The sequence below is a fragment of the Centruroides vittatus genome, unplaced genomic scaffold (genome assembly GCF_030686945.1).
Source record: "Centruroides vittatus isolate TY-2023 unplaced genomic scaffold, ASM3068694v2 contig_468, whole genome shotgun sequence".
NCBI lineage: Eukaryota > Metazoa > Arthropoda > Arachnida > Scorpiones > Buthidae > Centruroides > Centruroides vittatus.
This window is the reverse complement of record NW_027122262.1, coordinates 108,258-180,346: the sequence shown is the minus strand read 5'-3', so window position 1 is coordinate 180,346 and position 72,089 is coordinate 108,258. Positions and strand designations below refer to the sequence as shown.

At 32.4% G+C, this 72,089-nt stretch overlaps 3 protein-coding genes across 3 annotated transcripts; 2 read left to right on the top strand and 1 right to left on the bottom strand.

The window, feature by feature from the left end:
* Positions 1–30,827: 30,827 nt before the first annotated feature.
* On the bottom strand, positions 30,828–32,817 carry LOC136977697 (uncharacterized). The gene is made up of 4 exons (XM_067273240.1): positions 32,651–32,817; positions 32,357–32,578; positions 31,646–31,703; positions 30,828–31,587 (listed from the first exon to the last, which is right to left on the bottom strand). Exons 1-4 carry the CDS (start codon positions 32,711–32,713, stop codon positions 30,953–30,955), a joined length of 978 nt encoding a protein of 325 aa, XP_067129341.1. The 5' UTR covers positions 32,714–32,817; the 3' UTR covers positions 30,828–30,952.
* Positions 32,818–33,048: 231 nt separating this feature from the next.
* Positions 33,049–45,237, top strand: LOC136977696 (DDB1- and CUL4-associated factor 4-like). The gene is made up of 2 exons (XM_067273239.1): positions 33,049–34,203; positions 44,823–45,237. Exons 1-2 carry the CDS (start codon positions 33,163–33,165, stop codon positions 45,123–45,125), a joined length of 1,344 nt encoding a protein of 447 aa, XP_067129340.1. The 5' UTR covers positions 33,049–33,162; the 3' UTR covers positions 45,126–45,237.
* A 1,513-nt stretch (positions 45,238–46,750) lies between these two features.
* LOC136977695 (AP-4 complex subunit beta-1-like) lies at positions 46,751–55,317 on the top strand. The gene is made up of 3 exons (XM_067273237.1): positions 46,751–46,920; positions 47,208–47,323; positions 53,047–55,317. The coding sequence occupies exons 1-3, from the start codon at positions 46,822–46,824 to the stop codon at positions 54,455–54,457; spliced, it is 1,626 nt and encodes a 541-aa protein (XP_067129338.1). The 5' UTR covers positions 46,751–46,821; the 3' UTR covers positions 54,458–55,317.
* Positions 55,318–72,089: the final 16,772 nt, after the last annotated feature.

Here is a 72,089-nt window from a genome sequence, read left to right as displayed (position 1 = left end):
ATTAGTATGCATTTACGGAATTGGACAATTAGATAGTTGTATACTTGTTATAGGTGCATGGGTCGTCATTATCTCGAAGAGATTTAAGGATTTATCTCATGCAGTCGATGAATTAAAAAAAGACGAATGTTTTCTAAATAATAAAATCAAACACTTGATTGAAACTCATTGGGATTTATGGACTTATATACAAGAACTGAACTTAGTTTTCGAAATATACACTCCTGCAGTTTATTGTTGCGCAATATATCAGACAAGTTTCTTTTTCTGTGCAGTTGTTTTCTTTGGCCTGAATGGTGTAATGCGTCTTGCAATTTCTATTATTTTGATATTTCTAATTGTTGGAACTTTGGGTCTCTCATTTCAACTATCTCGTTACACATCTTTGGTAAGTAAAATTTATACCTATTGTGTGCGTTATTCAGAAAATATCTTTAGGAAGTTTTTAAAAGATTAAAATTAATTTTTTAATTAATGAATTAAAATAAAATTTTAATGGTTTTCATGTCCTATTTATGAAGAATGTATTAAAAAGTTATTATAATGTATAAGTGGGTAAACGTGATAAACGACTAAAAAGAAAAAATGTTTCCAACATAATTAATTTAGAAGATTGAGAAGATTAAGGATAAAAAATCATCTTTGGCAAATCGTCATTGTTGTTGATTTTACAAGTAAACGATAAGCCACCCATTGCATAAATTACAAAAAAGAAAAAAATGCAATTGTAATGACAACTGTTCCGTAATTTATTTTATTCTGTTAACTTATCACCGTCGAATTACCACATGTTTTAAATCTTTGGTAATCGTTGCGTAGAAAACAATTTAAAAATCACGCAGATATAAAAAAAAACTCAATTTTTAATGCTAAAAATGGAATTTTCAAACTGCCCAAAAGTATAATTAAATGCAAAGGAAAATATCTGGATGAATATAACTATTTTAAACAAAAAAATAGAAGCATCTTTATTTATTTTTTAAAAAACCACATTATTTATTTCGTCACCTGATATTAATTTATATATCCTAATTTTCCTGTAAATACATTCCGGAAATAGAGACTCACCTGTTAAAAAACGAAACTAATAAGTATAATTAGAATCATTCGCAGAAATTTCTTTTCTAATTGTAATTGAAAACAAAATCTAAACGTGAATAATGTGAAGCTCGAATACGAAATAAGTTTTTTAAAACTGGGTCGATTGTGCAAAAATAAAAACAAATCGCATAGAATTGAAATTAAGTTTCTATTCATAATTTGCGTTAAATGAAAATCATATTTAAAAAAAAAGTATTGCTCGTTACGTTCATTTTGTATTCAACACATTCCTAATAGAAGTGTGATATAACATAATATTGAAATTGATTCATCAATTTCAATTTAATTTATGTAAGTTTATATACCGATTTTACAATTTTTTTTAAATGATAATTATTTCAATTTCTCAAGATGTACGGAAACTTCATCGAAATCGATAAACTGTGTTCTGCTGATTTACCGTTAGAGACGAAGATGAAGGTAATACAAATACGTTAAAATATTTTCTTTCGATCTATAAATTTAATATTATTAAATATTTTCTTTCTAAAGATGTTAAACTTTATGAAAAGATATGGTAAAACACCATTTGGAGTGAACATTGGCGGATTCTTTTATGTGAAAAAAAACTTTTTCATTCGAGTAAGTACGTTCAATATACAAGGTGTCCCAAAAAGACTCACTCTTTGATTGTCAAATATATAAATATTTTTTTGTAAATAGATGTGTCTTGACAAACACGCAGTCCTAAGAAGTTAAATCAATAAACAAATAAATAAATACGTTAATTTAAAACCTATTACTAAATTAAAAAATCATAAAATTAATCGTATATCAAAGAGTGAGTACATCTTTTTGGGACACCTGTATATTGAAATATTATTTATCACTGCATGTATAATTTACAAATCTGTTTTATTGAAAGAATCGTAGTAATTATGTAACACTTTTTAGGTATATATATTAATTTTGTAAATATTATTTTATAGGTGGTGAGTGCCTTATATTCATCGCTGTCTGTGTTGACAGAACTTCTAATTACAAAGAAACCACCTTCATGTAAAGTTAAGATTAGCGATTTAATTCAGTAAAGCTAATGAATTCAATTACCTGACAGGCTCTGTTGAAAGTTTTAATAAGAGCAGACATATTACAAAGAAATGAAGTGTTTTGGTGTTCGTAAAAAGAAATCAATTGTAGACTTATCAGAAAAAATTGAAATCTCAAAGAAGTCAAAGAAAATACTCGTTACAAAACTTCAAGATTTGAGTCTCGACTCTTTCATTGAATGTCATGACATCCATTCGACAATAATGTGAAATCCGAAATTTTTTGCGATTTTTCTTAATTATTTCCCTTCCTAAAGACTAACGAATTCGAAACAACAGAGAAACAACATCGTGGGAGGTTTTATAACTTTCCTTTCTGAATGTAAACATTCATCCATCGAGGGATTCATTCTCATACTGCAAGACTTAAAGTTTAAAATTAACGTTTGACTTCGTCGTTTTGTTTTGGTCCCGGGAACAACTTTAACTTCTACACCTGCTCCAATAACCTGTACCGCTTACAACAATGAGTCACAATACGTATTTTCCCACCACGAAGCGATAAAAGCTTGTTGTTCTAAATTAAAATTATAATAATTTCCTGTAGTTACGTTGTCCTTTAATGTTTGTATAACAGGTCGCCAAGGGTCATCCTGCTGCTGGGAGTTGGCCAGTTGAGCCACTTAAAAAATAGGTTCAACTTCTTTTATTTGTTGGATTGGAAGACGACTAAGTGCATCCGCATTTTTGTGAGTTTTTTGCTTTGTGTATAATATAAAAGTCGAATTCTTGGAAAAAAATGATCCAGCGAGATAGTGTAGTGTTTGCCGTAGAATCTTGGCAACCAAGTAGCCATCGAAGGGGTCGATGATCTGACCCCTTCGATGGCTGTGGGGTGACGATAGTAAATTTTTTCGTCCATATAGATAAGGTTTGAAATATCTTACAACCCACACCGTGGCAAAACATTCTTTTTCAGTAGTGCTGAATTTAGTTCAGGTTTCCTTAACCCGTCTGTCTCGTAAGTTGATTAACAGACACGCTCGCACGCACGCCCCACTCATTTTGCCCTCCTATCCATCTGACGACTCCGAAAACGAGCTTTACCATCCTGTGCAGAGTACGTGGTCAGAAGGGATTAATCCCCGACACCCTGCTTATCTCACACGTGTTATTGATAATTAACACACACACAAACACTTACATAAGTTCAGTATATCAAGTTTATACTATAAAGTGTTTAATAATCATTTAAGGAAAAATTAAAAGTCTGTAAAGCAAAATTTAGAATATTTATCCACAAGATTAAACTTTCTTTTTGATAATAGTTAGGTAAGAGCCTTATTTTCAGGTGACGATGTTACTATTGGGTGTTTTGCAATTGTTTACTTCTTGTTGGGTTTTAATTGTTCAAATTTCGTTATGATATTTATTCAGTTATAAAATTTGATTATAAATTAAATATATCTATCTATTATATTTATATAGTATCTATTATATAATTATATATTTTAATACACAAATATGCTATTATGAGTTATTTATGTTTTGAACGTAATGCTGTATTCGTTGCTACATTTAATTTTAAATGACAAATTTGTACTGAGAATTTCGATAATAACAATTAATTGGAATGACAAGCATTGGTTTGTTTAGGAAATGATTTTAGTTAACTGAAGAAATCAAATAGCAATGAATATCCAGTTTTATTCTCTGATTGTTACTTTGTCAAACAAACAGGGTCAGTCTCTGGAAGCTAAAAAACTACCACAAAATGGGTGTCGCCTTGTCCTGGCTATGTGGTTTAATGTGTGAACATTTTATCCAAATTTAAAAGATAAAATTTTTCCACACACTAAGAACACCCGACAGAAATTTTAAATATATTTTAATATAATTGTTGTCAAACAGTGATTGTCATTTTCTTAAAAATTATATCAAAACAAAAAACATTAATCGGAATACTGTACATCGTGATTTATATATACAAAAATAGAAACAAACAAGTAATTAAATTATTATTAAATTTAGATTGCGGAAGTGCAAGATGTCGTTAGCAAACTGATTAATTGTCCATGATGTTTTCGGTAACAACTCTTGATTTATTTAAACGATCTTCTTGCAAATCCTGAAGTGGAGTAATACTTGAAACTGAACACAAATTTACTCTAAGCGTTTCTTTTCAATGACATGCGAGTTCCATACAGTTATCTTATAAAAAGAAACGGATTTCGAGTGGAAAAAATTTATTTTGAAAAAAATAGTCTTTAATATAATCCAAATAAAACGACACTTCATAAATCTCACCTGACAATAACTGAAATTACAGAAAAACTATTTTCTAAATCGCTAATTTAAAGGTACTGATAAGCTTATTCACACAGCAAATATTCTGTCAGCGATTTTTCTTATACGGATGGCGCTAGCATTTCAACGTGTTGAACATTTAAAATTATTTTCACAATTTTTCTCAAACTTGAGCAAAATTCCCAAAACTTGTCTAAGGCATAGAACGGTTTTTTGAAATTCAAATTTTTTCCAGGATTCCAGGACATTCTGAAATTCCGTTTTAATTTAGATTAAAATTTACCGTTTTATTCCTTGTCATATTTTCCGTAGCAAGCATTCGATAAAGTCGTCTCGCCGCCTTTTGTAAACAACACGCGTCCACTCTGGACACGGCATACAAAGATTCTTTCCGCTCGCGGTCGCTCGACATTTCCGCGTGAAACGTGCCTTATAAAGCAATTAAAATTAATCTTAAAGACTGAAATTTTAATTAAAGTTTTGTATAAAACAATAATATAAATTTGTATTGAAAAATACAATTTCTCATAAAACTGAATTTGAAATATTAAAACAGTTTTGTTTAATTTATTCACTTGACTCAATTCCTAGTATTAAGCGAAATATCAAACGAAGAATAAAGAGAATATTCTGACGAAAAATTCTAAATTTTAAAAACAAGATCGAATGCTTTTACTGTATTGACATTATACGTTTACTAGTGAAGGCCACGAGTGCAGTTTTGCACACGTGATTGCTATGCATCAAATAATCAATCGTTTGCGTAATACCCTATTCAAAATATTTTCTGATTTAAGAAAAGCTGCATTTGGTTTATTTCGACTCAAAACTGATTCCAAGTCTACAATTTTCATATTTTCATTAAGTTCTTCACATCTAGTGGTAAAAGATGTATACAGGTTACACGAAACGTAGTTTGTGCGTTGTTTGTTTACTAAGCCCAATCCTCTCAACATTAGAGATATTTGGAATTAAAATGATGTATTGCGATTGTATGAAGCCTGCAAAAAACAGAGAAATACCTGTCAAAGTTATATTTTTTGTACCAAACTGCTATAGAGATATTTATTTGGACTAACATAATACTTTCTACTCAAGAGATAACAGACAATTTGGTGTGTGTCGGATGGATCCGAATGTTCCCGAACAATCAGAAACTCGTAAAATTTATATTAGCTACATTTGGTATTTTTGTAGCTTTTCAATTCAGTTTTTTTAAAAGGAAGGGACTTTATTTTCCTAGAAACAACAGTGGATACGAAGGAGAAGAAAAAATGGCTGATGATATTCAAATATATTTTATAGGTTACCTTACAGTTTTCTTTTTTTCTATATTTCCATTTGTTACTGTAATTGACTTATTTCTGTATCCTGCTTTAAAGGAAATAACTAACTCCGAGTTTGAACTCGCAATCTGTAATCTGAATATCACATTAGTATGCATTTACGCAATTGGACAAATAGCTTTCTGTGTACTTGTTTTAGGTGCATGGGCCGTCATAATCTCGAGGAGATTCAAGAATTTATCTCATGCAGTCGATGAATTGAAAAAAGACGGATGTTTTCTAAATAATAAAATCGAAAACTTGATTGAAACTCACTGGGATTTATGGACTTATGTACAAGAACTCAACTTAGTTTGCGAAATATACACTCCTGCCGCTTATTGTTGCGGAATATATCAGACAAGTTTCTTTTTTTGCGCATTTGTTTTCTTTGAACTGGACAGTGTAACGCGTCTTGCAATTTCTATTATTTTGATACTTCTGGTTGTTGCAAGTATGAGTCTATCCTTTCTACTATCTCGTTTCACATCTTCGGTAAGTAAAATTTATACCCATTGTGTGCGTTATTCAATAAATATCTTTAGGAAGTTTTTTAAAAAATAAAATTAAATTATTCATTAATTAAAATAAAATTTTAATGGTATTCATATCGTATTTATGAACAATGTATTAAAAATGTATTCTAATTTATAAGTGAGTTAACGTGATAAACGACTGAAAAAAAAATGTTTTCAACATAATTAATTTAGAAGATTGATAAATAAAGGGGTCGATAGATAACGGTTTAAATCCTCTTGAATCAGCGATGGTCTGGTGAAAACTGCTCACTTTACCACTGGATGGTTAACCCAAGTGACTGAAAGATGATAAGTATGTTGATGGTGTAAGATTTTGAAAGGATTTTAATATCTTTAATTATATTTTTAAAAAATTATATAATATTGTAAAAATTCGAACAAATATTTAGCCACAAAAATTATGCACTTTTATCGGTTTATAAGGAAATAAGGAGGAGAATTAAGGAAGTTTATTTCCATTTCTCATCAGCTTACTTCCTTCAAAAGTAGTTATTCACCCGATGACTAAATGTTTAGTCGACTTAGATCGTTGTCAAATGACAAAATATGCAATTTTTCATTGGAAGAGTGTTGGGATATAAAAAGAGGGTTACGCGCCAAATTAAGTGTGCAGTCTACAGAATGCCACATAATTTAATATTGTGCCTGAATCTCCTATAATCTCTCAACTACTTCCTTCCACAAAACGTTGGAAATGGAATATTTCACAGAGGTATTATGTTATTTATATTTTATAAACTCTCTCTCTCTCTCTGGACTATAGGCAGTGCCAGATTTAACAATCAGGGGGCCCTAGGCACAAAGACGGTGGGGGGCCCTTTTAAGAGTAGTCAAATTTGATGATTTAGAAAATTTACACAAAATACTGTACTTTCAACTAGATTTCAACTAGGAAGTGGTAAATTTCATTTAAAAATAGGGTTATTGTAAATATACATATAATTTATTTTGTAAAACTAATTATTTTAATTTAATTGAAAAATACCTATGTGAAATTTTTTCCCGAAATTTTCCGATGTTTCATAGGTTTTTTCCCGGGTTTGGTTTTCTCTGCCTGTGGCTCTAATGATTAAGCAACACTAGGCTGTCGCGGTAATAATAATAAAAAAAGAAATTATGTTTAAACATAATTTCTTTTTTAGTTTTGTGGGGGCCCTGGGCATAGGCCCCAAATGTCCTTATGTAAATCCGGCCCTGACTATAGGGTAGAATACCCTATAATAGTGTCAAATACTAGCTGGATTTTGTTATTCCTGTTTGTTTAATTTGATTTAGCTTATTGTAATCTTTGTTGCTTTATCCATTAAATCAGTTATTTAATTATTAATTTGACTGGACTCAAATTCTTTAAGAGAACTTCCTATTACTTTCTCGCGCATACTCCCCATTCATAGATTTTAAGCTCTCCTAAAAATTATTCTCTAATTTTAAGTTATGTTAATTTAACTCGTGATAGGGCGCAAGATAAATCCCTATCTGGTGTCAGCATCCTGACGTGATCAAGATTTTGCGATCTACGATCTAAATATAATTTTATAAGCCAACCTCTGACTTTGAGATTGGTTTAACTACCCGTGCCGTGTAAGTGGTTGATAGAATTACCCCTATAGCCCCGGCTATTCACAATATGGTGTTGGCGCCTAATAAGTCCACACGAGAGCAGGTTAACCAATAAAAATAACAAATTTAATAAACTTAACACAAAAGCATATGATACAGTAAGCTAATACACTATACGTTATTCTACATTTCGTAGGTAACATAATGTCCGGGACTATTTTTATGTGCCAGTATTATTTCTATTTAGTCCGTAGGACCAGGGCCGGATTATCGAATAGGCAAAGTAGACAAATGTCTAGGGCCTGGCTTCAGTGCAGAAGATTTCTCTGTTTCAAAACGAGTTAAAAAGTATTTAAGAAATTAGATAGGACAGAAAAGGCTGTATTTAACAATTCCTACTAAACTTTGCTCGACTAGCCATTATCTAAAAAAAAGAAAAGGTCAACAGCCACTCGTGCTTCAGAAGTAATGTGCGCCACGAGAGCCCATTGTTTAGAAGCAACTTATTTAAATGAGGCCCCAATTTAAATTTTGTCTAGGGCCCGCTAGAGGCTTATTCCGGCGCTACGTAGGACTGTATCGGATAAACATTAAAGCCTTATACTCGTATCTATGTCCTTATAGGTTAATTTACCAAGAGAGAGAGTTTACAAATGAAAGTGCAATTCTAAGTACGATACCTCGTAAAAATAACTCGATGTTTATGGGTTCTATTTATACGACGTTGTGAAGACGATCGTAGGTCTAGTCGAAAATCGGTGATCCTGAGACCGTCAGGGAGCTGCCGAGTAGAGCTTCGTCTATGCTCCTAATATGTCAGCCCCGTTTGTTATTTCTTAAGCGTGAGAGAAAAGTCAGGAGACTTTGATTTATTATGATCCAAGTTAGAGTCATGTTTTGGTTCGGCAAATACGAGTTGTCAAGAACCAGACGATTCGTCCGAATTACTGATACTTTCTTCATAATTTTATCTATTTTGAAAGTTTCTTATCATTAATAATTAGATGTTTGAATTTATTTCCGGAACTTATTCAAAACATCGTAAAGATTGTTGATTCGTGATGAGGTTGCATCCTCTGTTTATCTCTCAGATCCGCGTATGACAGAAATATGAGACTTCTCAATTGATCACGTATTAATTTTAATTAACTTCGGACACTCACGGAAGTGCACAATTTTTCTAAATAAAAAATTTTTGAGTATATGTTTTATACGTACGTTTATCAATAGCTATCGACAAATTTAATACTTTGTCACAACTGAAAAGTGGGATATATAACTTTTTTTTCAAATATCAGTGGAATCATTATCGAAAGCTGTTTTGTTTCAAATAAATGTTGCAATTTGTGCAATAATTTTATTCTTAACATTAGTTATATCATTCAATCATTTCTGAAAGCACATCCCTTGAATAGCCAAGATATCGGAGTCGACAATTCATATCAGTTTTACCAAAATCTTTCAGCTGTCGTCAAGCTTGGGATAATGGCCATATCTCAGGATAAGAGAATGATTGCGATATGTTCATAATTTTTTGTTCAGTACATTTCAACTTAGAACTAGAGATGGGTAAATGTCACTTTATTCGAATGCTAAAATAGAATTGATGTACAGTATTAGCTAGGCTCGAATGCTTTCCAGAAATATCAGATAAGAAGCGACTTGGCTTAGATTTTTTTAATCACTTTTATTGGCTACGGCCGATAATTGTTGCCGTTGTAACAAGAATCTGCATTCGAAGCTATTAATAAGTTGTTTCTCACCAATGAGAATGCAATAGAATTTTACGAAAAATATGACAACGTCGTCCAGAAACTTTAAAAGAATTGTCGATTTTATGAAAAATTATAAATGATAAAGTTAGAAATAGTTTTATGGTTCTAGGTTAAGATGAATTACAGAGAAATACGACAGAATTATTTACAGTGCATTCAGAAAAGATCAGAACAGCCAACGTTTTATTAATAAGTTGAAAGTACTAAGAGTTATTGCTCGTCTGATAGATGTCTTTTATTTCTTATACACTAACGATATAATTTCCTATTGCTTATACGATTCTAAATAAATTGGCGGGCAATTACTCATAAGAAAATGATTTTTTAATGATGAATAATGATAAAATCAACTCGAAAATTTGATACACATACACACATTTCTTAAACTTAATAATATTTGAAAATTAAGTTTAAAAAATATATGTATGTGTATCAAATTTTTGAGTTTGTGTTATCATTATTGATCATTAAGAATAATGTTTAACTTGTATCTAGAAACCAAATTTATCTAACTACAATATTTTTTATTGTTGCTAAGGCAATCAAAGATTGTCGTCTGCTTGTATAGCAAGGCATTGTTACTTCGGAGGCACAAAACGGTTAAAAGCGCGATACTTTTAGCGTTTAAAAAGGGTAAAATAAGTGTTTTAAGTGAATCTGGCCGGTCAATAAATTCTATCGCTAAAAATGCAGGAAGGTCTATTTGTATGATCAGAAATTATCTGAGGTAAGGAACTTGCAGTTAAAAAGAGCACCGGAAAGCCGCAAAAAGTTACTTTTCGTATGGAAACGAGCAATTTTAATGGAAATTACGAATAGAACAAGCTCTGTATGAAATATTCCTGCAAAACCCGACTTTGGAGTAAGCTTAAGGACAGTTTGGGTTATGTGTTATGCTGCCAATTGTATGAAATCTACGAAAGAAAGACAAAAAAAAAACCCATTGCTTACAGACAAGCGCAAAGCTGCTAGACTAAATTGGCCCACATACCACATGGACTGGAATAAAGAGTGGAAAAGTGTTATGTGGTCAGATGAGAAAAAGTTCAATTTAGGTAGGCCTAGTATTTTCCATACTATTTGCATGATTTAACAAAGAAGAGGAAAGTCTACTTTAAACGACAAATAAGTAAGGGTTCCGTGATGATTTGGGCTTATATTAGAGAACGAAAAAGTAAAAATATTGTTTTCCTTAAAAAAAAACATGTTTTTGTTTACGATTTTCTTTCGAGAAAAACAATCATAAACAAATGAGGCCATTCTGGTTATAAGCTTTGAAAAATAACCTCAAAAACATCATTTTCAATTTAATATTAATAACTTAGTTCTAATATAAGTAAATATTAATAATATCAAGTTAAATCTTATAATTATTGACCAATTCAAGAAGCTTATTTCTTCAATAAAATTTTTTTATTGTTTATATTAGAATTTTATACTTTGAATGTAAAAGTATAAAGACGTTGAAATACATAAAATCAAACTTGCATATCATCCTTCTCACTACCTGGAATAAATTTTAAATTCCGTGTTGTTATTTTTATTAAACGCATTGTAATGCTGATCGTTTCGTTTAACAAAAGAAACTATTGAGTGGAAAGAGTTCATGTTTTAAATGTACGATATAATTATAATGAAATATATCGAGGTATATCTCATTTATAAATACATTATAGAATAAACAAATCAGTTATTACTGTATAGCATTTTGATAAAAACTTAATATTTAAAGATCTATTAAACTTTTATGGAAGTGCGATATACAATAAAATATGCCATGATACTTTATTAAATTGTACAGAATAAAACTTTGTGCTTTATTTCTAATTAATATTTCAGTTGAATTTGACCTTTCATTATCTTCTTAAGCAGAATTGTTAAATCGTGTTATATTAATTATTATTTTTACTAAAATTCTCATTAATAAAAAATTTAATATGGGAATTTATAACTACTTTTAATCCCGATCAACTGTATTAAACTTTGAAATAATTTTAAAGGAATAGAATTCTAAACAATAAGTTAAAACTCACAAATGTTAGGTAACCAAATGAATAATGTCGCTTTTTAAAATGTAAATAAAACTGCATGTATTTTCTGTTTAAAATAATTCTATTCACGAATAAATCTTTCTGTTCGGTGATCTTCGAGTAATGTTGTTTATCACGACTCCTTGAATGTTGATCAAACTATAACAGCGAGCAGTTACAAAGGGTATATGACAAATTAAGGATAAAAAATCATTTTTGGTAAATCGTCAGTGTTGTTGATTTTACAACTAAACGATAAACCACCAATTGCATAAACCACAAGAAAGAAAAAAATGCAATTGTAATGAGAACTGTTCCCTAATCCTATTTATTCTGTTGACTTATCACCGTCGAATTAACACATGTTTTAAATCTTCGGTAATCGTGTTTTTGTTTTTTTTTCAAATCACTCAGATATAAAAGAAAAAGACACTCAATTTTAATGCTAAAAATGAAATTTTCAAATTGCCCTCTTATTAAAAAAGTATAATTGAATGCAAAGGAAAATATCTGGATGAATATAACTATTTTAAACAAAAAAATAAAAGTATCTTTATTCATATTTTAAGAAACCACATTATTTATTTGGTCACCTGATATTAATTTATATATCCTAATTTTCCTGTAAATATATTCCGGAAATAGAGACTCACCTGTTAAAAAACGAAACTAATAAATATAATTAGGGTCATTCGCAGAATTTTTTTTACTAATTGTAATTGAAAACAAAACCTAAATGTGAATAATGTGAAGCTCGAATACGAAAGAAAATTTTTAAAACTAGGTCGATGGTGCCAAAATAAAAGCAAATCGCATAGAATTGAAATTAAGTTACTCATCGTAATTTGCGTTAAATGAAAATCATATTTAAAAAAAAGTATTGCTCATTACGTTCATTCTGTATTCAACACATTCGTAATAGAAGTGTGATATAATATAATATTGAAATTGATTCATCAATTACAATTTAATTTATATGAGTTTATATACCGATTTTACAATTTTTGTTTATGATAATTATTTTAATTTATCAAGATGTACGGAAACTTCATCGAAATCGATAAACTGTGTTCTGCTGATTTACCGTTAGAGACGAAAATGAAGGTAATACAAATACGTTAAAATATTTTCTTTCGGTCTATAAATTTAATATTATTAAACATTTTCTTTTTAAAGATGTTAAACTTTATGAAAAGATATGGTAAAACACCATTTGGAGTGAACATTGGCGGATTCTTTTATGTGAAAAAAAACTTCTTCATTCGAGTAAGTTCGTTCAATATACAGGGTGTCCCAAAAAGACTCACTCTTTGATTGTCAAATATATAAATACTTTTTTGTAAATAGACGTGTCTTGACAAACACGCAGTTCAAAGAAGTAAATCAATAAACAAATAAATAAATACATTAATTTAAAACTTATTACTAAATTAAAAAACACATATTATTAATCGTGTATCAAAGAGTGAGTACATCTTTTTGGGACACCCTGTATATTGAAATATTATTTATGACTGTTTGTATAATTTACAAATTTATTTTGTTGAAAGAATCGTAGTAATTATGTAACATTTTTAAGGTATATATATTAATTTTGTAAATATTATTTTATAGATGGTGAGTGCCTTATATTCATCGCTGTCTGTGTTGACAGAACTTCTAATTACAAAGAAACCACCTTCATGTAAAGTTAAGATTACAGATTTAATTTAGAAAAGCTAATGAATTTTCTAATGGTAGCTGTATTGTTCGTTCAGTGAATGGTTGTCTCTTTAATTCGAAAGAATTCACTTCGGTAGACTATCTTACAGCAATTCTCTCGGTCGCTATCTCTTTGACCAATAAAATTTCACATAAAATCCATATTGATAGATTAAAAACACATAAGACTACACCTGTTTTTTTCAATTTATTAATAATAGTCTATAAAATTAATTATAATTGTCAAAATTCAAAAGATTATATACGTGAAACAGGAAGAACTTTAAAATTACGGATCAAAGAACATGAGTCAGCTATAAGATTAAACTATTATAACTCTCCTTGGTTTAACCATATCAAAAATAGTAACTGTAATATTGATAGAAATAATATTAAAATTCTTCACGTAGAGAAAAATATTTATGAACGGAAATTTACAGAACATATTGAGAGTGTAAAACATAATGGCAATAATTTAATAAATATCTCAAATAGCATGCAAATTATAGAAGGCGTGACAATAAACCAGTAAACTGTCGAGTGGACTCCGTTGCCGCTTATAGCGGCGGTAACCAGACCCTAAATACTGGGAAGTTCATGGTTTCGCGCCCCAGTCGGACAGGCTGGCAGCTAGGAGTTTTCCGGGTTTTTTCCTTGCGGATAACGCCTAAATAGGGGCCAGCTCCCCATAAAAGTCCTCCCGGAAGGCATTCTATCTCCCTCGGGTACGTTAAGGCCGGCTGATCGGTCGCCTAGCGATCAAACCAAACTCGTCCGATATAGTGCCTAACTCTGCCATAAACTCCATACAAACACCATGTCCAAGAACCAGTAAACTGTATTGTAAAACCTAAGCACCGTGAGTATGTAAAGGATATTTCGTATAAATTATTATTTATGGATCTTAACAACACATACCTATAGTTTAGAATTAAGAATGGATGGAATATTTTCAGAGAATATATTGGAATCTGTATGTAAATTTTTGTAAAATGTTTTTAGAAATTTTAAGTAACTTATGTGTTACTAAGTTTTATTACTGTATTATTATTCATAGCGACATCGTTTCTTTGTAATACACTTCACGCCCTAAAAGGTATTTTAACATTGTAAATAGAAGTACCGTATGAGTGTAACAATTTGCCTCGGTAAAAATTTTGATGAAGTTCTTAATGGTATTGTAAAATGTGTTTCCTTGTGTTACTTGTCATTATCTACTCATGTTATTATTTTTGTCAACTCAATGTTTGTAATTTTTACTTTCTGTAGCACTGAAGAGAGACTAGAGAAATAAAACATATGTAAACATACAATAAAGGAGTTTCTTATCTTGAATTGCTGTAAAATAGTCTACCGAGGTGAATTCTTTCGGATTAAAGAAAGAACCATTCACTGAAAGTCAATGAATTTAATTACTTCACAGGCTGTGTTGAAAGTTTGAATAACAGCAGACATATTACAAAGAAATGAGGTGTTTTCGTGTTCGTAAAAAAAAGTCAATTGTAGACTTATCAGAAAAATTGAAATCTCAAAGAAGTCAAAGAAAATACTCGTTACGAAACTTCAAGATTTGACGCTCGACTCTTTCATTGAATGTCACGACATCCGTTCGACAATAATGTGAAATCCGAAATTTTTGGCGCATTTTCTTAATTATTTCCCTTCCTAAAGACTAATGAATTCGATACAAAAGGGGAACAGCATAGTGGAAATTTTTATAACTTTCCTTTCTGAATGTAAACATTCATCCATCCAGGCACTCATTCTCATACTGCAAGACTTAAAGTTTACAATTAACGTTCGACTTCGTCGTATTGTTTTGGTTTCGAGAACAACTTTAACCTCTACACCTGCTCCGAAAACCTTTACCACATACAACAATCTGTCACATTACGTATTTTTTCACCACGAAGCGATAAAAGTTCGTTCTTCTAAATTAAGATTATAATAATTTCCTGTAGTAATGTCGTCCTTTAATGTTTGTATAACAGGTCGCCAAGGATCATCTTGCTGCTGGGAGTTGGCCAGTTGAGCCACTGAGAAAATAGGTTCAACTTCTTTTATTTGTCAGATTGGAAGACGACTAAGTGCATCCGCATTTTTGTGAGTTTCCTGCTTTGTGTATAATGTAAAAGTCGAATTCCTGGAGGAAAATGATCCAGCGAGATAATCTAGCGTTTGTCGTAGAATATTTGCAATCAAGTAGTCATCGAAGGGTCGATGATCTGTGATGATAGTGAATTTTTTGTCCATAGAGGTAAGGTTTGAAATATCTTACAACCCACACTGTAGCTAAATATTCTTGTTCAGTAGTGCTGTAATTCAGTTCAGGTTTCCTAAATAGTTGACTTGCATAGGAAATTGGCTTCTCCCTGCCGTTTTCTTCTTGTGCCAATACCGCTCCTAAGGCAGAGTTCGAACCAACTATTGCGAGTATAAAATGATTAGTGAAATCAGGTGAATTTAATAATGGTGCCAACGTCCTAATTCTCTTAAGTTGCTCGAAGCTTTTTTGCTGATTTGGTCCCCATTCAAAAGGTAACTATATTGCAATAGCATATGTCATAGTCATTTAAAGCAAAAACATGCCAATAATTGTTGAATAAGGTTAAAAGAGCTTGTTTCTCTTCCTTAGGAATGGCAGTTCAGTCAAAAAGTCGGCCGAATTCTGCCTTTGACAATTTTTCAGTTGCTCCCTCTTTTATTGTATCCACAGGATCAATTTCTTCTATAGCGTCAAAAACGATCCGACCTTGACACCTTTATCTAATTTAATTGTCTTGTGAGTAGCATTAAGGAGACATACGGGAACTTGTCCCTTTTTGTTGGGTGCAACCAACAAATTGATTCCTGACACTCCTACCTGAGCAAAGGTTATAGTTTCTATCACTCCCACTGTATTATTTCTCTTGACTCCTAAAATTCTTGCGGTGACTATATTTTCTGTCAAAGGAGGAAGTTGACAGGTTTTGACTGACACCACTTCACTTCCTTCTCCAGTTCTGCTTGTAAATGTGATCTTTTTCTTGACCTTGAACTTTCGACAGATGGGTCTGCCGTTATTCTATTTTTTTTTTTCGACTGCTACTTTCTGGTATCCTTTCCCTATCTAGGTCGCTTTGTTCTCTTCCCGCTTTTCTCTTAGAATTCTCTGGGTTTAAAAAGGGTATTACAGTCCACGGGAAATAGTCATTTCGCCACCTTTTAAATCAATAAGAAATCCCTTTTTTGTTATAATATCCCTGCCGATAATGCTGTCACAAAGATAAGTAACGTCTATGTCTACTAGACAACATGCAAACGGGAATCGCAGGTTCCTGATCTGAAAGGCAGGACTTATAATGACATACGTTTGGATAAGATGACCTGTAATGCTTCTTAAATTCATTTCTTTATTACGATCCACGGGTACTCTTACCTTTATAGTGTCAGCGAAAGCTTTTGATAAAAGTGGCACCTTAGCTCCAGTATCTATTTGTACTATAGCCGGATTTTCTCCTATATAACAGTCGAATGTAGCCTCACTTTGCGATGTGGTATATTTAGTAGTATTTATAGGGGAAGTTTTTCGATTCCGTATCTGAGGAGTATTATAGGTCTGCTGATTTTGTGTTATATTCGAGCCTCGCTTTTGCTTATTTGTTCTGCTTTTTGCCAGTGATTTATTCTCTGTGTGAATAAGTTTATCAGTACCTTTAAGTTGGCGATTTAGAAAATAGTTTCTCTGTAATTTCAGTTATTGTAACGCGAAATTTATGAAGTGTCGTTTTATTTGGATGATATTAAAGACTATTTTTTCAGATTAAATTTTATCACTCGAAATCCGTTTTTTTTATAAGATAACTGTATGGAACTCGCAGGTCATTGGGAAGAAACGCTTGGAGTAAATTTGTATTCAGTTTTAAGTACTACTCCACCTCGGGATTTCCAAGGAAACTGTTTAAATAAATCAAGAGTTGTTCCGGAAAACATCATCAGTAATTAATCAATTTGCTAATGACATCTTGCACATCTGCAATCTACATTTCATAATGATTGAATTATTTGTTTGTTTCTATTTTGGTTTATAACATATGTCATCGTGAAAGACCGAAGTTAGAGAATGTCAACACAGGCAAAAGACTGTCAGTGAAAGACCGAATATTTGGTTATATTATTAATGTTACGTTAGGTTAGGTTAGGTTTAGGTAAGTTTTGTTATGTTTAGGTTCGGTTAGGTAAATGTCCCTGAGAGAATCAGCTACAACTAATTCGAGAAGTGGAAAGCAGGACTATACACGCTGTAATTGCAAAAAGAAGTGATCCACGACTAAATGCTAGGAACGATATTTTTATTCAACATTCAAATCAGTGCATGCTGAATGTCGATATTTGTCGGTGTAAGTGAGAAATGATGATATTTTGCAAATACTTCGCACATATACGAAACAACTGTGTGAATGCTGACATTCAGCAGCGAATCTCGACATCCGCCAGATTTCGGTCTTTCACAGTAACATGTATAAATAACGATGTACTGTACAGTATGCAATAGACTTAATGTTTTTTGTTTTGATATGATTTTTGAGAAAATGACAAACACTGTTTGACAACAATTATATTAAAATACATTTGAAATTTCTGTCAGGTGTTCTTAATCAGTGGAAAATTTTATCTTTAAAATTTGGATAAAATGTTCACGTATTAAAGCCACATCTAGGCGACACTTATTTTGTGGTAGTTTTTAACTTTCCGAGACTGACTCTGATTGCTTGACAAAGTAACAATCAGATAATAAAACTAGATATATATATATATATATATGATGCTATATAAGTATAATATATAGATATATTTAATTTATAATTAAATTTATATTACTAAATAAATAACATAATAAAATTTAAACTATTGAAAAACAATAATAAGTAAACTACCGCAAAACACCCAATAGTAACACATCATAGTTTCATGCTTATTTTAGCGGCGGCATGATCTCGCCAAGTTGTGTTACCGTCGTAAAACTCTTGTGGCATGTTTTAGAGACAGCGAGCCCATTCGCCATCCCTCCACGTCCTGATAGTAACAACGTAACCTGAAAATATCAGTCTTACCTCAGTATGCACACGTCCGATGTGTTTCATGCTTATTTTAGCGGCGGCATGATCTCGCCAAGTTGTGTTACCGTCGTAAAACTCTTGTGGCATATTTTAGAGACAGCGAGCCCATTCGCCATCCCACCACGTCCTGATAGTAACATTGTAAACTGGAAATAACACTCTTACCTGAGTATGCACACTTTTTTTTACGTCCGATGGGTTTCATGCTTATATTAGTTGCGGCATGATCTCGCCACGTTGTGTTACCTTTGAAATACAACTCTTACCTGACTATTATCAAAGTGAAAGATTAATCTTTTGAATAAATATTTGAATTTTTCCTTTACAAACTTCTAATGTTTTTTTTGAATTATTATAAATATATCGTATGAACTTGATATAGTAAGCGTATTTTTAGACTGTATGTTTTCTGTTTTTTACCTATAAATTACAATATAAGTCGAATATTTTTGTGATCAGAAATCACCTTAGTTAGTACACAAATTAAATAAAACTGTTTATTATGATTATATTAATACCTAATGAAAGATTGTATCTGGTTTAAGTGAAAGTATTTCTTATCCGAAAAAATGGTTTTTATTGTATTCTGATTAAAGAGCATCTAGAAAAGACTTTTCAACCAAGTTCTAAAGAAGTTTTTTAAATTTATTTTCTGTTTAGAAAATATAAGAATTTAATATTAATTAAAATTTATTATAAATACAATAAAATAGTTGTTTTTAGTTAAAAATTTTTAATGCTTTCGAAGAAGAAAAGTCTTACATTTGTAACTAATGTTTTGATATTTTTCTCATTTCGTAGTTTTTGCAATATCTTCATCTATCCAATCGAGCTTTTATGTAGGTTGAAGACCTCAAGATTTATCTGTAAAATATATTGTCTTTCTCCACATAAATATAAGCTTGTACAGATAAATGATATCGTATTACATGCTTTTACCATTTTTAATATTATTAACTAATTTTTATTATTTTTTGTTAGGTGTTCTTCTTTCTGAATTTATAATAATAGTGAACATTATATAAAAATGATTTTAAGCATTTGCTAATCGAAATTATTTGTATTTAATGTGTTCTGCTTTGTATGAAAGTAATGAATAATAATTTTACTTGAGATTAATACTTATAATTGAGCATTTGGTAGAGTCTTTAATGAAAATATCTGTGACAAACTGTAACTCAATACTCAGACGTCTAACAAAAATGTGATGTTTCTCAATAGCGCGTTATAGCTTCAAGGGTTCCATGCAAATTTGAATTAGGGGGACCAAGTATAGTGTTGCTTTCACATATTTTTTGGAGTAATTTTTTGGTAGAAATATTTTTTGGAAGAGATTAGTTTAAGGTTCTTTGTTACTGGAGACTCCAGGCAATTGGGTTTTTTGTTCACAGTATAACGCTCCAGTAATATTAATATCATAACAAAATATACTGTTTAAATGAAGTGACCGTTAAAGTATATTCTGAACTTACGAAATACTTTCAATGAATTTCAAACCATTGCCTTATTTGAAATTCAAACATTTCTTCATGTTTTATACAGGAAAATTTATAACGTATCCTAACTGTGTACCAAATTTCAACTTTCAACTAACCGTTGAACTCTAACCGTTCTAACCGTTTGAACTCTGACCTTATTATTATTATTAACCCATCTCGATTATATTATAAGATTGTGAATGCTAATAACAAGTAAAATATTCATTAAGTCTAACCACACTAGATATGACGCATGACCCCTTCTATGTCTCTATTCTGTCGAGCTTTAATTAAGAACCAAAATTTAATAGCATTAACGCCCTTTATACACACGCTACTGTGCCAAATTCTGTTACTTAAACTTTACTCATTCTGAAGTATTGTTTAATATTTAAGAATAGAATAAAGAAATTAAACAAATTAGACGTTAAAATAAGCGCATGTTTTGACCCATCCGTTTTTTGACATTTTAGGGCTTCGAGAGATCTTCAAAGGTATACCTTGAACAAAACTCAGAGGGTCGAACGTGACACGATTCAAATACTTTTTCGTTTTTTATATACATAACAAGTTGGAAAAATAAAAAGGAGTCGGAGTCGGAGGAATTTTTGACGACTCCGACTCTGACTAAAACACCGAAACTCCACGACACCGACTCCGACTCCACAGCCCTGATGTGTAGGTATGTCATTCGTATTACAAAATTTAAGAACAGTATTTACAGCCCATTTAAATCTATGTCGATTCAACACGCCAGAGATCAAATTAAAAATTAGAAATTTGACATAAAAATTTAAAATTGCTGCAATTATTGATAGAAACTTTTATCAGATTGGAATTAAAATATAAGTTTTCTAATAATGAGTGAATTCTTATCGAGAAAATTAAAATAAAACTCGAATACTCCAATACTCTTAGTTAATAAAAAGTTGCTCACTAATGGCCGAGCTGATAAAACCAATAACTACTGACTATTGAATACTTGTAGTTGGACGTGGGTTTGCTCCTGACGAACAGACTAAAAACGTAGAATTTTTTGGATTTTCTTGGCGTGTCTGACACATAAATAGAGGCCAGTTTCTCATAGAAAACACTCTTTGGAGGTACCCACGCTTCGGAGATGCCCATCTGTTGCATTCCATTAATCTATTCAAATAGTATGAAAGTTTAAATCAACTTTTAAGATGAGTTTGGTTTATTCTATCGATCTTAAAAATTTGAACTTTTAAAGTAATTATTTTATGAAATATTACAAGAAATGCAGTATCCCACTGATAGGTAGTTAAAAGTGTGTCAGTGAGCTACATACAGCTTTGACGAACTCGGAATCGAAATTAGGCAAACACTCGAAGAAATTTTGGAAAGAGTTGGCCTGTCTCGAATATGTCGGGCCCCTCACCATCTAGTCGGATTCCTGACAAGCGTGGTTGAAAAGGTCCTCTTAGAACGCTAAGGTCGGTAAGAGACAAATGAAAACATATGTCAGTTGAAGTTAAAAATTTACAGATTTTGGATCAAACGAATCAAACTTGTTTCGCAGAACCTATTTTTACTGCATTTCCTTGACATTCTATCGAATATAAATTATAATTTGCATTAAAGTATGTTCGATTTAATCATTATATTAAGAATTAAAAAGAAATATCTATAGAAATACTGGATAAATATAAAACAAATTAATAGAATATTTTTAAAACGTCTTACTTTTTACTTTTTTGAGAATCTCCTGAATAACCAATAGTTTGATTTGCAATATTCGCAAATACATTGTTACATAAAACAATATTTTGTTCATTGTTAACAATTTTTGTTACCGTAGAAAGATTTCACATTTATTAAAAAATAAATTATAATTTCCGAAAGCTTTATTACAAAAATTCCAAATGACATTTCGAAAAATATTCAGTCATCCACTATAACAAATAAACACAAGTAAAACGGCAAAGCCATATTTGGGACAATACTATGTCTCGGAGACTCACTGCTAAGCTGGATCACTTTGACGCTCACGGCGGGTCTCGTTCTCATTCTCCAATCATCTTTGGTATCGCTGGTTTTGAGGGCGATCTTTGAAACTTCGCCGTCTCGCCCACGGGGTCATTCACGAGCCATTTTCGGTGAAATTAATCTATCCAATGTCGAAATTTCTGTTCGTTGCGTGTCGGTCCGGGTTGAATTTTCTGATGAATCACGAAAATTTCCCGTTTTTGAAAAAAATAATCGTGGCTATCGTATCGTACGAATTTATTTTATTATTTTGCACAAACAGCAAGGCCATTCCACCACGTCCTGATAGTAACACCATAACTATAAAATAAAACTCTTACCTGACTATTATCAAAGTGAAAGTTTAATCTTGTGGATAAATATTTGAATTTTCCCTTAACAAAATTTTAATTTTTCTTTAAATGATTATTAAATGTCGTATAAACTTGATATATTAATATACTGATAAAACAATACAAACAATAAAACGATAAAACAATAAAAACAATTAATAAGTGTAAAATGAAAAAAATAATTCTATTTCTTCAGATTTACTTAACTTCAAAAATAAGCTGGATCTTCCATTGTCATCCGTAAATATGAATTCGAACATAAAATCGAACATTAAGACGAAGAGTTCGAATAAAGCGAACATATGCGGATGCGCTCCCCATGTCAACATTGAATACGATGGAGCATTAAATATCGTTGAGAATTTTTAGAAGAGTCTAAAAATATGTTCGATTTTCCGCAGAAATGCAAACAAAAAAAAGAAAAAAATAGCATCTACAATAGTACAGTTAAAGCCGAGTTCTTCGGGGTAATCTTTAATTTTTTTCCACTCCCCCCGAGGAAATTTCCAAAAATTTTTTCTTAGTGTACATTTTCATGACGTACCCGTACCCTAACTGTGTACCAAATTTCAACTTTCAGCTCCTAACCGTTTGGGCTCTGCGCTTATTATTATTCCACCCATCTCGACTATAAGATTCATTAGAACTTCATGGAGTAAGTGAGCGAAAGAGTTTTACACTGAGAAGATTTGGACTGTAGTAAGTGTTGACAGAGACCAATTTTCAATCCCCATACATGTGGTTCCTAGTTCATTCCTTGCTTATCAGTTATCGTTGGGAGCAGACTTTCTGCAACAAGTCCATATCAGTTTAAAAGAAGGTTGTGTTGAGAAAATTATCAAAGCAAAAGATTTCGGACGTATACAATATTGATCATATCAATGATGCAAGATATAGACGAGATCTTCTACATCTAAAAAAAACTATAAAGCGGTTAGAGAACAAGAAACAGATCAAAATGAGCATTATCTTAAAAAAATCATGTTCCAGTTTGTTAACGTCCATGACGGCTATCTGCTAGTGAGAAGGATGAAGTTAATAAGGAGATAGAAGAATGGTTAAACGAAGCATCTGAACAACCCACAGATGATGAAGGAATCAGAAGGGATATACCTGAAACAGAGTACGAAAAGCAGTCACCAGAAAAATCGGCAGAAGCAATTCTTAAGCAAGAAAATATTCCTAAAAAGACGGATTCTGTTGTAAGTCTTCCTCTAGACCAGGAAACAGAACCAAGTAAAACTGAAGCTACAAAACAAAGTCAGGTAGAAAAAAACAAAGATAGTATCATAGCTAAGCTCAAAAATGCACAAAAGGAAGATTAATGGAGATAATTAATAAGATAGATATGGACAAGGCAAACGGTAATGAAGTAAACAGCGGGATTCTGTACAAGGAAATAGATGGAGAGTCATTAATAGTGGTTCCCTTACAAATGAAAGACGATATTATCAGAGAAGTGACAACCAAGGTTACTACGCCGTTAAGAAAACCGAAGCACTACTGAAAAGAGACTATTTTGATTCAACAATATGAAGAGTAAAATCGAGAAAGAAAAGTTTTGTCTTTTGAACAAGAAAGGAATGAAGTTAGAGTAATGAGAAGAGAGAACATAAAGAAACTGCAAGCAGAGAACAGGAAAACTTTTAAGAAAAAAAGAAACGCCCACCAAATTCTTAGTTCAACTAACGAAGTTTTCGACCGGTCAGATGAGGACAACGCAAACAATGTCAGCTGTCAGGATGGCCGAACGTCCTCCACGTTCGGCCATCGGCGTATGAGTAAAATTCCTAAACGGGTAATAAAATAAACGAGAGGTTGCGGAGGAGACATGACAGTTGATGACGATGCGAAAAGGACTAAAGACGTTACGGACGCGAGAACTTATCGTTATATCCATAATTTGAAGACAACCGGTTACGAACGCTGAAAGATTATTGTCATTTCTAGTCCTATGAATAAGACTAGAAATTATACTTTCTCAAATTCTTACATAAATACATAAAACTGTTTATTTTTGTCATTTCCAGCATTTGTTTAAAATTTTTATGCAATCACCACTTCCCTATCATCAAATGTCTCCTCACCCCACTGGCTTATACATGTGTTTTATTCTTTCTGCTATTTGGGTACTAAATGGGCATGTTTAAACTGATGCTGCGCTTGGAGTTTATCAGGTACAATAAAAATATGCAGCTTTAGCTGCAATCGAGCGTTTAACACTTCGCAGACCATTTGAACAATAGGAATAGTCGTAATTTTTTTTTTTTTTTTTTTCATTGGGTAATCATCATTTCCCCTTTCGGGGATCGGTATCACCCTTGTTCCGCTACTCGCACCACAAGGGAGACATTTTCTTTATTCGAACTTCAATTTAACACATAAAGCCATAATACATACATAAAAAGAGTTATTTACATATAAAACGTAGGCATCCTGCCTTTACAAAATTGCAACTCTTGTCGCCAGAGGGAGCAACTCGCTCCCTCATTCACGACAGTACTTTCCGCGTGAAGGTTCTCACCTCTTGGATCATGTCTTTGGTCCGGATTATCATGTATAAGTCCAAGTTAGTGGTATTAATGGTCTCTTTAGCAAGGAGCTGTAACTGTAGTCTTTCTCTCTCATACTTTGTACATTCTTGTATAACGTGCTCAAGGCTGTGGTCACCTTTACCGCATTCACAAGATATTTCTTGTTGCTTGCCGATCTTTCTCAAATATTCTTTTGTGTTACAGTGGTTTGATAATAGCTGTGTAATGGTATAATCCTTTGGAAGCCATCTTAATTCGTTTATTCTCTCTTCAATATTTGGGAGCAGCCAGAATGTATGCCGTCCCTTCTCGCTATAACTCCACTCCTCTTGCCATTCATCAATTGATTCCTGCCGTAGCAGTCTTTTAATATATGACATTGGGATTTTGTCATAGGAGACATCAGTAAGTAGAGTGGCTTCTTTGGCGAGAGCATCTGCTCTCTCATTCCCTTCAATTCCAATATGGGCTTTTACCCATCTCACTTTGATTTTAAGATCGTGTTCCTCTATGATACTCTTGACTTCCATGGCCATTATGTTTTTATCAGTGAATTGCCGCAGTGTATAGATTGCAGCTTGACTATCTGTGTTTATTATCACTGGGCCAGAAACACTGGTGGAGAGAATCCATTTTATGGATTGGAGAATGGCGAACGGTTCTGCTTGATACACAGAGCATCTATGGTCTAATCTATATTGAGCTTGATGAATTTTCTCTTTATCTTTTATTACAATGAACGATGCTCCCACTCTGTTCTCAACCTTAGACTCATCAGTGTAAATTTCTATTTCATCTCTATCCTCTTCTTCCGCAAGTTTAATAGCTTTGCGATTATAGAGTTTTGGTAACATGGCGGCCGTTGGCTGCCTCTCGTAATCCGTCTCATGATATATCTGGTCACTTATGCTTATTGGGTGTCCTCTTCTACACTTATAGCTTTTAGCTTTTTCCCGGAGAACTAAGTCTATTGGTGTTGTCCCGGCAATCACCATCAAAGCTTCCGTGGAGGTAGTGCGGAATGCTTTAGTCATTCTTAATAGTGCAACCCTCTGTGCACTCCTTAGCTTTCTTTTGATGGTTCCTTTTTCAGCGGCTTCATACCAAGCACCCGCTGCATAAGTTATCTTTGGTATAAATGCCCCTTTATAGATTGTTGCAATAGCTTCACTCTTTAGTCCCCACTTCACTTTGGCCACTCTTGCTAGAGCGTTAAATAGGCTTGTACAGATTGTCCGTACGTAAGTAGCATGTGGCAACCATGTTAAACGGTGATCCAACACCACTCCCAAGTATTTCATTTCTTTTTCCACTTTTATGTTGTGTCCTTCCATCTTTATTATTGGTGGTCTCTTATATAGGTCGGGAGTTCTTCCTCTTGTGAATATGATCGCTCTTGTCTTTTGGGGGTTAAAGTAGAGCTTGAGTTCTTTACCCCTCTTTGTTATTAGATTTAGAACTTTGTCTCCAGTGTTTTCTATTTCTCTTCTTGAGTTTGAGCCGTATATTATTATTGTATCATCAGCGTACGCTAACTCAGTAATGTCTTCTCCTTTGTTCGTTTTCAAGTAACTGTCGTACACTATATTCCAGAATAGAGGTCCCGAGTTAGACCCCTGAGGGCAGCCTCTGCTGAGTATCTTATGTATATTTGAGCCGTTAGCATTATAGATGACTTTTCTGTCGCTTAAGTAGTCTTTGACTACTTCGTAGATGTTCACGGGACAGCTTGCTTTTCTCAGCGTCTTTAGGATAAGGGGCCACCACGCATGGTCAAAGGCCCCTTGTATGTCCAAACTTATACTGCAACAATACTTATTCTTGTCTAATGTACTTTTTATAGCATCGATGGCCTTGCAGATGACGTCCTCCGTTGACCTATTCGGGAGGAATCCGTGCTGCTTTGGACTGAGGAAATTTACGTCCTCGAGATGTTGAGTTATCCTCTGGCTGATGAGGAAGTCCAAGACTTTTCCCATCTCTGGTAGCAGGCTAAGGAGCCTGTAACTTTTGACCAGGCTCTTTTCTGCTTGGTCGCTCTTTGGTATGATGACCAACTTGGCTATCTTCCAGATTTTAGGAAAGATTCCGAACTTGAGGCATAAGTTGTATATTTTGCTGAGGTAACTGGGGTTGATATTCCAAATTTTGTGCATTATTTCTGCCACCACATCATCATGTCCAGGTGCTTTGCCTGGTTTGAGCCGTTGTACGGCATTGTTAATCTCTTCTTCGGTAAACATCGGGTCCATCGACCCTGTGTATGCAGTGCATACTTCCTCTCTTATTTGTATATGCTCGGTCGTGTCGCTTGTGGGGTCATCCTCCGGGAAAAACCCCGTCATCAACGCTTGTACTGTTTTCTCATATCCCTCTGTATACTCTTCGTTTACTTTCAGGGCTGTAAGGTATTGCGGTAGCTTCAGCTTTCCCGCGCACGCCTTATAGATGTAATTCCATGGTTTGGTTGAACTGCTAGTGCAGAACTCTCTCCATGATTTTATTTTAACATCCTTTATCTTCTGCTTATAGGCCTGGCAATGGTCCATATATTCACTTCGCTTTCTATGTCTTTCTTGGTTGTTTCTTGTTCTCTGATACCTTCTACGGAGTTAATTGTTTACTCTCCGCATCTCGCCCAGTTCTTTAGTCCACCACGGGACTGCTCTCTTCTTGTTTAACTTTTTCGGAATAGTCTCATTGCATATGTCTATAACCCTGTTATGAAACTTAGTTATGCTGTCTTCTGCTTCTTTACTATTTGATATATTGTCCAGACTTAAGTTTTCTATCGTTTCTTCCAGTTTCATCTGGAAGAGCTTCCAGTCGGCCTTATTGATGGCATAATGTGCCGTTTGTTCCTCTTTCATCCAATTGCATTGTCCGATTTCCATAAAGATGTAATTATGGTCGCTTAGGCTGGTAATCGGAGCCACGACCCAACTTTGGATTAATCTTAAAGCTCTGGTGTTGCACATCGTGATATCAATCCAGCTCTGGCCCCTTGGGCCATCAAAAGTAGGCTGGGAGTTTGGATCATTCACTATGTGTAGTTCATTAGCGCTCGCAAAGTCGAGCAAAAGGTCAGCTCGCTCATCGTTGCCGGGATCGCCCCACATTTGTGAGTGGGCGTTAAGGTCTCCTCCGATTATTATACTCTTATGTTTAAAGTTTCTAATCAGTTCATCTAGCTCACTTAATAATGGACCAAGGTCCTCTGTTATCGGGCAGTATACGGTAACCATAACGATACTACTTCTTCCGTGTCCCACTTCAATACAGGTCATACTCTTGTTACTCCATTGTGCGTAGTATAGCACTGGGATTGATCTGTTGTTAACTATCATCAGAGTTTTTGGTGTCTCACTATTGTCAAACAGCGTCCGGTACGACGTTCTCAGGCAGCCCGGAGTGCCTCTACGACAGTAGGGCTCTTGAACAAGTGCGACATCTACCTTCTCCATTATCTTGCACAACGCTGTAGTTGCCCCTATTGATTTCTGCGTATTTACTTGTAAAACTTTGATCGTTTTAAACTGTTCTTGATTAGTTACAGCCATAGTCTATCTTAGAAATTATCATTCGTCTTACTTTTTGTATCAAGGGACACTTTTTGTCGCATGCATTGTGACCTGTTTCTTTAAGTTTCTCCCGCCTACAATTGCAGCATTCAGCACGGCCCTTATTCGGGCAGTCTTTGTACCTATGGTTTTGTCCACATTGGCTGCAGATTATATCCTTTTCCGTGCAGTTTTTAGCTATATGCCCGATTTTGCAACACTTATAACACTGGGTGACATTTATATATTCTTCCAAGCCACATCTAGACCAGCCTAGATTGATTTTCTTTTTGGGCAACAGTACTTGGCGGACCCTTGGGCTGACTTCAGCCACCCAATTGACTGTCCGTTTTTCTCGGCTACCATATTTAAATTTCAGTTCTACTTCACTTTTAAATTCATCAGTATTCAGATTGCAGTTTAGTATGTCATTCTGTTCATACAAACATTCCAGTACTTCTTCTTTCGGAGTGTCCCTGGCAACTCCATAGATAACTATTCGGGGTCTTCTCTTCGCTGGCTCTCTAGTCTTCAAACCAGTCTTTTCTTCTATTTCTTTTCTTAGCTTCTTCTTTTCTTCCTCAGAGCCGACTTCAATTGCCACGCCGCCGCGTCGCAGTTTTCTCATGGCATGAATTCCCACTCCGAGCTGTCGTGGGTCTACGTTCTTCTTTAAACGATCTTTAGTTCGCTCTGGATCTTCACCCTCTTGTTCGGGTTCTACTAGTATTATTTCTTTGGGCTTCTGCTTCGCTGTCTTCGCAACCGCTTGTGCATAACTTTGCACTGGTGCTGCTGTTGGCGTTGTAAGGATTTTGTCCAGTTTTTGGTTAATGTCATCCATTGCAATTCGCAGCGGATCTTCTTCGCTCCGCCTTACCAAATCTATGATCATCTCGATCTTCTCGCAGATGAACGCTGTGTGCTTTTGGGTCATCTTGCAAGCGCTGTTTTCCACCATATATTCCTTGATTTTATCGCGGATACTTTCCGCACGAATCACTCTCTCTGACTCGAGAGACACTTTCATCTCGAGGGACGACGTCTCGTCGTCCGTTTCTGAAGTTTTTGGCCTTTTGGCCATAGTCCTTAAAAGGACTCTTTTCAAACGTGTTGAACAAGCGCAGTTACTGATTAGTTTCGCCCACTAGGGGCTACTTGCGGGCAGGACCACTGGGAGGTTCAGTAACCGCTTCCCCTGAGGATTCGTTAAAGCGCAAAATGAAAGAGCGCAATCGAAAGGCACAATAAGCCTAAAATAGACGCACAGAACTCAGTAATAAACGCAAACGAAACAAGCTGGGGCACCCTGCCCGGAATAGCCGTAATATGAAACTTTCCTGTGGCCTAATCGATAAGGCATCGGTCTTCTAAATCGGCGATTACGGGTTCGAGTCCCGCCAGGAATGCGATTTTTGCGACTGGCACCAACTGAATTTTTACATCCGCTCGTGGCTCTTATTTCTCATTCCGAAACTAAAATGCCGACAGAATTTTAGTTACACTAAATGTTTGCGCACCAGACGTTTTCTATAATCTACGTATTGGTTTCGTTTAGAATATGCAATTCTTATAAAACACGTACAGACCGGGAAACTATGTAACGAGATCTCGAGTGTCATTTTCGAATCGGCTTGACATGCGCGGAACCAAACTTCCATATGTTCTTTCTTCCTAGTTGATCGTACATGCATACCTGAACACAGGTGTGTCAATAATACGCTATTTCGTTTGAAAAATTTAATATTCTCTTCAGGAATTTCCAAGCGACACATCTCGAGGCGCTGCTGTGAAACTTCCGCCCAGGTTGGCAAAGTCCAGTGACAAAATCACCTGACAAACTTCTCACACACCGTGAGAAAATGTTTGGGATTTAAAGGAAATCCGAATAGCCATCCAGTGGATCAAATATTCTCGCCAGATGATGTATTCCCTCATTTAAATTCATTGTTTCAAAGTATCCATTATTTTTATATGCCCTCTAATCTTACGTTTAAGCATATTTTAATCGTATCCGTCATTGGTTTCGGTCAGCTCATATTGGGATTAGCTAGTGCTGAGCAATTGGAATTGACTTATCCGAGACCGACAACCCATGAAAAATTCTTGGGCCAGCTATACTGCTGGACCGGAATCCGGATCCGATTAATTAATCAGTAGGATCATGCCGTAACTTATTCGGCCATCTGGCTTTTAGTATAAGGCATAAACGTGGGCATTTTTCAGCAGTAGATCAATAATTTAGATAACCGTGTATTTAACTTTTAGAACATTAACATCAGCAACTGTGTAAAAACATGTAGATCGACCATTGTATTCGTGCCTTTTTTATTTACTTGTAGAGTAGCGATTACAAATCGAAGGATAGGCGATAAATGTTTTAATATTTACTTGTTATTTGAAAAAACAACTTATTTCATGGCATGCTTATGAAAGATAAATTTTTTTTGGTCTAATTTTATTCATCTGTTATCGCGAGCCACCTTCGATTTCTCGTTCGATGTTTTTCAACTCGCTCGTGTCTACGTAGATTTGTCCTTGAAACATTACAAATAAATATATTATATTAGTTCGAAATATATCAAATAATAAGGTTGATAAAAGATATGCTTTTATTATATAATTTCGGTGTCTCTCTCGCCATCAAACTCTGGATCACAACAATGAAAAATCATGAAGATGAATGGTAAGGAAAGAAATGATGTCAATAATAATACACACTTTAGTATAATTTGTTTATTTCTTAGATTATTTGTTACTCGTTGATGTGAATTATTTAATCTTGCGATAGCTTCCTTTTCGATTTGATTGTTGTCTTTATCCTTACAGATATTATCGAGGTGTTCTCTGTTTATCTTAAATTCCGTCGACGTATTTGCTCTTCTTAATTTTTCAAGTACCAACGTTAAAAATTTCTTTCGAAAAATAATTTTCTTTCTTTTTACGAAGTTAGAATTATCGTTTAATTTATAATACGGACAAAACGAAGTTTTTTTACATTCGAGTAAACTTCTCTCGCATTTGACTTGATTTTCGTCAACTGTATTGACTTTATCTGACTTATGATACGGCAGAGTCCATTTTGATTTAGGTTTTGAGCAAATTTCGTTCTCGAACTCTTCAGAATTCTGATTACCTTCGCATAACTGCTTATATTCAACGATCTCTTTTTGTTTTTCAGAGAATTTCGATATTTTTTCGCTACATTTTTTCATGTTGTATATAACATTGTGGTTCTCCCAAGAATTGTCTGTAGATGAAGAGATTGTTAATAACCGGAAAATTATGTCGTTAAAAGTTCTACTTACCAGATTTATTAGATAAACGAAGTTGTAAAACGCCAAACTTCTTTTCTTCTGCAGGTTTCTGAAAATAAACATTTTGAACTGAACAAAAATGACTCAGATTTGATATCATTGCTTCGTTTATAATAATTACTAGCTTTTACCCGCGACTTCTCCCGCGCGGATTTTGCAAGCAAACACCATTTATATTCAGTATTTCAACAACCATAGTAATTGTTATGGAACACCTACCGCTGAGAATCAAACGAACTGTTTTCGATTTGATCAATTTTCTGAAACGTTTAAAATCGTTCTATAATCGAACCAATATGCAATAACAAATTCGAATTTAAAACGGTTCAAACATTTGGTTAAAAAATCGAAATATATAAAAATATTTATAACAATGTCTGAAATGTTATCAATTTAATACACCTAAGTACTCAATGAAGACTAAACGTAGTTGACAACAAAAAGTCGCATCTAAAATAGTACAGTAGAAGCCGTTCTTCCGGTTAAGCCTTAATGCTCTCCCCCTTCCCCCGCGGGGGAATTTCGAAAAATCCCTTCTTAGTATGCGTTTCCATGACGTACCCTAACTATGTACCAAATTTCACCTCTTTAGGTTCAGCGGTTTGTTCTGGGCGATGATGAATCAATCAGTCAGGACAAGTAATTTTATATATTTAGATAATCGAAATCTTGTCAGGAGTTGAAGAAAAACTCGACGATTACCTCTATTGTCATGGAAAAAGATTCCATTTTTCCAAGTTCGAGATTTTTATGGTGTAATAAAACATATTCCGCATCATTTGTGGTCCAATGAATATTTTTGGTTTCTGAATCTGCCCACATTTTACAAACGCTACCAAACATTTCCACGGAATTCGCTTGTCCTGATATTTGAAAATTAATTCTTCCGGAAGACCAAAATTTTAATTTTACGCTTCCAAAGATCTGAAAAAGAAAGAATCGGCAATGAAGTCGTGGAATAATAAAATTTAATCAAAAAGATGCAATTATACTAACCTCGTGTTGACCGACTTCTTCGTTCCAAACAAGTAAGCATACGTCTTTCTCAATCTCATTCATTTCATTAAATTATCCACTGCAAAACAATAAGTAAGGAAATCTTTAGAATATTTTTTTGAATTAAATTTTTTCAATTTTCGAAAACATGCAATTAGAATGTTAAATTCAAAATTCGTATTAGGTTAATTTAGAGTGAGAAATTTGATTTAACGTTGTATTTTAGTTTTTATGTCTTATTATTGATTTTTATGTAAAATTAGAAATAAATTTTGTAGTTAAAGTATTGTAGTACAAACATCTTTTTTCAAAAAAAAAATAATAATAATAGTAATAATAATAATAATAATAAACTGTAAACAACATAAGATGGCAACATTAATTCTAAAAACACGTGGGCAGGAGTATGAGGAAATTTAGGTGTATTAGTATATAGTACGTCATGTAAAGCAGGAAGAATTAGGTTATAAAAGCCGGAAATATATTATAATGTGATATATTAGTTACTTAATATGCCATACAGACGTAGACATCGCCATCACCGTAGCAATTATCGAAATCAATATAATCGTTATCAGTCGCACAGCGCTGATGAGAAATCGCTAGAAATTCCTGGATTTTACTTCGATCCGATAAAAAAGCGTTATTTTCATATTCCTACAAACCCCAGCAGTCAAGATCAGTTGAAATTAAAGTTAGACGAAGAGAAACCAGTTAAAGTTTTGAAAGTTGACGGTAATTACTTGAATCTGTTGAATCGTCGTCAATTAAGTTTGGATAGTTCGACTTCATTCGTTAATCGCCTTCTTCATTTAAAATTTTCAAGAATGAAAAGTTTTTACAATATAGAACTAAATGAAAGTGATACCGACTATCCTGTTTTTGAATGTAAATATTTAATAGGATGTCCGGAAAGTTCGACTTTCGTTGCAGCTTGTACACTTCAGAGAGGAGGCGGAGTACTTGTCCAAAGCTTTTCTCTAGAAAGCAAGAATGAGGATTGCAATGACATGCATGTGGAGTTTCAAAATACATGCGGTATAAACTTCTGCGAAAAAGTCACAGATTTATGCATTTTGGATGTGGCAGAGGATAAAAAGTATGTTCTTTTCACCTCGGTAGACGTGTCTCCGCATCCGCGGCATTGTTCTTCTGTAAGTGTAAGTTCTTTGACGCATTTGAATTCTTATCCTCAAATGTGTGGGGTTTACGAACATGAGCAACATCATGAAGAGAAATCTCTTCTTTGGAGTTGTGCTTGGAATAAACAGACACAAACTTTCGCAATTGGAGGTGAACATTTAATACGAGCAATAAATTTGAATGGAGGAGTTTGCAATATACCTTTTAAAGAAAATTGCTTTTCTTTAACATATAACTTGTTTGGTAATCAGTTATTTGTAGGTAGTAATATTGGTAATTTGAGTTGTTTTGACTTGAGAAGTGCTAAATTTATATCCAGTCAAAAGCTTGGAAAAGGTATTTCCTACATTAAACTCCTGAAAGATGAAAATTTTATTATAACAAGTGGATTTGAAGGAAAATTACTGCAGGTGAGTAAAATCTATATCAAATGTCATTGAATGATCATTTATGTTATTTATTCATATATATTTATTTATATTCAGTCAATTCTGTTTAATTGGGACATGTTGGGAATAATCCATTTTGGCCCAATTAAGCAGTTGCCTCAATTAAACGAACTAATAATAAATTCTAAAATAAAATGTAATATGTAAATAAATAAATAAGTAAAAACATAATAATCAAGTGCTGACCTATTTAAAGCTTTATTAAACCAAAATACAGAAATATTTATACTGTAAATTGTTAAATATATTCACACCTATAACATGTCCAGCATAACGTTAATTTCTATAAAAACGTTTTCGATCCCTTTAAGAAATCTTTTTCAGTTAATGTTTACAAAGAAACTAACAAAAATTCGAATTTAAAAAGAACGATTATTTCAAAAACAGGTTGTGCATGTAATGGTGAAAACGTAAATCTGTTCTTAATAACGTCACAACTAACGTAAAATTTAAACATCCAAAATAATCCTAGCCACATATATAAATTACCCAAAGGTAAAAACAATATCAGGCAGGAATGAAGTGAAGTGGCTTCTGCAGAGACGTAAAATTACGTCATATCCGTTTTATAGAAAGACTTCCAGGCCGTTGATAAACTGTCAGAGTCTCTATGATTAATGCAGTGTTTGTTGAGATGCGCCTTGTGTATCTCCATTTTTTCTGTGTGTTTCACCGCTTGTGCTGATCTGGTAGGTTTAATAATCTCCGCCTTGTCCCAATAAACCGTAACATCCTGCTCCTTGGCGAATGCAGCAAGTACCGTACTATCGATGTTTTTATTGACTGTGTATTTAGAGAAATGCAGTGTGCCTACGTCTGTAATCTTACGGTTTACAGACTTTTCAGAAATGATAAGGAAAGATATAGATACAATACCCTTACAGGAGTTTACTCGATTCCATTGAAAGATAATAGATTCAACTCCGACTTAGTTTATGTAGGGGCTACCATGAGGAATTTGAAAAAAAGGATCGAGGAACATAAATACACAGTCAATAAAAACATTGATAGTACAGTACTTGCTGCATTCACCAAGGAGCAGGATGTTACGGTTTATTGGGACAAGGCGGAGATTATTAAACCTACCAGATCAGCACAAGCGGTGAAACACACAGAAAAAATGGAGATACACAAGGCGCATCTCAACAAACACTGCATTAATCATAGAGACTCTGACAGTTTATCAACGGCCTGGAAGTCTTTCTATAAAACGGATATGACGTAATTTTACGTCTCTGCAGAAGCCGCTTCACTTCATTCCTGTCTGATATTGTTTTTACCTTTGGGTAATTTATATACGTGGGCTAGGATTATTTTGGATGTTTAAATTTTACGTTAGTTGTGACGTTATTAAGAATGGATTTACGTTTTCACCATTAGATGCACAACCTGTTTTTGAAATAATCGTTCTTTTTAAATTTGAATTTTGTTGTTCGTTTCTTTGTAAACATTAACTGATGAAGATTTCTTAAAGAGATCGAAAACGTTTTTATAGAAATTAACGTTATGCTGGACACGTTAAAGGTGTGAATATATTTAATTCTGATACTTAGTTCCAGTAAGCATTTCTTATTATACTGTAAGTTGTGCAGAAAAAATAAAACATATTGTACATGACAAATTTTACAATTTCAAATTTTAATTCTGCAAAAATGCATCAAGTGTAATCTGTCTTTTGCTTCTGAAATTTTGCGGTTCTACAAAATCAGCACAGATGTAGGGCTTCCTTCATTACGTTCCTGCATAAAATAATACTGTAACCTGACTATAAATTTTTTTGCCTCAATTTGTCACAAGCACAGGTCATCATCCTCATCATCGTTTTCTTTGTCAAATTTTTGATGTTTGGATTTAATGATTTCAACAATTGCATTCTCGAAGTTTTTATTTTAATCGTTACATCGTAAATTGTCATCTATTGTTGAAAAGTCTTCATTATTCTTGATAAGAACTTGCCTTCATTTTCTTCACTGCTCGAAATTTCAGGAACATTCAAAGGTTTTAAACCGCAAACTGCAAAGCAGTTTTGTATTGTGCTGCTTTTTATAGCTTGCCAACTGTCAGCAACAAACTGTATTGCATGCAAAATGGAAATTTTTCCACTGATCTCTCTGGCTGTTGATGAACTTGTTAATAGGTTTTCATCAATGGATTCTAGTATGTAATTAACCAATTTTCCTTGATATGTCTTAAATTTTTTATTATTGCTATGTCCATTGATTGCACCAAAAATGTTGTATTAGGAGGAATAAATTTCAACCTTGTATTTTTTAGATTATCTAAATGAGGGTGTGCAGCACAATTATTGAGAAGCAACAAAATTTTCCTTTGCTTACATTGTAACTCTATGTCCCAACTTGTAAGCCAATTCCAAAAAATTTCAGAAGTCATCCATGCATTACTATTGGCATAGTACTCTACTGGTAAACTCTTTTTTTTATTAACCCCTTAAGGCATTGGGACTTAGCACTTTTTTCTACAATTAGTAGCTTTTGTTTGTCAGTACCTGACATATTTGCATAGCATAACACAGTAACATTGCCCTTTTATACCCTGACAGTGCAGTGTGCTTATAACATAAGGATCTATCTGGCTTAGCACGATAATAGAAGCCAGTTTCATTAGTATTGTAAATATCTGAACAGAAATTCTCTAAGAAAGTAGGAATTTTAGTTTTTTCCCATTGTTCAGCACTTATATTATCCACATTGCCCTTTTTGCTGTGCACTTTTTTATATCTAATACAGGTAACGTATTCTGTTAATGTAACCTGAGGTATACACCTCAGGTTACGTTGTTTCAAGTTAAGTTGTTCTCTATTATACATAGTTAGTCAAAAAAAATATATGGAAAAATAAAAATCAAGTTTAAGTCATTTTAATATTGAAGTGAACTCACTCAGCAATATGTAAATCAGAAAAAACCAAACACCTTTAGTCAAATGGGGCGAAGCAGGCATTATTAAACCTGTACATTCACCGACTTTAGCGTTTAGCGCCGAGAAAATTGAAATATTTAAGAGCAGATTGCATAATACCTGCATTAATGCCAGGGATGCTGAAGGGTTGCCTGCAGCCTGGAAGTATTTAATTAAAAGATTTGAGAGCTCTTAATTTAATGCCTTGATTTTGTTATCATTGCATATCTTGCATTTATTAAAATTTCATACAATTTATTAATAAATGCATATCTTGCATTTATTAGAATTTCATGTAATTTATTATTATGTAATGGCTTATTATTTATTTAACCTATACATATTTTTTATATTTCTTTGTTATTTATTATTTCTTTTTTACGTTATTATATGTATATTTCATCCGTTATTTTATTTGTATTTAAATTTTTGTTCCATTTTGTTTGCATTCAAATATGTTTAGCCTGATGATGGCCAACAGGTTTGGCTGAAAACGTTTGCTACATTATTTATTAAAATTTTTTCTCAGCAACTTAAGGTGTTTGGTTTTTTCTGATTTAAGTCATTTTAGTCAACTTTATGTCTGTCCGTCACAAATATTGAAGTCATAATATCACTAGAAAAGCATTAAAAGTACATAAAGACATGTTACTGTACAACAAAGAAGAATAAAATTATATAAAATTATATTAAAATACTCAGAATCAGAATATCAGAGTCAGCTGTTGATAACAGCGATCCACATCCATCTATGTCCACAATGGAAGTAAACAAATTGAATGTAAATATTGGTAAATTTAACATAAATTAGTTTTTTCTACTATTGCAAAATAATTTTAATAACTATTTGTTATTTAACCTCACAAAATCATTTCATTTTATAATGTCTTAGAGCAAACCACATTCACAAATATAGTCTGCGATGTACTGTAAACATCGCCAAATTGTAAACATGTACATTTACAAGTATGTACGTACATGTATTCATAAATTTAGATTACTTTTTTCCATACTATATTAAAAACTAAAATTTATTTGTTTATAAGCTTAAAATAGATTCTTATTAACCATATATTATTAAAAATGCATTTGTAAATAGAATACAGAACTGGGAATTGTTATTTGTGTTTAGCCTAGTGACAAGTAAATTCGACTTAAGTTGCCTCTCCTGGAACCAATTACCGACGCAAGGTGAGGTATACCTGTATTGTGTCTTGCTTTCCATCAAGACAACCAACTGTCTGTTGCTTTAAAATCATTGTGGTTCAGACTTTTAGCAATTTCCTCTATCTTTGCTTTCAACACTGGGCAACTGATATTCACATCTCTCCCGTTAACTATAGAAAACTATTGATCTAATGCTTCTTTTGAATTCTGGATTCTTTCCACTTTCGTTTGGATGATCTTGGAATTTCTTTTCTGTAATGCCTACTTCTCAAGCAGTTGATTTTCTTGTACGGGATGCATAATGGTAGATTTTGGTACATAGTTAATTCAGCAAGTCTATGATGGCTTGTATTCAATAGCTGTTTTTTTAATTTTATCCAGCAAAACAATTTTACTTGAAAGTGTAAAATCATTTCTTGGCATCTTGGCAGATTTAAAAATTCTAAATGAATTGACACTGCAACACGTTCCAAGGGTGTTGCAGTGTCAATTTTATTTACAACTAGCTGACCCGGCCACGTGTTGTTGTGGCTCAAAATGTATCTATTATAAATGTATAACACTTCCCCCATGGGGGAATTTCAAAAAATCTCTTCTTCGTGTACATTCTCTTGACGTACCCTATTAAAACGCAATCAAAAACACATCTAAAATAGTATAATAAAAGCTGAGTTCTTCACAGTAAGTCTTAATCCTGTCCCTCTCCCCTGCAAGGAAATATCGAAAAATCCCTTTTTAGTGTATATTCTGTTGATGTAACCTATTAAAACGCAAAAAAACCGCATCTAAAATAGTATAATGGAAGCCAAGTTTTTCACGGTAAGCCTTAATCCTGTCCATCTCCCCCCCCAGTGGGGGATTTCGACATGTATATTATAGTGTGTACAGGCACAATGAAGTGACGTTTATTTTTTCAATGTATATTATATAAAAACACGTGCGTATTCGAATGCAACGTTGTGTCAAAATTTCAAAGGAATCGGTAGGAACAAACGAACATTATATTTTATTTATATAGATAGATAGAAAATGATCTGCTTTAGTCCATTCTCACAGAAAAGCAAACTTAGGTCGTCAGAGTTAGCACCATCTGTTGGACATAAAAGCCTTAATCCATATATAAAGATATTTTTGGAAAGGAGGAAATGGTGGTCTTCACATATGCCACAAACCTTTATGGGAGTGTATTAAACAACTTCCCGAAGTTTCATGGCAATTGGATAAGTGGTGTAGTAATGCATGAAGGACAAACAGACAGACAGACATACAGACATACAGTCATACAGTACATTTGTTTTTATATATATATAGATTTCCTGTCTACCTGTCTTCCAACTTGGTTGAGAGACCTTGAAAAATTCTGAGGGTCCTCGTCCCTTCACTTTTAAGGGGATCATCTGGCCCAATGACAGTCCAATCCAAAGCAGGGTTAGTAGCTAGCATTGAGGTCTGCCTCAAATGGGATCCTGGTGCAATACATCCTGCTACGCTGATTCCCAACGGAAAAATTGAACCACCCATGCTGAAGACAAAATTGCTTTGTCTCTGCCAACTGTTAGGCCTATACAACATTAGTGTTGACATATTTTCAAAAAATTTCCTAAAATATATCAAAAATTGTTAAATTCCTTTTTTGCTACTTTCCCAAATAAGTGAAAAGTTGTCCCAATTAGTCATTTAAATTATGTATTAGTTTTTTACTTTGGTTTCTGTTCTTTGAGATTTGACCCAAAAAAGCAGCTGCCCCAATTAAATGGAATCGTCTGTATATAAATTATTTTTAGGTAGCTTCCGCTTATTTCTTTAAAATGCAAAATATGGTATTAATTTTACTAATAATTATATCTTTTCTTATTACTATGATTATGAAGAGAATGAAAGTAAATTAAACAGTTGCGAAATATATAAAATGTGTTTGTTTTTAAAATAATAAAAATTCATTATTAACTTTGTATTATAGTTTTTCTTTATATATTTTAAAAGATTGATGTTTTGAGAACTTTAATAACTTCCTGTCAAATGTTTTTGATATGAATATTCATTTCGGAGATTTCACAAGAAAATTTAACTGATTTAAAAATTCCTTGTTGATATTTGCCAATAACAACTGATTTTGTTGCAACACTAAGTTGGACATTGCTACTATATATCACTTTCAGCTTATCTTTGAAAAAAAGATAAGCCAAAAGTATTATAATAGTCCAAACTTACAGGCTGAATATCTAACAAAAAGTGATATTTAGACCAAAACTTTCAGCTTATCATTTTTCAAAGATAAGCTGAAAGTTTTCAAAGATAAGCGTCAGCTTATCTTTGGAAAAAGAATATTGACCATTATAAGAATTGCATCAGATCAAACATTATAATGGTGGATTGTAAGTTACAACAAGGTGGAAACAAATAAATAACATCTTATGATCTTACATGAAAAACAAAAACATGGTATATAGTTATAATGAAAAAAAACACGTAGATGAGGATTAGGGATGCCATATTTTGAGTTGACCTTATTAAACTTTCAATTAAAATAGCTGCAGTATTTTTTTAAAAATTTCAACAAACTAAGTTATCTTCCTTTCCATCATGTTTAATCACCAGGAACAAACAGGTTTTTTTCGTGGAGACCTTTTATATAACATTTTAACTGTTTTACATAATTTTGCAGTAGTGTAGCCTTTACTAAAAGTTGTCTCTGTGAAAAAGATTGTTTTTCTTCCTGGTGATTGGACATGATGGAAAGGAAAATGACTTAGTTTCTTCAAATTTTTTTTGTTTGTTAAAGTTTGATAGTAATTAGTAACCAGTGATATGGAATTTTGATATGTATAAAACAGGACAATCTTATGTCTAAAGTTAAAGCATCCTGAGCATTAATTATATTAAGATTAATATTATCTGGCCATCTCTTAAGAATTAACAGATGTTTTCCAGTCAACTAGGATATCTTCATAGGCATGGAATGTGGCTAATTTGTAGGTTGTACTCCTGAGTGTGTCAATGTCTATATGAATCTGCACTGTCACATTTGCTATACACTTTGGTACAAAAGTAGTTACTAATATGAATATGTTGACATCTAGGAAATTGACTGCTCTTTGGTTAATTTGATTTACTGTAATTTAAGGTGTATTTATACTGAGTTGTTGATGATGTTTATAAAATTATTCACAAAGTCAGTCGTTTCATATGATTAGAATATCATCGACTTAGCAGCAGAAAAGATTGACTTTATCTGAATATTTGGCAAATATAGTTCCCTATATTGAAGGTACTGTACAACTAATTTTGCAATGTCACTGGAGACTGGAGAACCAAGGAGACATCTATTTATTATATATAGTATCAACCATTTTGTAGGAAGTATGAATTGTACAACATTGTCAAGATAATCTGTCACTATTTTGTAGGTTTTTAAGCTTACACCTGTTTTGGCCACAAATTAAATTTCTGTTGAGTACTATTATGGCTTCTGTTTTAATGGATGGGAGAAGATTTTCATTGTTGAGGATGGTAAGCATGTTTGTATCCTCCTAGGAGATTTTTGATAGTGCTTTAACAGCCTGAAGTGAGCTGTTGACAGCATAGACAGATTTGAAGTTAAAGAACATGGCAGACAATGAATGCCCCATGTATTGGTTGGTCTGAAGGATTTTTCTAACATGGTTTATACTGTATCTGGTTTATGGTCAAAAGTCTTGGTGAAGTTGTGATATTTTTTGGAGGATAGAACTTCAAAAATGTTGAAGTTTTTTAAGCTTGGTGAAAATATTGATGTTTAGTTCAAGGGATGTTGTGGGTCATAATCTAACTTAGTTGAATTGGTGTTCAGATCATCTTTCATTTTTGCATGGTTGGTTATATCTGTAGAAAATTGGTATGCTACTCTTCTTGTTTCATCATAAATGAGTCCTGTGACATAAGGACTGTTTATTTTGTAAATCTGTTTTCAGAAAAAATTCAGAAATCACATAATTTACATGTAATTAAGCATTAAATTTATTCATAAACAATTCACACTTAGTATTTTGAAATAACCATATGCTTTGATCAATTAAAAATTCATCAGTAAATGATCATTGCATAACAATTGATTTTCATATGAAAATGGTATAGGTCCATTTTCTTCATTTGATGGGCTGTTCATAAATTACATCTGCATTTTTTTGAAATTTTTACTTCCCCTCTTGTTCCAGTTTGCCCAAATTTCTGTAACCCCTTTCTCTTTTCAGATGTCCAAGATAACTTGACTGTTAAAACTCTCATCACTTTATAATGATAGATACCATAAATAGAAACAAAACACACAAGAAATTTTGAAATAAATATAATAAAATGTGTAAACTGTATAAAATTTAATGAAAAACAGTTGCCAACTAACATTCAACTCCTCCCTCCCTCTCTTTCAGTGTGAACATCATTTATGGACAGTCTCTTATAAGAGAGGAATAAAAACTATCAATTTTGCCAACAAAAGCACAATTTGATGAAATGGAAATAGATGGAATGAAAGGATAGATTGGGCCCATCTGTCACTGCTTGTCCAAAGCCATGATAGTTAAAAAGGCTTTCTGAATGCTCACAGGATCGAAAGAGTTAAAAAAAAATACTTATTAATGTTTTTGAATTACTTAGATCATATGTTTTGATCACAGCTCTGAAATTATCTTTCAGAAGTGCTTGAATGCAGTATTACATTTGGAGTCAAGAATGATTACAGTATTTTAACATTAGCAATGTAAATATAGAAACTATAGGAAATATTTGCAAATATATAAAAAATTCAAAAACTATAAACCATTAAAATTCCAGTTCTGTGCATAAAATTTTTTAATATCCAGATCCATAGATTTAATGCATTATTTCATCACCTTTTGCCTGAAATCAAATACAGATTTCTGTATAATAATCTGTTTATAAGAGATCTGTGTAAGAAGAGTAATTCTCTGTTTCATTTTCCTTTCAATGTTATGTTGTGTAATATTTTTTTGAAACATCTATTTTCTTTTTTATCTGTTCTCATGAATTTCACTAGCTGTTTAAGGAATCTCATATAAGTTGCCTTAGAGTCTTCGAAGAATGTTTTTAAACTATATGCTCTTCAAAGACTGCGTAGATTTGCACTATAGACTCTAGTATACCTTTTTAAACACAGCCGTTTATTGCTAATATTCTAACGTTTTCGGTTATTTTTAATAACCTTTCTCAAGAACAGTTACATTCGAATGCGGTCGTAAAAATTTGAACACATCGCCAATCGAAAACGAGCTTTTGAAATGGTTCTATTCTCGATCTCCTAACGGGAGGTTTACAAACCAAAAAAATTATAAAAATATATCCTTAACTGATTCCTCAGCTTGTCCGTTGTTATACGTATTATATTAGTATAACACCCATAAGCAATTTCCTTGCCTGTTATAATGAATATCGCGTTCGTATATAAATCTGCTGTTGCCGGTTTTCTTATCTGGCGCTACCTTTCCTGCGCTACACCACGCTGTTTCTCCATGCCGATGAGATCTTGCTGGCTTCCCTAAAGTTAATAGCCTGTCCTTTGTAGCTGGTTTTGAAGATATTCCATGCTTCCGCATACTTTAGATGTTTTTTGTTGTAAACTTTTTGTATGAGCTTTGCTTTATCCCAATCTGCCTTTACTTCTTGTTGGTCTGCCAGAATATACGTTGCCAGGGCGGTGTTAGGCTGTTCGAGTCTTATGTCTCTTTGGTGCTCGGTAAGTCTTTCTTTAAGGGATCTTCCTGTTGCTCCCACATAGTATAATTCGTTTTGTCGTCTGTTATCTATTACCGGGATTTTGTACACCCCTGGAATGAGGTGTAGGTTCGGTACGTCTTTGTCGGCTCTTAGCAGTTGATATATTGTCGGGTTCCTTTTATACACTATTTTTTTGTTAGTGACCGCTCCTATTCTTTTGTATACATTATTTAGTTGTGCTCTGTATTCCATGATTGTACACTCGTCTGCTTTTCTTCTATTTGGCTCTTTGTTGTTAGGCGGTTTGAGGTTGGAGAAAGCCTTGCTGTTCACCCCGAATGACTTAGCTAACATGTTAATATATTTCAACTCTTCGTTTCTATCTTGCAGCTTGCTGCAGTGCGTGTACGCCCTTGTCACTAGTTCTTGAGAAAGGTTATTAAAAATAACCGAAAACGTTAGAATATTAGCAATAAACGGCTGTGTTTAAAAAGGTATACTAGAGAATGTTTTTAAATTTGGAATTACAAGTTTTATTGATAATATTAAGATTTTGTATGAATTCCAGAAAAGTAAATTAAAATTGTTTAAAGTGTGTTTGTGATTTATTCCAGTATTGAGAAGGTAACTCTAATTTTTAAAAATTTAGATTCTTGCTTTATTAATACTGTAATATATAAACTTATTGTGTTATTAGGTTAAGTGCATTCAGATATCTAAATAGAAGACATTAAATAAAATCTTTAAAAAAGACATATATTCTAATAAATGCTATTTTTTAATATAGGTTGATTTAAGAACTTGGAAACCTGTTCTAGAATATCCAGAACATGTGAATGATTATTTGAAATTACCATTCAGTATTGACGAAGAAGCTAACGTCTTGTGTTCGGTGGGCCAGGACAGAAATACAAGATTGTGGTCTCTAAACGAAGGAAAATTATTGCATTCGATAAGACCAGATTACCCGGTTTTGTCGGTCAGCGATCAACCTATGGCATGGTATTCCGCTTCTTGGCAGTTATCACCCCAAAAAACAGAATCTTGTCTTGTAATGACAACACAGAATGCTATTCTGTTGTATAAATAGATTGATTACACTATGTTAAATTGTCTTTAATTAATATTGAATATGATAAACTTGTTAAGAATAAATTATACATAAATATAATATGAAGTTACCTTTCTACATTAATATTTTTTTATAAACAAGAGTTTTAAATATAAATTTAAAAAGTGCTTATTTTAAAGATAAAAATACAGTATAATGAAATATTTTGTTATGTACCATAAAATAAATATGATGCAAATTAAATACTTTATTATTATATAAATATTTTTCAATTTGTTTTTTTTAAAAGAAAATATACATTTTGTGTGTACTGTACAATAGTTTAACATGTATAAGGTTTTTATATAAATTTTAATATGGAAAATAGAGATTTAATTCTAAAGAGCTTGCTATTCAATTATTAATTTTTGCCATTTATAAATTAAATAATAATACATTTTTTTAAGCAAGAAAATTCAGCTGCGAGTTGTGTAACTTTCCTGACAAGAGTTAAAAATCATGTGAGACTCCATCTGTTATGAGATTTTATTTTTAAAATGTTTTATATTATTACATTATGGAAAAAAGCTTAATTTTGAGGGTAGAGATGAGTTTCATAAAAAAATAAAAAAAAATGTAAATGCTAATAAGGAATAAAATCATTTAGTCCGACCCCACTCGAGATATGACATACTATCTCCGGTGGCCAAGTGGTTCTGTTCCCCGAACACTGGTAGTTCAGGGTAGTTCAGTCATGGGTTCGCACCTTGCCAGGCCAGGCTGGCCACGTGGAGTTTTCCCCACGTCTGTAATGCCTGAATAGGAGCCAATGATCCTTAAAAAGACCTCCCAGAAGGCATCCTCTCTAGGCAGATCGGCCAAGTGTCGCGTTGCTGTAATTTAATAAAACAAACAAAACTCTCCACCCTTGACTTTCATAGCATCACTGTTCCTATAAACTTTGCAAAATTTCAGAAATTTTCAACAAAAGGCTGGAGTAAGTTTCAAAGTGGGTGAATAAAATCGTGTCTTCCCCACACATCCTTACGTACAGAAAGAACAAATGTTTTTGCATTTCTCGACTTATCACTGTCCCGAGTCTAAAAATCTTTAGGGGTCATTTTTGACTGGTCATCACGCTTTCCCTGTGATATATACTATAACAGCCAGGAAGTAAATTCGATAAATAATAGTTTCAAATCGTGGTGAAACGAAACAATTTATAGTATCTAATGGAAAATGATATTTTTAAATCAAAAAAATTGTATATTAATATAAGCTGCTATTTTTTGTTGTGTTCTATGAAAAAAATAATTATGATAACCCATGACCTAAAAGTATTTAGCGGTTTTATCTATTTGACTACAGATGAGCTTTGTTTTTTTACTCTTTTCGCCCTGTGGGCACTAAATAGGGCTTTTAGCCAGCCCAAAATGGAGCGGCCATGTGGCAGGCACGGACTCTCCCTGACGTCATTACATAATCAAAGTTTTGCTAGTGTCACGTCAATAAATAAAACATTTAAAATTGAAAAATAATAATTTAAAAGCTTATTTTTAAACACTGATATGAAAATATATAAAAATGGAATTAATTTTAAAAATAAAAAATTGTTTCTTGATATTTTTACCGGCAGGGGGCGTAGATAGACGTAAAGATGGATGGAGTGTTGAGGGTTTGGTGTTGTTGCTCTTACATATAATGTAATAATTTTCTATGCATAGCTTGATTATTTATGAAATTAAAAATGAATCGAGAATTAAAAGAATTGTCTTCCTTAATAACAAGATGTTCTGTATCAGAAAGCATATCAACCAGGACAGCAGCATTAAAGGTACTAAGAGTATTTCTTTTTTTGGTTAATGTTACCTATGGTTCCAAGATGCTCGTATCTGATTCCAGCAAATAGAAGAAGCGAAACGGTGGGGACGCACGTTCTCCTAACCTAACATATTCTAATAAATTACCGTATTTATTACCAACGAAATTATTAGAATAGGTTAGGTTAGAACGTGCGTCCCCACTGCTTCCTTGCTGCAATCAGACGAGCCACCATAGGTAACCTTAACCCTTTTTTCATACCTGTATATTGTCTTTCATAACTGTTTTTGTTAATTATAGATTCTCCAACTAATGACAAAGGATGTGGATTTAAGTCCCATTGCTGGAAACATTACCAAATTATTGGCTTCTTCAGATATATTTGTCAAAAAAGTAGTGTGTACTTTCATTGATAGGTAAATCTTTAAAAGTATTAAAAGGGGTTTATTTTACATTTTTAGGGTCCTTGAGGGTCAAAATGTTGAGAAATTCAATAAAACAGGGATAAAAGTTAGCCAATTACCATTCCTTCTCTGTGTTTTAAGTATAACAGCTGAGAAAGTAATAAAATTAACATTTTGAAGGTTAACAATGAAATTTTATTTAACAGATGCATATTAATACATTTCTGAAGCAAGGTTTGTTTGATCATTATTAAAACTCTTAAAATATAGGGTATACTATAGATTACTCCCTATGGAATTTCGTGTGTTTGGGTATATATCTGAACTCGGGATCAAGACGAGTTCAACGATACCCTACTTTTGGATTGGAGACGAAAAATAAAAAAGTTATCATACTTTTTTCGGCGATTGCGCGATGATAGAGAGTTGCGTCGCTCTCCACTAAGTCGGCCTCGCTATCGCAATTGGGAGTCCTGTCGCTTGCCGTTAAAATTGTCCTTTAGTAGATGTTTCTCCCCTTTTTTTACTTTGTTCAAGAACTACCGTGAATCGATCACTAGTTTAGCACATGGCGGCGTGTGGTGGCGCCCATACGAGAGGTCTGTCGGGCCGCCATGTTCGCTGCCATTAAGTAACATTAACCGAAATGGCGATCACGCGATGATTGAAAGTTGCGTCGCTCTCTCCGCTCTCGTATTGCGTGTTTAACCCTACTGGAGATGACCGTAGTCCGACGTCACGGTTTGCAGACTTTACCGCAAGATGGCAATACTAGCAACTACAGTGCCATCTGCATGAGAGCATTAAAAAAGTATGGTAACTTAAAAAGTGTGATAACTTTTTTATTTTTCGTCTCTGGTCCAAAAATAGGGTACCATTGAACTTGTCTCGGTCCCCTGAGTTCAAATATATAATCAAAGTCCTGAAATTCCATAGGGAGTAACCTATAGTACACCCAAAATATATAATATGTATAGGGTGATAATTGAATGAATTAAAGTAAAAAACAAAACTGTTTATAACACACTGTCTGCTAGTAGTCATACTGAACTGGTGTTGTGATGCTTACACCACAGAAACCAACACAGAGTGGTTTTAGGTATACTATACAGTTATACTATAGCCCACCAAATTAAAAACTAGACAGGTTGAAAATTAATTGGTTTTCTGTTATTTTTGGATTTCTGGAAGCTAGATATTTGGTCCAGTATTTAAGTTAATGTTGAAATAAATTATGTTTTTTTTTTTAATAAAAATTCAACAACTAAGACAAAATAATGAATTAGATCTTTTAAAATTTCTACTTTTTAAATATCTGTAAAAATTAAATACAGTATTCTCTCTGTGCGAGTAATTAATTGGATGAAAACTGTATAAATGGACCTTTGGAAAACTAATTAAAATAGTGATCTGTTTGCATTATTAAATATTTTTACTCTCATTTGATGACTTTTTTGCCCAATCCGGCAGCTTTGCTATATAACTCTAGATAAGATAATGCAATAAAATTAAATTGAGAAACTCCTGAATTTGTATAATTACAACATGTATACAATATGTGTGTATTAGTATGTATACAACATATGTAAATTTCAGTTACTTTAATGCATTTAATCCTTAAAAATTTTAAAATGTTTCAATCACATTAAATGAATTTGCATAAATAGAGGATTACTGTATTGATTTAAAGTAATTTCATCATTGTTTTTTTTTTTCGTATAATTCTAAATCTATGAAACCTTTTGGATGATGATATTGCTTGTTTGTAAGCTGTAGATTTAAAATATGATCAGAAAAATAAGCTAAATATAACAATTACAATGTTATGATTTTTAACTACATACAGTTAAACTATTTCCTCCAATTAGAAAGTTATTACACTATATGTAACTTTTAAGATATAGTGTTACTTATTTTCTTTTTCTTTCTGACTCTATCCAAGGTTAAGCTTATTTTTATCAACAGTAAATGATTTTTAAAATAAAATGTAAAAAACATCATTACAGTAAGACCCTGCTAGCATGGTGGATGCATTCCCACATGACAAAGCACTAAGCAAAACAGCGTTAAACAAAACCATTTTAACATAGAATAAATAGGGATAGGGGAACACGTGACCAAAAAATAAGCAATTTTACTATAATTTTAAGTTATTTTTATATAAATTTTTGCATAATAATATATGTTAAATAATACATAAACATGTGTGTACAGAAATGTAAAGTTAATTTTTTGTGAAGAAGGCCCTGGCTCTTCTGAAATTCTTGTTTTTTATGATGAAGTCCTGTAGTTTCATTGGTCGCTTTCTTTTTCTTTCCTTAAGCAATTGTCAATAGCAGAAGATTGCATCCAAAATGCCTCGTTTTGCTTTGGCACTCCTATCAAAATCTGGATCATTTGCTACAATTTGATCAACAATTTTGGTTATTGTTACCTAACTTTTCCTAAGGAAATCTGTAGCAAGTTCTTTGGGTTTTTCGTCTTCAGAATCTCTATTTTCCAGTTCTACATGAATTCCTTGTTCTGCCGGTTCTTGAAGTTGTTGTTGGTAAGGTTCTTACCAGAAACCTGCAGTAACTCCCCAATATCCTGCTCGTCTACATCGCCTGTATCGATTTAAGTTGACAATTTTGTCAACCTAATGATAGTGATAGACTGTTCTCAATGAGAATTCTTGGATACCTCCAGCCATAACTTCTTCCACACTCCGTTCATGCATTTATCAGTTAATTCTTGCCAAGAGAAGTCGGTATTTCCTATGGCATCATGATGTTATGTTTTTTCCAAAATTGAACAAAACAAACATAGATTTAAGGGAAGTACAGTGCTACAACGAATTGCGACTTTTTGCTGATTGGTTCATGTTAGGGAGTAATCGTATTATATATGAATCAATGAAATACCGCAGTAATTTGAATCAGCATAAATTTTCGGCATTTTTTAGGAGTCAAGCAGACTACATTATATTGAATCAGCATTAAGTGGGATCTTACTGTACTTATAAGAGCAACAATGATGATAATATATCTGTATTTCAATCACAAGATCCTGTTCAGTGCAGTATCACACTTAATAAGACAATTTTTCTAAAAAAAAAAAAATACAAAATTAAAAACAGTATTACAGTAAATTAAGACTAAAATCTGACAGTGTACAGTAAAGTTACAATTATTGTCCGAGAAGCTTTGCACAAGTTCCTTACTTCCTTTGCATAAGGACTGCCATCTAAAATTGAATACCATTTTGGAGATACATTTATACCCATATTTAAATTAACCCAATTTATTTTTAAATTGTTTCTTTATAACAAAATGTTTTTTTATTATCTCTTTCATATAACAAAATTTTAGTATTGTTCTATTTCACAATTTTATTCTTGTGATATTGTAACCATGGTGAAAATTCCTGTTTTAACTTTAAATCTGTCACATGTTCCTTTACTCTGGTTTTCAGTTGTCAACTCATTTCTCTTACATAAAAATCTTTTATTTTTATTATAATTATTATTATTACAATTATATCTTAATTTGTATACTACTAGAAACCAACTTTAAATTACTGGAAATTAGACTTAATATGAAAATTATCACCTTTAATTGTCCAGCACAAATGTTTTAACAAAAATAAAAACGTTTTTGATCGTTTTCAACGGTCATCTTCAGTTACAACTCAAATTAAAAAAAAAAAAAGAACGATAAAGTAGAATTAAATACGAAAATAATAAATGCGCATGCGCAACTATAAATATATCGCGCATGATGCCTAATATACAGAATAAATGAATAAAATTATGTAAACAAAAATACGTGGCCGCATCTCTTGTATGTTGTTATTGTTTATCTTTATAAAACGATTTCCATGCGGTTGATAAAGAATCCGCGTCTCTATGATTGATACATCCCGTTTTTTCTTGGGCTTTATGTATTTCTAACTTTTCTAGATGTTTGATTGTATGTCTATTGTTCGTCGGCTTGATGACGGAAGCTTGGTCCCACAATACCTCAATATCTTGTTGCTTGGCGTATGAAGCTAGAACCGTACTGTCCAGATTCTTATTAATCGAGTACTGGTGTTCTTTGATTCTTTGCTCTAAGTGCCATAAAGTAGCTCCCACATAAACAATATCCGAATTAAATCGTTGGTCCTTTATTGGTATGGAGTAAACCCCCGTTAAAGAGTTCCGATCTTCTCTCTTCTTGTCATTCCTTAACAATTTGTAAACTGTCGGATTACGTCGGTAAACGATACGTATATTATTGGCCTTAGCAATTTCGTTTATCATTTTGTTCAAGAAGGGATAATAATTGATTACCATCTTCTGTTTACCATTATCCGCGGGAGAGTGATTACTTCGATTCTGGAACGTTGTGATAAGTTTTTCTACTATATTTCTCTGGTAACCTTGTTGTGTTGCTATTTCGAGTATGTAATCCAATTCTTTATAGGTATCACATATGTTTGTGCAATGAGTATAGGCACGCTTGATCCAAGATCGGAACGCCGCATACTTAATATGCCTGGGATCCACCGATTGATTCGGGATGATGATAGTATTTAGACCCGGTTTCCGGTAAATGTTCGTCTTGATTTCCCCTTCTCCGCAGGTGATATTAATATCGAGGAAATGAACATTATTATAGCTCTCCTGGTGCAGTTGTAAAGTTAAACCATAAGGGTTATCATTGATATCATTTAGGAATCGTTGAGTGTTGTGCTTATTATTCCATAGAATGAATATATCGTCTATGTATCTAGTGTATAGAATAATATCATTTTGGAATCCAGGAAGAATAGTATTTTCGAGTTGTCGTAACACCAAATCGCATAGTTTAGCCGACATCGGACTGCCCATTGGCACCCCTCTACCTTGCAGGAAAACTCTCCCTTCAAATTGAAAGAAGGATGTATAACATATTAAATCAGACAGCTCCAGGATGTGTTGATGGTATTTGTATGAATTCTCGATGTTTTTAAAAAGGAAATCCCTTAACGCACAGAAACATGGGGGTAATTTTATGGAGGGATATAACGATTCGTAATCCATAACAGTCATGTACTCATCATCCTTGAGAGCAATGTTTTTGAGCTTCTCTATCAATTGTAGCGAGTTGGTGATAGTAAAAGGGTGATTTTGTTCTTTAGAACACAGTCCTTGCTCCAAAGGCACCAAGAATATTTGCATTTGGGAAAACTCATAAACCGGGTTGCCAAATACGACCGGTTATAGAAAAATGTAATTCTCCGACGTTTCGCATCGAAAAGCAATTAGTAAGATTTATTCGTTCTAATGTTTATCTCTGCAATATTTCTAAAAAGTTTTCAATGTATTTTGTCTAAGAATATTATCATTGATATAACTTTATAATTTGAAAAAGAAAATTATTTAATGAGGTAAAATTAAGAATTACATTTAGACAATTTTTACTTTTATGTTATAAATTTACAGTTCTTAAAGTAGAAATAATCCTTCAAAATCATTTATAAATACAAGGTAAGAAAATAATTATTAATTACCTAGCAATGTTGTTTATATCCCTGAGTATTCTCATTTATGTATTGCTTATTTTAACTAAAAAGTTTTTTCATTTAAAATGTTTCTAATGTATTGAGAAGAAAAATTGATTTAATTAATTACTTATAAAAATATTTCATGTGATACTAAAATTTAATCAAATTGGAAACTTTTGAATGGTTTAATTTGATGGCTAGATGTTAACTTGTTAAATTTTTTTCAGGTATTCAGATAGAGTCAATGGTTTAAATTTGTTAGTGACAAATACTCTAATTAAAGATTTGAAAGATGCAAATCCATTATTTAGAGGTGTTGCTTTAAAGACATTATTCAGAGTTCCAAACTTAACAGAGCAAGAAGAAATACTATTATTATTAGCACTAAAAGATTCCAGTTCGTACGTGAGAAGAGTAGCAGTTATGTCTTGTTGTCAGTATATTAAAAATTCATCGGATAATTTTAGTTCGGAACTTATTGATAATCTGTACGAAATGATCCGTGATCCTGATCCTGGAGTTGTAGTTAATTGTCTGACATCTCTGGATGAAATTCTTAGTTCTGAAGGAGGAGTAGTTATTAACTACAATATTGTTCACTATCTACTTTCTAGAATTTTATCATTTCATGAATGGGGTATATCAACAGTACTTCATTTCATACAAAAATATGTTCCTCAAAAAGAAGAAGAACTATTTGAAATTTTGAATTCTTTAGATGATTATTTAACTCACAATAATTCACTTATTGTAATACAAACACTTCAAATATTTCTCTCACTATGTAATAATAATTTTCCTCACTTATTGAAAGAAGCTTTGAATTGTGTGTTTCCTAAAATCCAATCCAATTTGGTATCATCTAATAATGAATTAGTTTATTCAACTCTAATTCTGGTAGAACAGTATATTGTTTATAGCAAAGAGTTATTTTGTTCAAATTATAAATTGTTTTTTTGTCATTTCTCTGATTCTATGATTGTAAAAGTAAAAAAACTCTGCATTTTACCACTTCTAACAACTTCGATCAACATACCTGATGTATCTGAAGAATTAATTACTTATTGTACAAATAACTCTCCTGGAATATACAAAGCTGCTATAAAGAGTATAGTACAAATTGCGAATTTGTTTCCTACAAATTCACAAAATTTAAAGACACTTATCGCATTAATAGATTTACAGTGTGAATCTCTTACAGTTGAAATATTGAATGCATTCTCTTTATTAAATTTACATCAAGATGAAGAAATTAAATCTCTCTTATTGGCTGCTATTTCAAAATATTATAAACAGATCAATGAAACTTCAGGGAAATGTGCCATACTGCAATTATTAGGCTACTATGGACAGACTACAACGCACACTCCTTACATTTTGGAATCCATGATGGAAACAGTTGAAGAAGAGGAAGATGCTATTGTCAAAATGACTCTTCTGACTACAACAATTAGAATGTTTTTGCACAGACCTGCCGAGATGCAGGAGATTTTAGGATTTTTGTTAGAAAAATGCAGTAACGATAAACATCCTTGCATCAGTGATCAAGCTCAATTCTATTATCATCTCCTGCATGATATTCCTCTAGCGAAAAAAATAATTTTAGGAGAAATGGGAATGACAAAAACTCAATTATGAAACTGAACAAGTGAAATACCTAACTTTTTTATACAACAATCAAATTTTTATTGATTATAAATTATTTAAAATTAACTAGTCTAGATAAAGAAATAATTTTCACTGTGATATATTATTGTTCTAAACAAATGGAAATAAGTGTATTAAGACTAAATTGTTATTATGAATTAAGTAGAAATTTTATATGAATTTTATAAAAACTGATAATTTTGTATACTTAATCATTTATTGTTGTTTTAGTTATAAAATAACTGTGTAAAATATTGTTAAAAGAAAGAATAATTTTCTTTGTGTTTATTGTTTTTCTAGAAGTGCTTTGAGCATTAATCCTCATATTTAATTGCTAAATTGAAGCAAGCAAAAGATCATTAAATTTGAACTTCTCAAATTGAGAAGAAACTGATTTAATATTTTAATTAAAATCTAATACCAAAAAGTATTCGTGTTATATTTATTTTGTAATGAGTCTACTGTGATGAATATTTGTGTCTTGTTGTATTTTAAAAATTGTTTTCTCTCCCCCAAGTATTTAATTGAAAATACAATGAAGATATTTTGAAAATATTAATATAATTTTTAAAATATTTTTTTCTATTAACTCATATTTTTATCAGTAAGTCAATTATTATTACAGTATTATTTCTTTGTAAATAACAAAATTTTCTATCCATTGAAACTCTCAAAATTTCATATTTTGCAGTAAATAAATTTCAGTTTTAAATATTAAGAACAGGGCCGGATTTACATAATGGCATTTGGGGCCGGTGGCCAGGGCCCCCACAAAACTATGTTTAAACATTTTTTTATTTTTTTATTACCGCGACAGCCTAGTGTGACCTAATCATGAGGGCACAGGCAGAGAAAGCCAAACCCAGGAAAAAACCTATGAAACATATTGGAAAAAAATTTTACATAGGTATTTTTTAATTAATTTAAAATAATTAGTTTTACACAATAAAATGTATATATGTTTACAATAACCTTATTTTTAAATGAAATTTACAACTTCCTAGTTGAAATCTAGTTCAAAGTACAGTAGTGTGTGTAAATTTTCTAAATCATTAAATTTGCCTACTCTTGAAGGGGGGCCCCCACCGTATTTGTGACCACGGACCTCTGATTGTTAAATCCAGCCTTGATTAAGAAAGTGTCTGATTGTTAAATCCAGCCATGATTAAGAAAGTGTTGCTTCACTTATTGTGTTTTCATTAGGTGTATCAAGGAAAGTAAAATGAATTTTAGATAACTTTAGAAAATGTGAAATCATAAAGTTATATATTGGTATTTGTGAAACGGTGCCATTTTGGTATTTGTGTCCGAACTGCTAATAAAGTTATATTTGTATAATTTTAAGATTTTTTTATTTATATTTATGTGGTACACAAGTAAATGTGCACACTAGTTGTGCACTCATGATTTAATCTTGAAATTAGTCGAGTTGAACAGATAAAAAAAGTTTTTAATGCGATTTCAATAAAATTGCCACCTTATGTGTTTACAAATTCATAAGTAATATACAAATAGAACACATGACACAATATAAATAAGTAAACTTTAATTAGAAAAATATTTTTGGAAAATTTACTAGTGTTTCTTTCCTTTTACTTTGGGATACCAAGGACAACCCAACCCTTGGGTACCCCACTGATGCCACACATTTAGTTTCATAATGTAGGTCAGGGATGGGCAACTTTTTTCTACGTAAGGGTCGCATTTCAAACTTTTTGAACTGACGTGGGCCGCACACGAGAAAAAAGGGGGGAACTGTCGGTAAATCACAATTCTTTATTCATATATAATTATAAATTAGCATAGGTATACTTAATATAGCTTCTGGCACCGATCTAAACGTAATATATCGGAAATATTTGGTTAAATATCAGTCACTGTAGTTTTAAATTAGTTTCGATGTGTCTGTTAGCCGGTTTCTTGTTTTAATTTTTACTAAATTCATTGCGAAAAAACTTTTCACAAATATAAGTTGTAGAAAATAACGTTTGAATTTTTGTCGAATATCTCATTAAACTGGGAAATTGATATATTTATTTATATTTTATGCCACGCGGGCCGCATTCGGCCCATCCCTGATGTAGGTTATGAAACTAAATTTGTCTCATAAGCACAGCAAAGGTCTTTCCTAGTAAACATATCTTTGATATAATAACTAGAGAAGGTTTGTTTATATTTTGAATCACTTTATTCTTAATTTATATGTATGGAACATAGTTTTCACTTGATAGAATATAGCACAACTTTTATTACATGGTAGAACTCCAATTATCTGAGTAATTATTATTACCTTACTATCCTTTAGTTTCTTATCATATATTTTTTCAACGTGGACATGTGTACAACGTATGTGAATACTATTTTCGCAATGAATTTAGTAAAAATTAAAACAGAAACCGGATAACAGACACATCGAAACTAATTTAAAACTAGCAGTGACGAATATTTAACCAAATATTTCCAATATATTACGTTTACATCAGTTGCAGAAGCTAAATTAAGCATACTTATGCTAATTTCTAATTATATATGAATATAATTAAAATAAAGACAAAATCTGCCCAAAAGGGATCACCATTTATTTTTTGTGTTCCAAGACACAACACTTTTCGGCGACTGATCTTTTTTTTTAGGTTACTTGTCGCCGGAAGGTTATTAAAAAGTTTTTTTTTAAAAACACACAAACACTTTCAATTAAAATTATAAAAATTTGTAAAAAGGAACTGGTGACATAAATCAGACGTCTTGCTTACATCCATCTTGCCTTTTTCAGGGTATCTTGGCTGCTTTTATCCACTGGGAACAGGCGCTGGAAAATGCAGATGAGACTGCATACTTATAATTTTAATTGGAAGTGTTTGTGTGTTTTAAAAGGACATTTTAATAACCTTCCGGAGACAAGTAACCTAAAAAGGAAGGTCAGTTGCCGAAAAGTGTTTTGTCTTGAAACACAAAAAATAAGTGGTGATCCCTTTTGGGCAGATTTTGTCTTTATTTTAATTATAAAAAATTCTCCATCGGACGAAAATTCACTATATATGAATAAAGAATTCTGATTTATCAACATTTTTTTTTCTCTTTCTCTTGTATGCGGCCCTTACATAGTAGAAAAAGGTTGCCCATCCCTTGTCTAGGATCCATTCGTATTCATTTGTTCGATAAGCCAGTAAAAACTGTAGACTTCTCTAAATGTATTTTTAATATCACAATTACATTTTGAATCGCTAGCAACTATACAAGGGCTAAAATTAAAAATAAATTATAAAAACTTACTTGGTGAAATAAAATGTGCGGTGGATATACATACCTTTTTTTTTTAAACTCTTTCCGCCTGCTTCCTTAGCTCATTAAAACAACATAAAATATTCTTTACTTTTCAAATTTTAAAACAATCCACTTAGTCAAATAGCTCGATATGAGTGGCTAATGCAGTGTTTTTCAACCTTTTTCATTGAGTGGCACCTTTGATTAAAAAATAGAAAAATTCCGGCAGCCTTGACCGGCGATGGATCTAGAATCTGAAAAAGAGTGGCTAATGGGGAGCAGATGAATTTTTTGCGGAAACGAATATTATGCGCAATGCTGGGGTGGGGTCCGGGAAGGAGACTCCCTCCTCGGGAAGAAAAATTTCAAAAATTAGACAGTTTTAAGTAGCATTTTAATTCAAAAATAGTGTTTCTACGTGTTCAAAATCAAAATTTAAGTCCATAGAATTTTGTCGAAATACTGACAACGAGTTTTCTTGAACTACACTTAAGTAAATTTCTAAGAAAATGCCTAAAGGTCTTAAACTTTGCGACACCCAATCGTGGCGCCGTGCCATCCTAAGGTGCCGCGGCAACCCGGTTGAAAAACACTGGGCTAATGGATGGAATCAGAGACGGTCCATGTAAGTGTGCGGTGCGTGCGTGCCAAATTCCGAGGGTGCCGATACCGGTCAATGTCAAATGCCTCTTGTCGCATCACTAGTGTACCTGAAAGAACGCGACAGGGTTGTTGTAAATTTTAAACGTTTCTCACCATTGCTGTAAAAATCTAAACATGTTAAACTTAATACTAAGTACCCGGTTTCGAGAACAGCGCTTCCATTTCGCCACTGATATTCGAACACACAATAGCAATCTTATCGTTCATTTCGCATGTAGTATAGAAATTCGTAATAAGATACATAATGCAATTATAATAAAATATTAATTTTAATTAATTCAAACTACGTTAAAATGTGAAAATTTATATTTTAGAAAATATAAGGGCGCTTCCACCGCTTCCAATGACGGCACGCCACTGCGTTTGAGGGTCCCGAGAAGTCCGGATAAATCTGGTCCGGTCGAGTGGAGGAGGTGAGAGTGAGTTGTCGATAAGACGGCGGCGATATTCGAATAAATGACACCATTTAACAAGAAAAACACACATTTATTAAGGTAACACTAAGATTTGGGACAAAGTTTAACATTGTTGCTTATGCTTTCCTTTTTGCCCAAAAGCCCTCTTGTATGGTTGTTTCCTTTAGAATTAAAGAATGCAAATATTTTCTTAGTTTTTAGGCAAAAGTAATAAATACGAAATGTAAATTGCATGGTAATTTTAGCCACAGAAAATAATCGACAAATATAAATTTCGATTAATTAAGTATTTAACTTATAAATACTTTGTCACAATGCCGCCCGGACAATTGTCCGGGTTGTCCGCCCCTAGAGCGGGGCCACAGTTCTCAAAAAATGTTTCGGTAATACAAGCATTACAGCTAGTTCTGTAAAAATGTAATATTATTTCGCGATCCATTAAAATTTTAAAGCGACCAATAGTTTAAGAAACGCTGTTTTAGACTACAATAATAAGGGAATTATATACTGGTGAATTAGTAGTATTTCAATACACAAAAACACGAAAAACTAGAATCTGATTTTTCTTGTAATTTAATAATAAATGTTATAAATGCATCATAATGAATAGATTTACTCGTCATAAAATCTGCACAATTTTAGGCGGCATATTTGCCATCCTTTTTTTCAAAAATAGATGTGAAAGTCATAGATTCTTGCTCCCAATCCGTAGATTTATGTTGTCAAAGCAACAATATTGCAAACGTGAGCGAAAATCTAACAATCCAGTGAAGAGCAAGCAAGAACTGCAGTTTGCTAATTTTACAAATATTTGGAAAAGATTATACATTTTACAGTTAAGCATTTTGTGGATATGGGGTAGACACAAAGGACAGTCGTAAAGTTTAACATTCAATAAAATAAGTTTAAAAGAATTTCAAACATATTAGTCGAGCAAGATGTTGTTCTTTGTAAGCGAAAGTAAGCTCCAAAATATACGAACAAAACCAATTCAAATTGCAAAGAACTCTGCTGCTGAAAATGTGTGTGAATAACTAAGATTTGTATATATATTAATTATGCAATCAGTAAATAATATTTTTAAAATCCAATAAATAAATAATCAACAGTAAAACAAATTAAGATGCTGTTCATTAAAATAATTCAAAACAAATTAATAAAAATAATAAAACAGAAGGTAACGCTTAATTAAATTCAATGTCGAAGAGATACTCGTATAACGTTCTGTGAGCGCCGAGAATAGAATTTTGACGTTTCGTAAGTCGTAAAATCTTTGACATTTTCAGTTTTCAGATTTTTCTGATAAGTCTACATTCAAAGTCCATTTTCGAACCCATTGTTGTGTTTCATTTTACCGTAATAAACCTAAATATATTCACAGACTCACGACAGTTATTCACTCAGTCTACGGTAATTATTGTATTAGATCTTTAATCTTAATCTTGACGTCACAAGAAGGTGTCTTCTTTGCTACTAACAGTTCTGTTAATAGTGACATCGTTGAATATATCGCACTCAGACACTTTAAGTGGATATTTAAAAACAGTTATTTATAAATCACAGTGAAACCTGTTTTTGTGCGGTCTTATTCTATGCGATTTTTATTTGTGCGATTTGTTTTGTGCGACTTTTTTTGTGTGGTATATGAAAATTTCAATCAAATTGGAACATAATTGACCCCTGTAAAATTTTTAAAAACTCTATTGGTTGTTTTCTATGACATCAGCAGGTTTTTTCATTTTTTATTCAGTAAAATTTTTTTCTCATACGTTTATTTCGGTCCCCTCTTATTTTAATAGCATAAAAACCATAAATATTATGTTATATTTGAACAGATGCGGTAAGTTAGCTCCCCTCCAGCTTTAGACTGCAGGTGTGAAATTTCATGCCTTGTTAAATGAAATAACACTTCCTGCAGCTATATTTATCAAATAAAATCATTATTTAACGATTATTTTTAACTTTTTAATGTTAGATTCGTATTTAAGTGGAAATAATTAATTAATATAAAAATTAAAATTTTTAGAGGATTTTTTTCCCCATTAGGTGTTGCAGAAAAAGGCCCAAGGAGTTAAAAAAGCAATTCCTAGTTATTTCGTACGGTTTCGAGTTATTTTCTACGTGAGACTTTTTTATGCGGTCCCTATTCACCGCATAAAAAAATATTTTTTTAATTGTGTTGCGAAAACTATTTTTTATAGCCACTCCTGAAATTTCGCGCGATTTTTTTTTATGCATTTTCTTTTATGCGGTCCCTATCCCCCGCATAAAAACAGGTTTGACTGTATATGTACAGTATAACAAACTATTCTGTCATAACATAAGTTGTTTTTCTAATTTGTAAGAAGTTGTATTTTTTTGTGTTAAATGACTGTAGTTTTTAAGTACATGTTATTCTAATACTTGCTTAATTAATCTACTTTATTATTTAGTGCAATAAAAGTCCTTAATAATTCAAATAAGTGAAATTTTTTTGTGAGTTACAGTTAATTGTTCTTAAATATAATATATTTGTTTTGTTTTTAATGAAACTTTATCTAAAATTATTTAGTTTTTTTTTTGCACGGACACTGTTGAATACTTGACGATACAGAGGGGATACACCCAAAAAATTTCTCCCTCCAAAAAATGTCTGAACTAAACACTGTACATCGGGCACACTTATTGAAATTCACCCGAGTCCCATTAGGCTATAAAACGATATTGCCAGCCCTAAAATAAACCAAATACAGCTTTCCTTAAAACAAAGTGATGTTTTTGAATAGGATATTATGCAAACGATCGATTACAATTTGGTATTGCAGTCACGTCACGAAAACTCCATTACTGGTCGTCAGTACTAAAACAGTAAAGCTATAATATTATTATCTTAAAAGCATGTAATGTATCTGCGTAATATATTTACCCATAATGAAGCTCACTAATGCAGTTCCAACGTGGCTGCAATATAACAACGAAATCAATTGTTTGCGTAATATCTTCTACTTGTTTCCTTAACGAAATATTTTGCAATAGAACTGCGAAACTATAACTGAATCCAGATTCAAAATTCGTCATAGTTACATTACGTCCTTCCATACTAAAAGAAAAACATGTATCTAGGTTACCCGAAGCGCAGTTTGTGCTGTGTGTGTTTTCTACGACCAATCCTTGTAACATTAGAGATATTTGGTATTAAAATGATGTATTGCAATTGCGAAAAGTCTGAAGAAAAATGGAAATATCTGTCGAAGTTATATCCTTTGTACCAAACTGCTATCGAGATATTTATGTGGACTAACGTTGTACTTTCTGCTCAAGAGATAACAGACAATTTGGTTTGTGTCGGATGGATCAGAATGTTCCCTAAGAATCAGATACTAATAAAATTTATTTTATTTACAATTAGTATTTTTACAGTTTTTCAATTTAGTTTATTTAAAAGGAAGAGAATTTATTTACCAAGCAATAACAGTGGATATGAAGGAGAGGAAGAAATGGCAGATGTTATTCAGATATTTTTTATTGCTGGTCTTACAAATTTATTTTTTTCAGTAATTACAGTTATTACCGTAATTGACTTGTTCATGTATCCTACTTTAAAAGAAATAACTAATTCACAGTTTGAGCTGGCATTTTGTAACCTAAATATCACATTATTTTGTATTTATGTAACTGGACAATTAGATTGCTGTATACTTGTTATAGGTGCAGCTGCGGTCATGCTCTCGAAAAGATTCATGTATTTATCTAATGTAGTCGATAAATTGAGAAAAGATGACATATTCCTAAAGACTAAAATCGAAACCTTGATCGAAACTCATTGGGATTTATGGACTTATATACAAGAAGTAAACCTAGTTTGTGAAGCATATATTCCAGCCGTATATTGTTTCGGACTGTATGAGACAAGTTTCATCTTCTGCGCTGTGTTTTTCTTTGAACTTGATGATGTAATGCGTCTTGCAGCTTCTATTTTGTTAACAACTTTCGTTGTTTCATTTATAGTTCTATCTTTCCAATTATCTCGGTTCTCATCTTTGGTAAGTTAAAACTTAATTCTATCTTGTCTTATTAACTAGATTTAAAAACTCTTTTGAAAAATAAAATTGAAACTTTCGTTTATATGAGTTTTTAATGGTAGTTATAACATATTTATAACCAATAAATTAATATTTTATTCTATGGTAAGAGTTTGTTAAAATGATGAAAATATGAAACGCTTTGCATCGTAATCGGTGAATGAGTGTTCAATTCTGTTGAATAAAAGAAAATGTTAACAATGTGTTAAATACACAGGCCTAAGCGCGCTCAAAAAATTCTTGAAAGTTAAATATATATATACATATTTACATATATTTGCATCTGAAAGTTCAAAATGCATTCCACCAGTTTGCCATTAAAATTTTATCACATTTTTTTTGTAGATGTTCGCATATAGTTATAAATATAAATTAGAAAAGTTATTTATGCTAGGCAATAACATCCATATTTTAAGAGGAGAAATATTCCTGTTTGTATTCTTCTTTCCTACCTCAAACACACACTCAATAACTGTATTAGAAAAACAAGTATTCCCGTCACATATTTTTGCCACTGTAAGTTCGGCACGGGCCATAATTTGCTATTGAATGCAAAGTTCATTGAAATAGGGGCAAATACATTGAACATATTGCGATATGAAAGGCTGGAGATAATGATTGAAATGGTATTTTACTTACATTTGTAAATTTAATCATTTCCTTGTAATAAAGCATTAAACTTGGTGAGCATCTTTGTTTCCATTCCGAATATTCGATAACAATTTTTTAAGAAAAAAGACGTTATAACTAAATTAGTAAAACGTTCTGATTTATTGGGAAATGTACATTTGACTTGCATTTACAATAGAATTTTTACATTAATTGCGATATAGTGTATAAGAGCTTTATATACCAACTAGCTGACCCGGCAAACGTTGTTTTGCCATATAAATTATTTCTAGGTAATTTCTAGCTGACCCGGCCACGCGTTGTTGTGGCTCAAAATGTATCTATTATAAATGTATAACACTTTTCTCCGTGGGGGGAATTTCAAAAAATCCCTTCTTAGTGTACATTCTCTTGACGTACCCTATTAAAACGCAATTAAAAACGCAAAAAACCGCATGTAAAATAGTATAATAGAAGCCGAGTTCTTCACGGTAAGCCTTAATCCCGTCCATCTCCTCCCACTGGGGAAATTTCGACATGTATATTATATAAAAACACGTGCGTATTCGAATGCAACGTTGTGTCAAAATTTCAAAGGAATCGGTAGGAACAAACGAACGTTATATTTTATTTATATAGATAGAAGATAGAAAATGATCTGCTTCAGTCCATTCTCACAGAAAAGCAGAATGCCTGACAGAAAAGCAAACTTAGGTCGTCGGAAGTTAGCGCTATCTGTTGGACATAAAAGCCTTACTCCATATATAAATATATTTTTGAAAGGGGGAAATGGTGTAGGGGTATGAAAAATAGATAGTAGCCGATTCTCAGACCTACTGAATATGCATATAAAATTTGGTGAAAATCGGTAAAGCCGTTTCGGAGGAGTACGGTAACAAAAATTGTGACACGACAATTTTATATATAAGATTACACAATTCTTGTTTATTTACGAAATTAATTTTAATTTTTCAAGTTGTATGACAAGTTCATTGAAATTGATAAATTGTGTTCTGCTGAACTGCCGTTAGAAACTAAACTGAAGGTAATTGAAATAAATTCCAGTCATTTCCATTGGTTTATATATTTAGTATATTAATTAAAAAACAATTTTATTTCTTTCAAAAGATGCTGAATTTTATGAAAAGATTTGGTAAAACTCCATTTGGAATAGACGTCGGAGGATTCTTCTATGTTAAGAAGAACTTTTTTATTCGAGTAAGTTATGACAGTATATTTTGTTATACTGTACATATAATTTATAAATAATAGTTTTTAAATATCCATTTACAGTGTCTGAGTGCGATATATTCAACGATGTCACTATTAATAGAACTTTTAGTAGCAAAGAAGACACCTTCTTGTGACGTCAAGATTAAGATTAAAGATCTAATACAATAATTGCCTTAGGCTGAGTGAATAACTGTCGTGAGTCTGTGAATATATTTAGGTTTATTACGGTAAAATGAAACACAACAATGGGTTCGAAAATGGACTTTGAATGTAGACTTATCAGAAAAATCTGAAAATTGAAAATGTCAAAGATTTTACGACTTACGAAACGTCAAAATTCTATTCTCGGCGCTCACAGAACGTTATACGAGTATCTCTTCGACATTGAATTTAATTAAGCGTTACCTTCTGTTTTTTTATTTTTATTAATTTGTTTTGAATTATTTTAATGAACAGCATCTTAATTTGTTTTACTGTTGATTATTTATTTATTGGATTTTAAAAATATTATTTACTGATTGCATAATTAAGATATATACAAATCTTAGTTATTCACACACATTTTCAGCAGCAGAGTCCTTTGCAATTTGAATTGGTTTTGTTCGTATATTTTGGAGCTTACTTTCGCTTACAAAGAACAACATCTTGCTCGACTAATATGTTTGAAATTCTTTTCAACTTATTTTAGTCAATGTTAAACTTTACCGACCGACTCGTTGTTTAATGACTGTTGTTTGCTATCTGTCATTTTCATCGTTTTTTGCTCATTACCAGAACATCAGCAACAGTGGTACGTTTCCAGTCTTTCTACGATGCTGTAAACTGTCCTTTGTGTCTACCTCATATCCACAAAATGCTTAACTGTAAAATGTATAATCTTTTCCAAATATTCGTAAAATTAGCAAACTGCAGTTCTTGCTTGCTCTTCACTGGATTGTTAGATTTTCGCTCACGTTTGCAATATTGTTGCTTTGACAACATAAATCTACGGATTGGGAACAAGAATCTATGACTTTCACATCTAGTTTTGCAAAAAAGGATGGCAAATATGCCGCCTAAAATTGTGCAGATTTTATGAAATCGTTTTCCAAAATCAGCCTAAACCATCACGGAACCCCAACAGATTTGTCGTTTATAGTAGATTTTTCTCTCCTTTTTTAAATCATGCCAATAGTATGGCAACCACTAAACCCATCTAAATTAAACTTTTTCTCATCTGACCTCATTATTCCAGGTCATGTACTATCTTGTCCAAGTTTGTCTAGCAGCATTAGTTTCGATTTGCTTTTGGAGCAGTTGATACGATTGGCAGCATGAACTACGTTTTAAACTGTTCCCAAACTTACTCCATATTTGGGTTTATATATCTGAAAGAACTTGTTCTATTGGTAATTCCCCTTAAATTTCGTTTTTTAAGAGAAATAAGTTTTTGCGGCATTCCGGTACTCTTCTTAACTGCATATTTCTCGCCTAAAGTCAAATAATTCCTCATCGCTCGAATCGTTCTTCATGCTGTTTTAGCGATGAAATTTATTGACTCACCAGTTTTACTTACTTATTTTACTTACTTACTTACTTTTCATTATTTATCGTTAAAAAATCAGCCTGCTAATTTATTTTAAAAAGTGTAAGAAATAAGAAATTATATCGTTAGTGTATAAGAAATAAATGACGAGTATCAGACAGTAATAGCTTATAGAACATTCAACTTATTTATAAAATGTTGGCTGTTCTGATCTTTACTGAGTGCACTGTAAATCTGTCGTATTTCTCTGTAATTCTTGACCTAGAACCATAAAAGCTATTTCTAACTTCATCATTTATAATTTTAAATATTATAATTTTTCCTAAAATCAATCATTCTTTCAAACTGTCAGGACGAGGTTGTCGTATTTTCCGTAGTCTCCATATTTTTTAAATTTTATTGCATACCCATTGCTTAGAAACAACTTACGAATAGCTTCGAGTGCAGATTTGCGTTACAACAACAATTGTCGGCTATACCCGATAAAAGTGATTAAAATCGCTATGCCATCTCATCTGATATTCCTCGTAGACATTCGGGCCTAGTGAATATATTAATTCTATATTCGGATCCGAGTAAAATGATATTCATCTCTAATTCTATGTATTTTCCAAGTTTAAATGTATTTAACAAACAATTATGAACATATTCCATTATTCTTCTATCCTGAGACATGGCCATTAAATTCGACTTCGAAGGCAGCTCAAACATTTCGGAGAAGCTGACATCAATTGCCGGCAGCGAAATCTTGGCTATTTCAAGAGATGTTCTTGAAAATGTATTTCATTGTTTTAAAAAATGATTGCAGATTATTAAAGTTAAGGATAAAATTATTGCACAAATTGCAACAAATATTTTAAAAAATATAGCATTGGATAATGATTTCAAAGTTAACGTTGAAAACATTTTTTTCCACTCGTTTATCACGTTAACCCACTTAAAAGATAAACTAACTTTTTATTCATTGTTCATAAATAGGTAATAAATACCAATAAAATTTCATTTTAGTTAATGAAATTTAAAAATTTATTTTTAAAAAGTTTCTAAAGTTATTTACTGGATTAATGTAAATTTAACTTACCACAGATGTGAAACGAGATAGTTGAAAAGATATTAATGTAATTACGACAACCAGAATTATCAAAATAATTGAAAGTGAAAGACGCGCTGCATCATCCAGTCCAAAGAAAACAACTGCACAAAAGAAGAAACTTGTCTGATATATTGCGCAACAATATAGGGCAGGAGCGTAAATTTCGAAAACTAAGTTTATTTCTTGTACATAAGTCCATAAATCCCAATGAGTTTCAATCAAGCTTTCGATTTTATTCTTTAGATAACTTTCGTCTTTTTTCAATTCATCGACTGCATCAGATAAATTCTTAAATCTCTTCGAGATAATGACGACCCAAGCACCTAAAACAAGTATGCAGAAATCTAGTTGACCAATTCCATAAATGCACGTTAATGTGATATTCAGATGGCAGAAAGCCAGTTCAAACTCGGAGTTAGTTATTTCCTTTAAAGTAGGATGCAGAAATAAGTCAATTACAGTAACAAATGACATTATTGAAAAAAAGTAAAGTGTAAGTACAGCTATAAAAAGTATATGAATATCATCAGCCATATTTTCTTCTCCTTCGTATCCACTGTTGTTTCTAGGAAAATAAAGCCTCTTCCTTTTAAACAAACTGAATTGAAAAGCTACAAATACATCAAATGCACCTAAAATCATTTTCATAAGTATCTGATTGTTCGGGAATATTTGGATCCATCCGACACACACCAAATTGTCTGTTACTTCTTGAGTAGAAAGTATTATGTTAGTCCATATAAATATCTCTATAGCTGTTTGGTATAAGGAATATAACTTAGACAGATATTTTCGTCTTTTGGCAGGCTTCTTACAATCGCAATACATGATTTTAATTCCAAATATTTCTAACGACCAGAGGACTGGTCTTAGAAAGCAAACAATGCACAAACTACGTTTCTTGTAACCAGAATACATGTTTTACTGTTAGGTATCGAAGAACGTGATATTACGACCGAAGAATATTAGTTTCGGTCTCAGTTGCGCGATTATCATGCATTATATTTCATTACGTAAGTAAATTTAGCTTCTCTTATATAAGAAGATATTTCTGAATATGACGCAAACAATCGATCTGAGAGTTGTATTGTCATCACGTGACGAAAGTGCATCAGTGGCCTTCGCTTGTAAATGTATTATGTTACGTCATTAATTTAAAGGATCTTATTTCGTGTCTAAGATTTTAACATTGCTAAAGAAATATCTCGTTGTCTCATTTAGTATTTCGTGTTTATAAATTTGTATACAGTTGGATAAATTAAACAAAAATAATTTAATATTCTAATATCTCAATTTTAGTTTTATTCGAAGTTGTATTTTTAGACATATTTAATATATTATAGTATATAATTGTAATTTCCGTGTTTATTATTAATCGCCATTCATTTATAATCCAATCCATCATTAACTGATTTAATAATGTATACTTTTAAGCAAATACTCTTGTCATCATCTCATTTTCGATCGAAATTCAATTTATTTTTTATAGAAATTAATTGCCTTCTCTCGATTTAAGTTTTAACTTTGAATTCTTTTTTTTTTTTATAAATAATAAGACGGCTTTTTTTCAGCTAGGAAACTTTATTCAAGGCTATTGAAACTTTGATACGGTTTCGTATCGAGAACTCAAATGGTAAAAGGTATATACCGCATGATGCACGATATTGTTCCGGTCGGGTCAATCTGACAAGTGAGTAGCGTTTGATGGGAATGTAATATATTAACTAGATAAAGGAGAGGGATTCATACATTTTATTCTTTTCTTCGTGTTATGGTAACATATTAACAAGATGGCTCCGACAGACCTGACTGAAACAAAAGGCCAGATCATTAATTAGATAAACGTAGTTTCTTGTTATAGATCTATCTAACTAAAATATATATTTTCCATACTTTATCAAAATTTTTTACGAATTTTCAGTTGAATGAGTTGCCTTCTAAAGGAAAAAAAATTACGTATGGAATACTCAGAAAATATACGTCGAACTATTCAAATATAAAATTGAGATCAGATGCTTTTAAGGTATTGATATTATAGATGAACTACTTTGCTATTGAAGGCTACCGTAGCAGTTACCGTCACGTGATTGCAATACAAAACTGAAATCAATTGTTTGCGTAATATACCATTTAAAATACTTTTTTTTAAGAAAATCTGCATTTGGTGTATTTTAGAGCTGCGATTAGCAAAATTTTAATCGAAATAATGTTATTTTTTCGATTTAATCTCTCTTTCTTTACATTTGGTGCTGAAATACGGTCTCCGAAACAAATCCACTTAACCCACGTATTTGACACAACACTTATAATTGGTAGAAACTGGCATATCATACTGCGGAATATAGGAAATATTTGCGGCCTTCCTCACAAGATTTGTGCTGAATTTGGCCAAACTATCGTGAAGTTTGTGCACCACCGCGTTAAATAGTTGAGAAGTAACTGATTTTCTCGTGTTCTTTTAAAAACTGAAATTTCTTCAATAGTCGCGACGATTAGGACGAGGTGTGACTTTATAGATCAAAATAAATAAAATTAGATTTATTAATACAATTCTAATTTTATTTTGTTTAATCACAAGTAAAATATTAAATAAATGTAAATGCACACATTGTCCTTCAAAAATTACTGGCATTTGAAACTTTAAGGGAAAATCTTGTAAAACCGATAACAATTTGTTCACTACTTTTTATTGCTAATTCTTAACAGTCGAATCCACTCTCCGTCGATTACACTTATGAGTTTCTCTGAATTCTGATTTCCGAATGATCATCTGTTTTCACGTGAGAATAAATTAAATAAAAGGGCTCCTGTATGATTTTGTAATTTCAATATGGAATTCAATTCAAAAGCTTTGCTTTTCCTATTGCTCCTGTTAACAATACACTCGTGTTGGTCATCTATCTAACTCGTTTAAGGAGAAAATTTTGAATTGAAGTAACGTGAGTTCGTTCTAAACCGAAAGTTAACCTGCGCCTCCTGCCCTAAAGTTTCGGCATCTGGTCTCGACTTGCATCTATCTATCTCCTTTCTGGGGATTAAGGAAGAATAGACACAGACAGGAGACGACAGTCAGAATTTATTGGCCTACAATTTTTTCAATTTGCCCAATAAATAAATTGTAATAATAACAATATAAATGATTGTTTAAGGAATGAAAATATAGTACAGTATATACATAAAACTAATCTAAAAGATATGCAGACGAAATTAAACAAAAGTTGATTAAGAGAATTGAGGAACATATATATTCTATAAAGAATAGTTTGTAATCTAGCGTGGTCACACTGCACTGTAACAATAAGGGTTGTGAAATAAATAGAAATACCATGAAAATTCTTTAGAAAAGTAAAATAACATAAAAATACCATTATATGAACACGTTGAAATTATAAAAATAAAAGAAGGTAAACGTATTATTATGTTTACTAATACGTTGTGGTTTGTTACGAAAGAGTTCTTTGTATAATTGTAACAACGAAATTCGATTTAGAAATTTTATATAGCTTATAAAATATAATAAGTACGACAATATTAATCTATACAGTTTTATTTCTGGTATTGCATCATACATCGTTCAAAGATTATTATTCAATACTTTGAATTATAAAAATAATAAATATTAACCGATTGTCTGTGATTTGAGAATGGCCAATTGTGAAATCAACAATGAACACAGAAAAATTAAATTATTATAAAAGCGAAAGGAAATTATGTAAATGTACGGATGATTACAATTAAAACATAACTGTTTGAGAATTTAAGTGTGCAAAGTTATAACTGCAAAACAAATTATAATCGAATATCGTATTTACCAGTGGAGTGCCGTCATTGGAAGCGATGGAAGCGCCGCTTCCACCTTCCAATGACCTTCCCTTGTATTTTATAAAATATAAATTTCCATATTTTAACCTACTTTGAATTAATTAAAATTAATATTTTATTATAACTGCATTATGTATCTTTTACAAATTTCTATACTACATGTGAAAAACACGATAAGATTGCTATTGTATATTCGAATACAGTAGAGAACGGAAAATCGGAATCAATTGGAGACTGGGGTTGTTCAGATTAGGGATTTGTTCCGATGACGGTCTATGTACGAAAAAATATATTAACCTGTCCGATGTTCAAATTTTTCTCCGTTGCGTGTCGCTTTGTGTTGAATTTTCGTCGATTTTAAGCCTAACGAAAATTTTTATAATAATAATCGAGGCTATCGTATTGCTAAAAATTATTTCTTTATTTTGTACAAACAAAATAAATATATTGAAGAATATAAAAACATGAAAATTATACTTTAGAAGTAAATCTAGTATCAAAAACGTTCGATTCAGCACGACACAGTCCGACTGAAAATCGTGCCGATTACCGGCCATTCCGATTAACAGGGTGCCGATTTACGACTCTCTACTGTAATTCAGTGGCGGAAGAAATGTCGAAACCGGGTCAGTTTCCAATCAGCCAGATTATATAGGCATTAGCACATGCGGTTTACAGTGCACCAACCTCACCCAGTTTAGCTGGTAGAAGCGACACACACGTAAAGCGTCCAACTTTATATCCCGGAGCAGTTGTGGGCTGTTAGCCGCCTGCTAGATATTCGGCCACCCTCGCCTAATTATGTGAATCATGAGCAGACTAGATCAACGGCGGGCAACCCCCGGCCCGCGGGCCAACTACGGCTCGCGAAAAGTTTTTATCCGGCCGCGAGATCTTTAATACATTATTAAATTGGAAAAATAACTAATTAATAGTT

Excerpts from the sequence above, each read along its gene's own strand:
- LOC136977697 (XM_067273240.1), bottom strand. The coding sequence starts at position 32,713 with ATGAATGAGATTGAGAAAGACGTATGCTTACTTGTTTGGAACGAAGAA. Across the intron at positions 32,579-32,650 it reads AAGAAGTCGGTCAACACGAG|ATCTTTGGAAGCGTAAAATT; the intron begins GTTAGTATAATT and ends TTTCTTTTTCAG. Across the intron at positions 31,704-32,356 it reads CTTTTTCCATGACAATAGAG|AAACCTGCAGAAGAAAAGAA; the intron begins GTAATCGTCGAG and ends GTTTATTTTCAG.
- LOC136977696 (XM_067273239.1), top strand. The coding sequence starts at position 33,163 with ATGCCATACAGACGTAGACATCGCCATCACCGTAGCAATTATCGAAAT. Across the intron at positions 34,204-44,822 it reads TTGAAGGAAAATTACTGCAG|GTTGATTTAAGAACTTGGAA; the intron begins GTGAGTAAAATC and ends TTTTTAATATAG.
- LOC136977695 (XM_067273237.1), top strand. The coding sequence starts at position 46,822 with ATGAAATTAAAAATGAATCGAGAATTAAAAGAATTGTCTTCCTTAATA. Across the intron at positions 46,921-47,207 it reads CCAGGACAGCAGCATTAAAG|ATTCTCCAACTAATGACAAA; the intron begins GTACTAAGAGTA and ends TGTTAATTATAG. Across the intron at positions 47,324-53,046 it reads GTGTGTACTTTCATTGATAG|GTATTCAGATAGAGTCAATG; the intron begins GTAAATCTTTAA and ends AATTTTTTTCAG.